Source organism: Pelmatolapia mariae, linkage group LG23, assembly GCF_036321145.2.
Source record: "Pelmatolapia mariae isolate MD_Pm_ZW linkage group LG23, Pm_UMD_F_2, whole genome shotgun sequence".
NCBI classification, from domain to species: Eukaryota; Metazoa; Chordata; class Actinopteri; order Cichliformes; family Cichlidae; genus Pelmatolapia; species Pelmatolapia mariae.
In genome coordinates this window covers 18,497,981-18,570,069 of record NC_086246.1, presented here as the reverse complement: position 1 = coordinate 18,570,069, position 72,089 = coordinate 18,497,981, and the positions used below count along the sequence as shown (strand labels likewise).

The 72,089-nt window shown below is 42.5% G+C and overlaps 2 protein-coding genes and 1 pseudogene across 2 annotated transcripts; 1 reads left to right on the top strand and 2 right to left on the bottom strand.

The window, feature by feature from the left end:
- Positions 1–4,316: 4,316 nt before the first annotated feature.
- Positions 4,317–9,382, bottom strand: LOC134621158 (gap junction gamma-2 protein-like; annotated as a pseudogene).
- Positions 9,383–23,563: 14,181 nt separating this feature from the next.
- Positions 23,564–29,370, top strand: LOC134621157 (gap junction alpha-3 protein-like). Its single transcript, XM_063467594.1, has 10 exons — positions 23,564–23,631; positions 23,713–23,893; positions 25,072–25,153; positions 25,247–25,317; positions 25,443–25,755; positions 26,052–26,230; positions 26,417–26,488; positions 28,394–28,471; positions 28,867–29,052; positions 29,260–29,370. Exons 1-10 carry the CDS (start codon positions 23,564–23,566, stop codon positions 29,368–29,370), a joined length of 1,341 nt encoding a protein of 446 aa, XP_063323664.1.
- A 3,015-nt stretch (positions 29,371–32,385) lies between these two features.
- LOC134621380 (nucleoside hydrolase-like) lies at positions 32,386–35,387 on the bottom strand. The gene is made up of 7 exons (XM_063467851.1): positions 35,208–35,387; positions 34,947–35,126; positions 34,755–34,866; positions 34,529–34,665; positions 33,080–33,157; positions 32,649–32,765; positions 32,386–32,538 (listed from the first exon to the last, which is right to left on the bottom strand). The coding sequence occupies exons 1-7, from the start codon at positions 35,385–35,387 to the stop codon at positions 32,386–32,388; spliced, it is 957 nt and encodes a 318-aa protein (XP_063323921.1).
- Between the last annotated feature and the right edge of the window lie 36,702 nt (positions 35,388–72,089).

The window sequence follows — 72,089 nt, the reverse complement described above, 5'->3', positions numbered from 1 at the left end:
ACCTTCCCAACACTGCCCCTAGAGACAAAGCAGGTACAAACACCAAAACACGAAAAAATCCAAAAAGCACGTACAAACTCCAAGAGAACAGCTCTGACACAGCCTTTTTATACATGTTGTGACGACACATGCATGCTTGCATTTTTATCTTCTACATATAAGTGAAAGTCTCCAAACGACAAAAATATTTGACTTCCAAATCGTCCTAACACACTGTGTGCTCTCTGTCACTTTAACACTGTGCTGCAATAAACTAACGCGTTATTATGGAGATATATACACACAAACTGCAGAGGGGGCTGCTGCTCCTGTTTGTGCTCAGTGGCATGAACAGTTACAGCATATGGGTATTTGCATCTATCTTATATCCTTTAAACATGAAAATATCAGTTTTCCGTCTTGTGTTCCAAAGTAATTGGAATAATGCAGAGACAAAAATAAAACAAGGGAACAAGAGGCCAAATGTCTGACTTATAAACAGAACTGCTGTTTTCTGAATCATCTCACACAGACAAACATTTGGAGGGAAGGTTTGCAAAACGAACATCACAGATGTTTTTCTTTATCGACTGTATTTCAGTAGAAGCTCAGGTTAAACTGACTTCAGTGCTTATAAAATGATTTCAATGTAAAAGAAGGTGCAGTGGATCACTTTGCATAGATCTGGATAAAAGTGCAGAAAAGAATAAATTTTTATTTTTTTATTTTTTAAAAAAAACAACTGAATAGCACAAATGACCAAAGGCTACAGTGGTTATTGAGCAGCTGTTCCTACAATGTGAATCTGGGATAAAGGCACAGATTATTTGTTTGCCTTTGTTTTCTGGTTATTTCTTTCTTATCCAAATGGGAAAAGAGCGCATAAAACTACTGTCTACAAGCAGCTTATCTGTCTGATTGTGCCCCATAGCATAAAATCCATTGGTTGATTGAACAGCGAGCTATCCACCATTCGAAATCAAACCAACCAATGCTGAGATATGTTGCTTGAGACAATCAGAAGGGATTTCCTGACCAGCGTCCCACCATCGCTCGCTTTATGAAGAGAAATGTAAAAATGAAATAATGCCACACTCACTCACAGACCTCCAAGCCTGCTTTTCTTTGTTCCTTCTGCCTTTAAGGGTTTGGCAAAAGTTTTTCTGCACATTAAATTGCTTGACTGTGATTATCATTTAGTTATTTGTATTTATATTGTTCTTAAAATATTCCAGCTTTTTCTTGTGAAAACTGTCATGCTCAAATTTTAACTCTAATATTTTGTGTTCTGTAAATCTTTGATGATAAAATAAACTATTTTACTCTTTTCTCTTGTCTCACCTTTCGTACCTTCACAGCCCACATTCTGGGAATGAACAGAGTTGGCAAAAGTGCAGACGTGTAAGTAGAAGTACAAATAGTACTCCTATAAAATACTGTAATTAAATTTGAAGAACTGATTCAACTTCTTTAGTCAAGTAAAAAAAAATCAGGGATCAAAGTGGATTTAGCAGGTGGGGGTGACCCTAAATTAGTTGTAGTGGCTCAGTGTGGAGAACAGAATGAAAACTCACAATAATTTCTATTGAGAGCTCGAGTAGATTTTCTTAGTGTACACAGGCTGTGATCAGCTGACCTGCTGCTCTTTGTGGATTTACACAACTGGATTGAACCAGATGTCTGCAGATGTTTCATGAGTTGTCCTGGCTGGTTTCCATCCTCTACACTGACAGTACACTGTTTATGTTGTCTTTGTTCTAGATGGTTTAAAGCAGGGGTCAGCAACCTTTCTGATGATGAGTGCCATCTAAAATTTCCTCAGAGGCACATATGACTGCATTAGCTATAAATTTAATAACACTCTATATTAACAGTTACACACTATATAGAACAACTTTATAACATTATATTTGTTTGCAGATGTTGGCAGCTATCAGCGAATAGTTATCAGCTATTTTGAAACAAAAAAAGACACTTTTTATCCATAACAAGAACTCCATAACAGCAAATGAACTGTACAACAGAAAATACAAATGCTATTTATGGTGTCCTCACAACAATGATAAAAAAAATAAACTGGGCCAATATGGAATGTTTGTTAATACAGGGATACACATGTTAATGTGATCTCTGGTCTTGCACTCAGAGACACAGGTCTCCAAGTATCTGCTCACACAGATATGTAGAGCCAAATACTGTCAATAAGGCCTCTGCAATGTTCTAAAGACAGTTAAACTTGTCAGGTAGTCATGTCCAGCAGGTGAAAATGCAAGCTCCATGAACACGCACAGCTGTGGATTCCAGCTGCGGATTCCAGCTGCGGATTCCAGCTGCGTTCGTAGTTCTGCAAACTTTGACCCCCACAAAGTCGAGCTTTTCAGTTCAATCAGCTGCATTTCAATGTTGCATTAACTGGCATTAACTCAGCCAGTTAATGCGAGACAAATCCAGCTGCTCATTAAAGCTTTCTGGTTTGATCAGAAAAGAAAACATTGGTCCATACGCCTGAACGTCCTGAAAATGCATTGTGAATTCTGTCTCGGGTCTATGAATGTATCCATGTATTTCCTTTGGTGCTGATGCTGCGCTGAGCGAACAGCTCCTGAAGCATTTAAAGTGTTGGAATGTGGAAATTTCAACATCGCTTGAAAAAACTGCCAGCTAGCAACGTCCCCCTCACCGGTAGGCTAAGTTATGCTTTTAGCCAATTACAAGTTGAATCTGGTAGTTGAGGTTGTTAGCTAAGATACCGTCATTGAGAAGCGGCACAACTAATGTGTCTATGCGAGCTAATTTGCGATGTCCATTTATTTTTTAATGCACCTTCTCAGATTAATTCACTGCATGTCGTGTCCAGGGCTGGACTGAGACAAAAAAAATCGGCCCGGGCATTTTGACTAGAGACCGGCCCACCAGGTATTATAGGAAAAGCCATAAAGCCTTTGAATGAAAACAAACGCTGTTGTGACAGTGATGCACACTGTCTTGTTGGTACATGTATGATTTCTATACATTTTACATCAGATAAAAGCTTTGGTCATAAGATTCAGATAATTATTTAATAAAAGCGAGACATTTTAAATGAGAATAAGAAAGAAAAGTATTTCCTTGTCCCCCCCTTTCACTGTTAATGCCCTACCTGGCCCCCTGGCAAAACTTTGCTAGACCCGCCCCTGCACAGTTACCAGCTGTCAGCTACTTAGAAAAGGATCCTGGTGTTATTTGTCTCTCAGAAACAGTTCATAACTTCCCTTCAACTCATTCATGTCACGTAAAAGGTAAACCTGTTTCTCCATCACCTGTTCAGCTCTGATGATTCAGTAAGGACATCTCCTGGTTTCATCTTCATGTTTCCCTCTCACCACAATCCAAACCGACATCATGACCAGCAGCTTTTACAGCTGTGGCTCCAGCAAACATCAGCTGATACTAGAAATTAATATTAAATACATTCTAACAACAGCTGATCAAGCTTAAACGTGCTGCTGTTGTTTAGCGCGACATCCGCTGGTTTCCTCTTTCTGGCACAAAGTGGGTGATAAATAAACAAGGTCGGCAGCAGTTATGACTGCAGGTCATAACTTCTTACCTGAAGTTCAGTTCACCTGACACTCGGACTAGCGGCCGCCTCGGGTCTCTCCTCCTCCTGCCTCCCCTTTCCCTCATCCATCTGCTGGCCTCTGTGGAAGCTCTGCCATAGCCACCACCAAACTGAGTTATTTTTACACATCTGCCAGCATCTGGTCAATCCACCACCTTTCATTGTTTATACCGTTACTAAAAAAAAAAAATTATCGGCCCATTAAAACGAAAAATTATCATCGGCCCGTCTAGCTATGGTCGTGCAATCAGTTAGCCCAGGGTTGCCGACCCCTGGTTTAAAGTGTGTATGAAGGTGGAATTCAGTCAGTGGATCTAAGCATCATCAGCTAAAATTCCAATGAATCTCTGCTACACGTGATGTTACACTTGTCATATAATCATTTATTTTACAATAAGCTGAGTTTGGTCCCAATCACTGCAGAATGTGAACTCGGCACAGCTGGAGAAAAAAACCCTTTTAGGAAATTACCGTATGTACAGTAAGATTGGGAATGTGTGACAAAAATGATGTTGAGTACTGACTGCTGCAGCACCACAGTAGATTGATACCTCTCAAATAGCAAATGTTTGGTGGGAGACTTAAAAATATTTATTTTTCAAAATAAAAGAGTTGTTCTAAACATGTTTTAAATTGTTTAAATACTGTTTCACACAAAAGATTAGAAAGAAAAATGAATCAAATCAGTTGTATATTTGTGCTCATCTCATGAATACACACGAGGAAAATCAGTGTGTCACGCTGAGACATTCCACTTCTTTTCAGTATCGCCTTCTTCTTTGTCATTTGACACCATCTCACAGCACGGGATGCTATTAATCCTGTTCTCCTCGCACTTTTTCTTGAGCTTCTCCATCTTCATCACCGTGCAGTAAAAGATGAAGAATAACACATGCAAAAATTCATAACTTAACAAATAGTAACATTTTTGTGTGGATAGATAAATAGATACATTTTCCAGTACTGATCTGCCACCAAAAATAATTAAATAAAGATGGAGAAAATGAATAAGATAATATAATGTAACTGCAAGGCATGTAATGTGAATCAGTCAGGAGATCATTTCTTCAAGTGTGAGTATCTTAGTTTCCCCTCAGCTTGCTGCCTGTATGTTGGAGTTTTTCACGGGGGGTGAGAGGGTTTGTTCCCTGTGCTTTCAGTTCGAGACTCTTGCCTGCGCCTATGTGTTGAATGACAGTTCAGAGTACCCGGCCTTCTTGGAGTTTTTGTGTGGGGTGCTTGAGGGTGCTCCACCTGGGGACCCTATCTTCTTACTGAGGGGACTTCAATGCTTATGTGGGAAAAGACAGTGAGACCTGGAGGGTCGTGATTGGAAGGAACTACTTGCCAGATCTGTACCTGAATGGACTGTCTCTGGACTTCTGTGCAAAACACAATTTGTCCATAACAAACACCATGTTCAAATCCAAGGGTGTCAATAAGTGCATGTGGCACCAGGTCACTCTAGGCCACAGGTCGATGACTGAGTTTGTAATCGTATCATCATATTTGCATATATATATATATATATACATATATATATATATATATCAGGGCTCTAGACTAACTTTTTGCCATGGGCGCACCGGTGCGCCTAACTTTAAAAAGTTAGGCGCACCGGCACAAAAGTTAGGCGCACTCAAATTTTTCAACCGCATCGCTTAACACCGCAGTTTTACATGTGCACTTTCTTTGGGGGGAAGTCCATACAGGCAATATTCATTTCTAAATTATTAACTAACAATCTTGTGCTTAAAGTGCTTTGTCAATATTGTAGAAAATGTTAAACTTAATCATCATCTTGGCCTGACGACCTGTTTGCTGCTGCCTGCTGCTGAAAGGCAGTGGGGGGAGGGGACACTTGGGCAGTGCATTTATTGCAGCATATAATGTGTTTTCTGGATACACTGCTGCTTTTTCAGCATTCAAAGATTGATGGCTCCGTGTCAGAGCTGGCTATGAATTTCAGACGGATCAGGCCTTAACTTAACACAAAAGTTATCAATAGTTCTTTTCTCATTACCCACAGCTACATCCACTTCTGTCGGGCCTAGGCTGCTCACTAGGGCTGGGTATCATCACTGATTTCTATAATCCATTCGATTCCGGTTCTCAAAGTCCCGATTCGATTCAATTTAGCCTCAGACAGTCAGAAATATTATAATTCTGATTATTTATCAGTACTGATACATGTGAGACTTCATCAGAATTGTGAACATCACAGCAGATGCCTTTGTGTGAAAGTAACTGAGAATAAAACACAGAAAAACAAGGAGACTTTCCTGGTCTGGCGTTTTATAGCAGCTAACCTTAAAAATATTCTGCAATATTCTGCAATTTTGCATAATTTTAAGAAGTTTAAATTTCTTCAGTATTGAACAGCAGAAATTAGGCTTTCTTGTCCGAGGTCATTTAAGTGAAAAAAGAAAAAGAAAAGAAAAAGACAGCGGCCGACAGCGCTGTAAACAACGGTAGACTGGTGGGTAATAAGCGAATGAATAATGCAGAAAACAGAGATATGAGACGGGAAACTGTTCTTGAAGTACAGAGAGAGAGAGAGAGAGAGAGAGCTGTGCATGAAGTGTGATTTTTATCGTGGTGGAAGCAAAACAGCAAAAGTCAGAGGGAATTCATGATGACATTGAGCAAATGTGAAGCGCAATTTGCTGCTTCTTTTGCTGCTGGCTCGGCGAATTTTGGTTGGAGAGAGACAAAACCTGCAGCTCAGAATCAGCGCAAAAAAGACGGAAACACAGCGCGGACCCGACGCATCAGAATCGCTAAGCTCCGACAGCGTGTCCGTGTTCGGGCCGTGGGGTGAGAAAGCCGAGAAAGACAAAGCTGATTCTGATGCGTCGGGTCCGCTCTGTGTTTATGTCTTTGTGTGGAATCCGTTAATGAATTGATATCGCTTTATTCAGGCTACTCACCTCTCTCTTCCACCTGCACTTTCAACTGGACCACAGCCAATCAGAGAGGTCCCGCCCCTGACTATCTCTGATTGGTTTAGTCCACGATAGGGGCATATGTGTGTCTGTTGTTGACCACACGGAGAGTTGCAGAGATTTTTTTTTTTTTTACCCGAAAATATTTGGTCGCACCGGTGCGACCAAATATTTTTTTTTAGTCGCACCACTGAAAAATTTGGTCGCATTTGCGACCAACTTGGTCGCACTCTAGAGCCCTGTATATATATATATATATATATATATACATATATATATATATTTATATATATACATTTAGATAGATAGATAGATAGATAGATAAAAAAGTGTATAAAAGTATATAAAAGTGTGCTAAGAAAATATCCCCCGCAACATTAAACCACCACTCGAACTGTGAACTCACCATCTCCACCAGATTCAGCAGGACTGACAAAAGGGCCAGAACTAACATGATGAACATGAACACTGTCTTCTCATTTGGTTGGGAGAGAAAACAGTCAACTGTATGTGGACATGGGGACACAGCCACATTGAACATTGGAGGCAGAAAAAGACCAAACTTCAAACACTGCCCCACTGCAAATCCCAGCTGGAAACACAGAAAAGGAAGCAAAGAGTGAATGAGGCGTTTGTTTTCTGTTCACACACTCAAAGGTTAAGTCCTGTTTTTATAACCATGTCTGATTATTTATGTGGCTTTCTTTGTTGCGTTATGTGGAACGACACCTTCACAGACACACTGCTCCTAGTAGAGGGAAAGAGATCTTCTTATAACTAAATTTGATCTCTCTATCTGTCATGAAACTGCACTTTAACACTTTAACAAAAGGCACCAGTAAATTACAGCATATGGTCCACAGTAAAAAAACAAACAGAAAAAAAACTAATTTATTTTTATATATTTTTTCATTTACAAATATTTCCCTAATTATTGTCTCTTTGGCATTAATTATTGACTGTGTTTTTTTCTCACCTCCAGCAGGACGACAGCTGACAAGAAGCCCAAATATGCCCACAGGGTCTGACGTTTAATCACAGTTCCTGTTTCACTCTGATGGAGAAACAACAGAGACAAGAACCTCACAAATGGAGACAGAGCACACACGAGATACACTGACAGCAAAACAGTCCAACAAAACCATGTTTGTGATGAGATGATTCATTTATCAGACAAATCACGGTGCTTTTACTTTGGATTGAGCTTCATCATGATTCACATTAACTACTGATTCTGTTTAAGAACCTCGTGTTCTCCCGATGCATCCATCAGAATCAGTGTGTGTGAGTGTGTGTACACGCTTAGGCATAGAAAAACAACACTTGCATGAACAGGATGAACTTGAATGAAGCTTGTAGTAAGTTAAGTCAAGTTTGTTATCTACCTGTTTTTGTGTCACCAGGAGGTGCACCAAGTAGGAGACGTAAATCAGACCAGGAGCCAAAACAAAAACCACCTGGAGACAGAGCAAAGATAAATGAATGGCACTTGATTCATGCGTAGTAAAAGCCGCGATACATCCAACCTGCAACAAACATCACATTTCATCTGTTTTCATGCTTAAACAAACGAGCAGGTCAGAATGACAGATTCTTTCATTTGGAAATCAGCCTGTGTAAAAGTATACGTGTGTGTATTCATGTCTCACCTCTACTACAATTACAAACGCCACGCAGGCCCGATATACAGACAAAGTGTGACCTTTGACCTCATCATTCCCCCTCTGCACCTTTAGGACAACAGAACAGTTTCATTCAACTTTTTAATTTGTTAAAAGGTTGCATAAGATTTGAGCCAAGCTATTCCTCACCTGGGTTTCCTGGTTGGTGAGGTGGATCAGGTAGCAGAGGAAAACCAGACCAGGAGCCAAAACGAGAACCAACTGGAGAGAAATACATAGTGATGTCATTATATACACACTATACATACACAACAGAAGGTTTTAGAGGAAAGGAAGAAACTACAAATTATATCACAAAAAGCTTAGCAGAAAGCAAGCAGACCTCAATTTTAATAATTACTTATCAGCTTGTACATATTTACTCATACTTAAATAAAACCCTTATAACATGTGGGGATTCCATCTGGACAGCTCCAGCCACTTCACATGCCTGAAAGGCATATGTTACACTGTGACAGAAAAAAAGTAGAAAGCTGACAATAAACACAGTCTTGTGGCATCATCACGTCTAACCTACAAGAAGACTCCAGCCTCAGTATGACATGCAGGCCTTGGTCAGGGAGATTTTATGTAACCAGTGTCTCCTTTATCGTGCTGTTGTACCAACAGGAATCTTGGATATTGTCTAAAAAGTGTCAACTTTCAACATATGGACATAGCAGGATGTGATTTCTTTAGAGGAAGTTAAGTCTTCCTGTTATGTTAAGAGTCAGCTGACAGGAAAAGTTATGACAGAAAGAGAATGGAGTGGTGGGCTGATCGACAAAGCATGGAACTCCTTTGACAGCTTTCGCTACATCAGAGTTTCACTGTGATAAACTATGAGAAGCGCAGTAAGGTTTGTCCTCACCTGCAGTGTCCATAAACGAGGTAAAGACAGAGGTGTGACTGCATCAAAACAGGTCACCTCACAGCCGGGCTGCTGAGTGCTGCACAGAAATTCCTCTCCATCGTTCAACCAGACTGTCTGCACTGCAGCACCCAGTATCACAAATCTGACGAGCAGCAACACCAGCAGCAGATATTTACCTGGAAGAAACGCAGGTGTGACGTTCCATATTAACCCCTGCATGCTGCTGTAAAAAGTAAAAGAAACATGGGAGAATTTACCAATGAGAGTGGCCTGTGCATTTACACAGCACACTGCTGAGGAATCCCAATTTCTGGCTCGTCATTGTGTGTGTTTTCTTCTGAGAAAGAAAGAAAGAGAGAATATCAGTTAGAGCATCAAGTTGTGGAACAATGTGAAGACAGTGTGTGTGTCGTTGTCCCCTAAATCCCATCAGCAGCTGTCCTCCTCCGGTGTCCCATCCGCTCTGCTGGTGCTACATTTCTGCATACACCCACATGTAGAGAGTGAATTGGAGTTATCCGTGCTAGTACCAAAGCATAGAAAAACTTTTTTTCCAGAAAACGCTGCACCACAAGGTATGAAACCTCACATAGAAGCCTTTCAAATGACTCTTTGCTCTTTATTAAACACATTAAAGAGTCTGGGAGGATTCAAAATTACCTCAGTTAGTTTGATCTTCGATGTTCTCTTGTGTGGATAAAATGTCAAACAAACTTTAGCCACGGATGAAAGAACTGAAGCTGAAGAATGAGCAAAAGATGCTTAAAGTTTAGAAGTTAAAGCATCCATCACAGACACACACACACCAAAGAACAACAACATGAAAATGTTAATGCAAATGAAAAACAGCAACATGCAGCTCACCCAGCTTCTGATTGTTCCTTGCTGAAGTTAAACAGAAAGCTGGGAACAGTTTTGACTCCCTCAGAGGGAGGACAGGAAGGTCCTCCCTCTGAGGGATACCAAGCTTTTCCTGACTTCTCAGGAAAAGCTTGGTATCCACATCACCCCACTCTTAGGGATTATTATTATTCGCTTAGACTATTTTTTATTTCGCAAGTCCATTATAGGGAATATCGCCAATTAGGAAATGGAGATTTAATGCATCATTATATAAAGAACAACATTCCATTCATTATTTCAAAAAGGAGTGGGCAATGTATTTAGATAATAATGACCTGCCAGGAATATCACCACGCGTGCTGTGCAAAGCTGGAAAGGCAGTAATGCAAGGCAAAATAATATCTTGCTGTTCTTATAAGAAAAATAAAGACAAAAACACTAGTGTGTAAGTAAGTAACATTTTATTGGAGCAAGAGGACCTAAATTTTCCATAACCCTAGGCACATATTTTTCAGGAGCACAAACAAGGACTTCAGTTTTCTCCTCATTAAGCTGAAGAAAGTTGGCAGCCATCCAAGCTCTAATGGAGTCTATGCACCTATGCAAAATCTGTAGCTTGGAAACATCTTGAGGCTTAAAGGAGATATACAACTGAATATCATCTGCATAGCAGTGATAAGAAATGTCCTTAAAAGTGCTCAATAACTGCTGAAGAGGGAGTAAATACAACAGGAACAATAAAGGCCCCAAAACGGAACCTTGTGGCACACCATAGGCAAGAAAAGTAGAAGAGGACCTATACTACACAGAAAATGATCGTTCATACAAGTAATATGCAAACCAGTCCAAAGCAGACCCTGTTTTACCAAGTATTACAATTAGAACAAAAAATGAAATCATTAAAATCTGCCTATGCTGCCTCACCTCAAGAACATATAATCAACAACCTGAGACTCCACTCCACCACAGTCAGGTAATATTAGATATCTAGGTATAGATTTTTCCACCACGCTCTCAGACTTGGTATGGTTGAATCATATTCCTTTACTAAAAATGGTAGAGGATGATCTTACATGCTGGAGAACATCTATATCATTCACGGGAAGAGTTCCCACCATTAAAATGATGATTCTGTCAAAAATCAACTGCTTGTTTTCACTGATCCCTAATAATCCCCCTCTTACTTGGTTTGAATCACTAGACTCCAACATTTTGTATTTTCTATAGAAAAATAAACCACGGATCACGGATAAGTCTAAAAACTCTACAAAAACCAAAACACAGTGGTGGTCTAAAACTACCAAATTTTTATCACTACCTCTTATCCAATAGATATAGCTATACTAAATAGATTCAAATGGATCAAATTAAGCTCGCTATACAGCCCATGGCTAGACCTAGGACAAGCACTCTGTAGAAAAATAGAAATCTCTAATCTGGCTTTCATAAACTTTAGTGTTAAGCATCATAACTGCTTTAAAAGCCTTTACGCAAACACCTCTCACCTGACAGTCTGGTGGGAATATTTAAAAACAACTAAATCTTCACCTATTCCATGTCAACTAACACCCATTTGGAACAGTCCAGATATCTGTCAAAAAAAAGAAAATGCTAAATTCTCTGTCAAGGCACATAAAAAGGTTAAAAAAATCTAGAAAATGTTATTTAAGATTAAAAATTCATTTCATTTCAGGAACTTGTATCAAAATATAACACTACGTTTCTTGAATATCAGCAATCGAAATCTATCATACAAGAACTTAATCCAAGTCAATTGAAATACCCACTTGGGAGGGCTGCGGCTGCTGTTTTGGGGCATCTGTGTGGCTGCCTCGATTGGTGGTGGTGGTGGGCTGGGGCCAGCACTGTGTAATGGTCTTGGAATGTGGGGTTTGGGAGGCCTAAGGTGCTGGGTGTCTGGCCTCCTCCGCACAGATCTGGGTGAACACTGGTCTGGGTGAAATTTTAGTGAACACTTAACACTCCACCAGTTAGTTTACACATGATCACACTGTTGTTTGTCACATGGAATGTAAGTGGAGTTGGTCCCAGGGAAAAGACGCTTAAAATTACTCATCTGGTAAACGACTTACCCCTCCCTCTTCCCACTGCTAGACTGGACACACAGTTGTCATCAGGATTTGCCTCCAACTGCCTAGTGTTTTTTCACTGGCATGTGTAATGGTTAGATGGTTAAGATTACACAATGTTACCTCTGGGAACACTGGGTGGGAAGATGTTGTGTTTGTTCAAGCAGCTCTTCTATAAACAAAACACACTAGAGATTTATTAAATAGCAGCTTTGGTGAAAACATTTGGCTGCCAGTGTGGCAGAAAGGCTTCAGATCCAAATTAGAGTTTACTGCCAGCGTTTCAGAGCCTGAACATTTCCCTCATAGCTTTTATGCTCATGTTGATAATTTAGTAGCCATGAACCGCACATTAAATAGGAACACTCCAGTCTTTCAGCACTGCACTTCTATAAATTTGAAAGTAGCACAAAAAAAAAGAAATGCAGTATTGTTTTCTCTTTCCTCTGTGTTGCGTCCACATTTTTGCAGACTCCCTCAGAGGGAGGACCTTCCTGTAAAGACTGTAAATCGTTTCCAGATTTCTGTGGAACTGCAGGAAGGAACAGCTGCATGTTGCCGTTTTCATTCGCAATAACGTTTTCATGTTTTTATTTGTTTGTTTGTTTTGTGTCTGTGATGGATGCTTTAAATTCTTTTAAGCATCTTTTGCTTACGTTTTCTCATCTGTGGCAAAAGTGTGTTTGAAATGCTGCTGTAACGTCTCTGCTTTACTAGTAGGGGGGGCCTGGACTAGCGTTTTCCCGATGGTCGAAGGGTTGGCCTGATATTAATATGTTTAATAAAGACCAAAGAGTCATTTGAAAGGCTTCTAAGTTAGGTTTCGTACTTCGTGGTGCACAGTTTTTGGGGGGAAAAAAATTCTGTGCTTTAGTACTAGCATGGGTAACTCCCAACTCACTCTCTCCATGTCAATGTATGTAGAAATGTAGAGCAGCGAGGAAGAGACATAGGAGGACAGCTGCTGATGGGAATTAGGCAGTGTTGGGAAGGTTACTTTTAAAATGTATTCCACTACAGATTACAGAATAAATGCCCCAAAATGTATTTTGTAACTTATTCCGTTACGTTGCTCAATGAGAGTAACGTATTCCGAATACTTTGGATTACTTAATATATTACCATGCTTTTTTACAACTACATGAATGTACGTACTATTGCTGTGTGATTTATTACTGAAGGTTACTCGCCATACCAATAGTAGTGATGTGTCGGTCGCGAACGAAACGGCTCTTAGATCCGAATCTTTGAAGTGAGCGACGCGAGCCGGCTCCTTATTGGGAGCCGTGGGGGATTTTTTTCTTTCTCTCACCCTCCATCTCGCACTTTTTTTCCACTTCACTCCGCACGCGAGCCTTGTGCTTTGTGCTGGGAAGAGGGGGGAGGGGCAGTAGTTACACTGGCAGTAGCACAGGAACAGAGCCGGAGGGAAAGAGAGAGAAAGAGAGCCAGGGACAACAACGTCACATTAGAAAGGTATAGTAATCATCCACAACTATTTTCAGTTGCGGATGATAAAGTATTCAGAAAGTTTATTTATGCAGACCCATATGACAGAGAATGTGCATCTTCTTTTTGTTTTCATATTTTAATTTATAGTTAATTGTGTTGTGGTTTACAGTGTTTTGTGTTGTTTCACTTTAAATTTGTTTAAAAGGAAAAAGCTGAAAATTTAAATAGTTAAAAGTTGAAATGTAAATAGTTGGTTTTTGTATTATGTGATTTATTTATTACATTTTATGTGGAGTGAATAAATAAAAGTATATTTACGGTGGCCTCTAGAGACAAAGCACGTACAAACTTCAAAACAAGTACAAACTCCAAAACACGTAAAAACTCTGAAGCACGTACAAACTCCAAAACACATACAAAACATAACAGAAGTGCTCCAGGATGCTAGGGGCAGTGTTGAGCTTTTGTTACCTAGTGGCTACACAAGCCAGGAAGTACCAACGACCAGATTTGGTGTGTGGTAGTAACAGGTAAATGAACATTTTTTTAATTATTTGAATATATATGAGTGCCTGTGTATAAATACACAAACAATACACATATGCCTTCATTTGTGTAATTTAAGTGATCTAGGTAGCTCTGTTTTGGAAGTTCAGTTAACGCTAGAAACGTGCTTTGGAGTTTGTACGTGCTTTGGAGTTTGTACGTGCTTTGGAATTTGTACGTGCTTTTTGGAGTTTGTACGTGGTTTGTCTCTAGGGGCCACCATATATATTTATATATAAACATATATAAATAAAACCACAGTTTTTTTTTTACATTAGTAATTCCTTTTGTGCATAATTTTATATTGTTGTTAATAATAAATTAATTAAAGAACAAAACAACCTGAAGAGCCGGTTGGGAGCCGAAAGAGCCGGCTCTTTTTAGTGAGTCGAGCCGAAAGAGCCGGTTCTCTAAAAAGACCTGGAAATCCCATCACTGACCAATAGCAACTAGATTTTTAAATCGTAATATAAAATGAGTAACAGTAGGGTGGACATTAGGTAAGGCTGCACTTTTTGCAGTCATCTCGTATAGAAAACTATTCCGCCCGTATATAAAACAGGTCCGCAGCTCCGAACTGTAGTAAAAGGACCTCTGGCTAATACGGGCTCTAAGCCGAAAACTAGCTTTACTTTGTTGTCTGGGTCAACTTTGCTTGCGAGAGACAGAGAGAGGCGTTGAAAGGCTGCTCCAACTGTATGGAGGACCACAAGAGCCACGCGCATCGAAATAAAAATTTCTGTGCTTTAATAATGAATTGTAGAATAAATTCTGCAATTGTAAATTCATTTTTGAATTCCAATTTAATAAACTGCATTTCAAAATCCTTTTTCCAATTGCACTTTAATAAACTGCATTTTAAAATCCTTTTTTCAGTTGCACTTTAATAAACTGCAGTTCAAAATCCTTTTTCCACTTGCAATTTAATAAACTGCAGTTCAAAATCCTTTTTCCACTTGCAATTTAATAAACTGCAGTTCAAAATCCTTTTTCCACCTGCAATTTAATAAACTGCAGTTCAAAATCCTTTTTCCACCTGCAATTTAATAAACTCCAGTTCAAAATCCTTTTTTCCCCTTGCAATTTAATAAACTGCATTTCAAAATCCTTTTTCCACTTGCAATTTAATAAACTGCAGTTCAAAATCCTTTTTCCACTTGCAATTTAATAAACTGCAGTTCAAAATCCTTTTTCCACTTGCAATTTAATAAACTGCAGTTCAAAATCCATTTCCCTTTCCTGTTCGCTCTGGGATTAGCTGCTGGATTAGCTCCTGAATTAGCGGCTGGATTAGCTCTTCGATTAACAACTTGCTGGAGGCTATTCAAATTCGCCACACCGTGGGATGTAAGGAGCTCTCTGATTGGTTGGTCAGACACAGGCTGTCTGCCCCTGGATTTTTCTAGCTCATAGCTTCTCCCTGCTAAGAAGCGTGTGTGCTTGTACAAAGGCCGTTCAGCATCGGGATTTACACTCGGCTCGACACGGGTATGTGAAGAATGAAGGGACCCTGCAGCGAAACGGAGAGCCAACCTCTGACTGAGTGCCTGTCTACACAGTCTGACCACCTGTTGAAGGTAACGTGCTAACGTGGCTAACGCTAGCATCACCACACGTAGCTCCGTTATTTTAAGGACATCTTAGCTTATGAAAGTTTTACGTCGCAGCTGTACGAGCTAGCTACGTGTTTTGTAAGCTGCTGTGCTCTTCACAAATAAAGCTGGAAGCAGCTCAGACTGTTAGAACCAGCACTGAGCCCTGTTACATTTATACAGTGTTAGAGCAATGGCTGTAACCTACAGCCTTTAAACTAGCGATTAAAATGCTGACAGTAAACTCGTCAGTCCAGATGTTACCACATTACTTTGTGATACTTGGAGTTAAAACAACTGAGACAGGCTGATTAAAATAACAGCTGTCAGTTCTCTCATTCCTTATATCAAGACTGGAGATCACAGTACTGATTTCAGTTCATTTAATATGTGAGTGCACAGATTCATTCTCAACTGGACATAAACGATGATCAAAGGTTGTATATATGATGAAGTCATCAAATCCCAGCCTCTAACACAGTGCGCTGAATCTTAGCTTTGAATGTCCAGTATATTCTAATCAGTGCAATTTAAGCATTCACTGAACCTACAGTAATTGAAATTGATTTAATAAACTGCAGTTCAAAATCCTGATTAAACTGAATCAAAATTGATTCAGTTTAGTACTTTTCTCTGTATGCTCTGTGATTATAAAGGCCTTAAATTCTGTGATATATACTGTAAATGATTTTCACAGAGGTCTTAAAGTAGTTAAATCACTGCTGATAGTCTGGTTGTTTATATTTTCACGTTTGTTTCCAAAACAGTAATAATGTTTTCCAAAATTGAAAAATGAAATGCCATGTCACATGTCACAATAAAAAACAAACAAAGAAGTGAATACTGTATTAAAAGGACTACACTTACTACTTTTTACAGATCTCCTTGGCATTCTTCATAACATGACTAAGGCATCTGTGAAGAATTGGAACCTCGAAGTCTTCCTTGTTTCCTTTCCCCAACGCGATGTTATAATAATGATTTATTGTGTCAGACAGATTTTTTTTTTGCAAAAGCTAAACAGATAGCTTGCATTAGGACCATAGATCCATCACACATAAGCATTAAAGGTGAACGCATGGCTTTGCGCCCAAAGGCCCTTGCAACATCAGTCAGAAATGCTTCCAAAAAATATGTGACTGAGGCAGTGGTATGGTCACATGTTAAATATGTAGCCACTGGTAGGGGAGAGCACATTTTTCGTGGGTTCCTTACTACAAGTTCGTAAACATAGAAAGGAGGCGAACCCTTTCTTTTTTTCATGATACTTCCTGTAGCATCCAAATAAACTATGTCCTCCCGACAGCGGCTCTGGAAAATCTCAATGCTCCTGGAAGACCATAAAAAAACACCTTTTGGATGTAACATCACTTTCTGCAATACATCCTCTGGGTTGTTCTTCTTGTTTTCCACCATTAACTGGAGACTCATAATCTCATTATGATGAAGACGACTTTTCTTTCTGATTTCCAAGGCTATGTTTCTCAACACTTGAGGAGTTGGAACTTCATCTCTACACCCCGATTGCACAACATCATCATCCATTTTGCTCATTTTTTCCAGATACATGGCTCGAGGTAATTGTTTTTCCAATTCATGGCCAATTTTATCTCTCTTATGAGCTCTTACTGGTCTTCTTTTCAGTTCGCAGTGGTTGTGCACACACTCGAGACCTTGAAAATTGACTTTTGCCTTTAGATCGTCTTCATTATCTACAGTGACAGTGACAGTGACTGGACAATCCTCAAAACTGCAGTAACCCAGACACCAGAAGAAAGGGCCCTTTCTTACTGAGTCCAAAGCCTTGACTCTGTGCCTTTTGAAAGCAAAGGAACAATATGGAAATACTGTCCGTATTCCGTCTGAAATCAGATTTGTCCACTGTAGTCCCTTGTATCCTCTTTGGGATCTCTTATTTTTTATATTAGTCCATTCTTTCCTTTTCAAGAAAAAAAAAAGTCTGTTCAAGTGGGACCCTGATTCTTATGAATCCATCATCAGATGAGTTGCTGTTAGGCTAAAAAAGAGTAAAAAGTTATTTTGTGAGAAAACGTTTTGTCCATGTTACATAACTACTATAATATCAGTAAATATACTTGAAATACTCATGTATTTTAAGTATATTTACAGCCAGTGTTTCTAATGTCAGAATATATAGCAAAAATTCATGTTGAGAAGTGTCATGAAATATAAATTTCATTCTATGTTACAACATTTGATAAAATTCTTTATTTAATTGTATATTGTGTTTTTAAAAATACTTTTTATGTAATATAAAGTGGTCATTTAAACAATGATACTAGCAGCAATCTTATCAAATAACTTATTTGAAATCATTTTTAATGACTGACCTGCTCAGGAGACAGCTGTCCATCCACCTGCGAGGAGATGTCCGGTGACAGAGAAGCGGCAGCTGATAGTTCTTCTGGTTGCTATTACATGAGTTGAGGGGTGTAACTTTAGTGTAATTACATGGAAGTGTTAAAGAGAAATTATGATAGTACAGACAGACTGACCTGCTCAGGAGACAGCTGTCCATCCTCCTGCGAGGAGATGTCCGGTGACAGAGAAGCGGCAGCTGATAGTTCTTCCTGTCGTAAATGACATTACCCGTAACAATATTAAGTTTAGGGATAACTTCAACAGTAACCCATTGACTAAAATGTGGTATACCAACATATTTGATATCAAACACATAGAATTTTATTTATGGAACCTGCTCTGTTGGCTTTTGTCCATTATCTGAATCCCCTTTGACTGGTATAGACAAGTTCTGTGGAGAACAGGCATACATTTTTAATAAATTTGATTTTAAGTAAATAATTTAATACAATATATTTTAAAAAATTAAGTGAAAAGAACTAACCTGACGAAATGCATCACAAATTCTGTAGCGGTTATTTTTATTATTCTCAATACCAAGTGTCAGGCAAACTTGACCCCAGGGGCCGTCTTTATGAAGTGCATGGTCCTCCAGTTGCATGCCATGTTTTTTCAGCTGTTCCACAGTTTCAAATATTTCATTGATTGTAATCGTTTTCTTTTTGTTCTAAAACAGAAGATACAACATTTTCAGTTTTATTTTTACTGGAAAATGTATATGAAAGAAAAGAAGAAAAAATTACATACCCCAAATAAGCAGAAGCGGTAGACTCTAAGTGAAAAAAAGAAAACATTACAGTGGTATTTATATCATTGATGAATATTAAATCATAACATTTTATAAAGAATATGTACAATATTGTCAATGAATTGAGAAGAATTTTAAATCTGTGCCACTAATTACAAAACTATCAACTTTGTTTCGATTGAAGTACTATTTGAACATGTTTTTGTGAAATACAATGCCCCTGAACAAAATGTGCAGCACTTGATGTTAAAAAGCCATTGCATGTGCCTGTTATAGAACACGTGTTAATTAATTTCTGCCGTATGCTGCAACTTTGCCTGAGTCCTGTGCGCAAATCTTTTTTTGTTTTTGGTCATAGTGAAGCCTGTTATCAAATAAAAACAAAACAGTAATAATATGGTGAAATAAATGTAATTTTACGTGTTACACATAAGAAAAAAGACATTTTTACAATCAGAAATAACCTAGCTAATATCTTAAGCTAGGCTACAAGACTTGATTACTCAATAACATGTAATTGGAGATGAACTACTTTGTTAGCAACTTTTAAAAGTTAATATTTAAAGTTTATACTTAAAAAAAGGAACTCACCCCTTCTCCTTCTTCGGCATTTTTTCTGCACAAGACTTTTATGTTCAAAATGACATGTTTTGACCTCTAGTTTTTGAAATGTCGACAGAGACAGACACTCAAAGCTCGCCTGTTTAATTGTAACGTCCAGTAGTGGGCGGTATAGGCTCTCCAACGATTTTGTTTTTTTCAAGTGGACCATTATGGCTTTGCAATCTTGCTCCACTTGATTAAAAATTTGAAATATCTTTATTTATTCAGTCATTTTATTGTAAAATTTAAATTTGCAGTTATTATCAAAGGAATACACATAATTGGTTGATAGGAAATATTAAGACTTAGACGAGACGTTCAAAAGAGGGGAAAAAACAGAGGGGATGAGGGACGGTGACACAAGACAGTAAATTCCATTGGATTACCTACTGGAAGAAAAAAAACAGAAAAGAAAACAAGCAAAAATATAACACAGTACACAACAGCAAGTATCACAGCCACAACCTAGATAAGTATAAGTAACAGTAGATAATAAATATTGGTGTCAGCACGGCCCCTGCCGAGAAACCTTATCATTTACATGTATTTAAAATTGAGACGTAGGCACCGGCAACTTAGGAGAGGTTGAATACACAGACCATCCCTTGGACGCCATTCAGCATGCCCAGCACAAGTGATGTTGATGTATAGATTGTGGAATAAAATTGAGGTACAGGTGGTCGGAAGGGGACACAGCAGGAATGTCTCACACCCACCTCAGTGAAACAACTGTACGCCAAAGCCCTGCATGTGTGGCGGTGTGATGGAGTGTGGATGAGGAGGGGAGGGACGTGAAGGCAAAGTACTCTCTCGTGTGGCCAGGTCCCCCGCTGACCCAAGTAGGCACCCCTGGAAGCCACAAATGCCCATCTGGACGAGGGCCTACATTAGCACCACCACCAAGCCCCATGGAGCCTGGGGTGGTGGGCGAACATCGTAACCCACCACAGAGGAAAATACATCCACCCAAACATTCAATAATCTCTCTGACTGCATAAGACAAAAGACACCACGGCTGAGTTTATTCTCCACCTCTGTACTAATTTTAAAGTTAACTATTGTCTTTTTTGTGGGTTTTAAATGTGGTGAATACTTGACAAACAAAGTAAAAAGAAAAAAAAAAGACAATTATAAATTCAAGGGCCTTGGAGATGTCATTCAAACTAACACCAATGCACATCAAAACATACATGTGAGTAACAGAAAGAATAAAAAAAAACATTACAGAATAATTCTAAGGTGGAATTACCCTGTGAAAACAGAAATTATTCTTTTTATAGCATTTTGAAACTGTTCCAGGAGTGAGTGAGATAAGGGCATTTTGAAAATGCTTTTATTTTGGAAGGCAACATCAGAATGAGTTGATATTGATATAGTATCACTGTGGGGTTGTATACTGTTGATCTAAAGTGAAATTATCCTGTGGAAACAGGAATTTTCCATTTTAGAGCATTTTGAAATTGTTAAAAGAGTTGGTCGTATATAGACAATTTGAAAAGGCCTTTATTTTGGAAGGCAACATCAGAATGACTTGAAATTGATATGGTATCACTGTGGGGTTGTATACTGTTGATCTAAAGTGGAATTACCCTGTGGAAACAGGAATTTTCCATTTTAGAGCATTTTGAAATCGTTTAAGGTAGGTCGTATATGGACAATTTGAAAAGGCCTTTATTTTGGAAGGCAACATCAGAATGACTTGAAATTGATATGGTATCACTGTGGGGTTGTATACTGTTGATCTAAAGTGAAATTATCCTGTGGAAACAGGAATTTTCCATTTTAGAGCATTTTGAAATTGTTAAAAGAGTTGGTCGTATATAGACAATTTGAAAAGGCCTTTATTTTGGAAGGCAACATCAGAATGACTTGAAATTGATATGGTATCACTGTGGGGTTGTATACTGTTGATCTAAAGTGGAATTACCCTGTGGAAACAGGAATTTTCCATTTTAGAGCATTTTGAAATCATTAAAAGAGTCGGTCAAATATGGGCAATTTGAAAAGGCTTTTATTTTTGAAAGCAACATCAGAATAACTTGATATTGATATGGTATAACCGTGGGGTTGTATACTGTTGATCTAAAGTGGAATTACCCTGTGGAAACAGGATTTTTCCATTTTAGAGCATTTTGAAATCATTAAAAGAGTCGGTCGTATATGGGCAATTTGAAAAGGCCTTTATTTAAGAAGGCAACATCAGAATAACTTGATATTGATATGGTATCACTGTGGGGTTGTATACTGTTGATCTAAAGTGGAACTACCATGTGGAAACAGCAATTTTCCATTTTAGAGCATTTTGAAATCACTGAAAGTTAGGTCAATTATGGACAATTTGAAAAGGCCTTTATTTTGGAAGGCAACATCAGAATAACTTGATATTGATATGGTATCACTATGGGGTTGTATACTGTTGATCTAAAGTGGAATTACCCTGTGGAAACAAGAACTTTCCATTTTTGAGCATTTTGAATCGTTAGAAGATTAAGTCAAATATCTGCAATTTCAAAGGGCCATTACTTTGAAAGGTAAAATCAGACTAAAGAAAAAAGCCTAAATTATATGTTATTATGTTCTTAACATATCTGTTAATTCACTCGAAGTTGGCTTTTATTTTGAAATCCGGTTTCCACATCCCTTCCCGTAATACTTTATTTTGAAATCCGGTTTCCACATCCCTTCCCGTAATACTTTGAATACACAGGGAACAGAAAATAAACTGGAGGCTGGCTTGACTGCAAGTCTCGAACTGGAGGCTGGCTTGACACAAGTAAATAACGGAGCTACGTGTGGTGATGCTAGCGTTAGCCATGTTAGCACGTTACCTTCAACAGATGGTCAGACTGCGTAAACAGGCACTCAGTCAGAGGTTGCGCGCTCCGTTTCGCTGCAGGGTCCCTTCATTCTTCACATATCCGTGTCGAGCCGAGTGTAAATCCCGAGGCTGAACGGCCTTTGTACAAGCACACACACTTCTTAGCAGGGAGAAGCTATGAGCTAGAAAAGTCCAGGCTGGCAGACAGCCTGTGTCTGACCAACCAATCAGAGAGCTCCTTACATCCCACGGTGTGGCTAATTTGAATAGCCTCCAGCAAGTTGTTAATCGAAGAGCTAATCCAGCAGCTAATCCAGCAGCTAATCCCAGAGCGAACAGGAAAGGGAAATGGATTTTGAACTGCAGTTTATTAAATTGCAGGTGGAAAAGGGATTTTGAACTGCAGTTTATTAAATTGAAGGTGGAAAAGGGATTTTGAACTGCAGTTTATTAAATTGCAGGTGGAAAAGGGATCTTGAACTGCAGTTTATTAAATTGCAGGTGGAAAAAGGATTTTGAACTGCAGTTTATTAAATTGCAAGTGGAAAAAGGATTTTGAACTGCAGTTTATTAAATTGCAGGTGGAAAAAGGATTTTGAAATGCAGTTTATTAAATTGGAATTCAAAAATGAATTTACAATTGCAGAATTTATTCTACAATTCATTATTTAAGCACAGACATTTTTATTCCGATGCGCGTGGCTCTTGTGGTCCTCCATACAACTGAACTTATTGTTTCGGAGGAAAACACGAACACAGTGTACAGTCGAGTCTTAATAGCTTACTTACAACTGGGCTTGTCAGGCACTCTGTTTGGCTGCAGTGGTTATTATTATATTTACATGCTTCCAGCTCCCGTTTCTGCTCGGTGACAGCTCGTACTTTTCCACTCTCCTTTTTCTCCCTCCCTGGCGCTCACAGACAGATAACGGGTATGGCAGTCCATTCTCCCTGCAGCACGGACTACACTGCCCATGAGGCTACATTCTTTAGGGCTATGCGTGTAACACTCTGCCTATTGCCTTCATATTAAATCATTTTAAAAAATATTTCTTCATGTCATTATGAGATTGAGACACAGGCATTTGAGCTTCTTAATGCATGTTTTGTTTGGGTTTCCACCGGCATGGAATTACCAAAAATAGAGAGGGCATAGCCTAACATATGAAACAGGAAAAGACCGCCATGTAATCCCTTTATTTCAACAAAGTAACTGTATTCTGAATACCACCTTTTTAAACGGTAACTGTAACGGAATACAGTGCCTCATATTTTGTATTTTAAATACGTAACGGCGGTACATGTATTCCGTTACTCCCCAACACTGGAATTAGGGGACAACGACACACACTGTCTTCACATTGTTCCACAATTTGATGCTCTAACTGATATTCTCTCTTTCTTCCTTTCTCAGAACAAAATGCACACAATGACAAACCAGAAGTCAGGATTCCTCAGCAGTGTGCTGTGTAAATGGCATGCACAGGCCACTCTCATTGATAAATTCCCCCACGTTTCCTTTAATTTTTACAGCAGCATGCAAGGATTAATATGGAACGTCACACCTGCGTTTCTTCCAGGTAAATATCTGCTGCCGGTGTTGCTGCTCATCAGATTTGTGATGCTGGGTGCCGCAGTGCAGACAGTCTGGTTGAACGATAGAGAGGAATTTCTGTGCAGCACCCAGCAGCCCGGCTGTGAGGTGACCTGTTTTGATGCAGTCACACCTCTGTCTTTACCTCGTTTATGGACGCTACAGGTGAGGACAAACCTTAATGCGCTTCTCATAGTTAATCACAATACATCAGGCTTATATTATTTTTGTGTGTGTATGTGATGTGTTTGTTTGTCTATTTGTTTGTTTTTTATATTTCTGTATGGACATACTCCAAATCAATTTCCCATTAGGGACAATAAAGTTACCATTGACCATTGATTTTTTTATGTAGTCAAAGCTGTCAAAGTTCCATGCTTTGTCGATCAGCCCACTACTCCATTTTCTTTTCATCATAACATTTCCTGTCCGTGACTCTTAACATAACAGGAAGACTTAACCTCCTCTAAAAAAATCCTGACTAATGTTACATAGTTCAGGAAAATGAACATCAAGGGAACCCTAAATTATCCGTCTGGTTGATGAGGGCTGGTGGACTGCACTGGTTTAAAAACAGATCTGTTCCTCTGAAGGGATCGCCTCTGAGGATGGATCTGCGTGATTGATTGGGATTTGGAATCTTCTGCTTTCTTTAGTGAGCTGTCAGTGTAAACACACTGAATCCCTGATATAGTTTTATATCAGAAAAAGGTGCAATTTCTGCAACACATCTCATTTTTATCTATAAAAAAGGTAATGACATGCTGCTTGATTATGGCATTAATGTGTAAAAGTTCCGTTAGCTCATGGTGCATACTGTTCTTTAATTATAAAATAGAAATATTTTATTGTTTATGTTCTTTATTTACTTATTGTACTATTAATTGCAGTGGGGGATGTTTTTATCAACATGAAAAACTGGAAAACTTGAAAATAGTCGAGAATTTGTGCACCCATTCACAAATTTCAGGGCTTTTCTAGTGGGCCAGATTGGAGTCTTTGGTGGATAGATTCTGGCCCTAAGTAATGGACTTATGTTTAACACCTATGCTTTAAATTAAAGTTTACTTTATTCTGTGACCATCTGGTTCAGCCACTGTTTTCTCACGCTTTGCCCTTGATGCTGGACGTCCTCTGTTTTTCCCCCGTGTGTGTGTGTGTGTGTGTGTGTGTGTGTTCCTTTCACCTCTAAATTTGAGCATTTGGATACAATCTTGAATCTACTTATGTACTAAGGGCTAAGCTTTTTGTGATATAATTTGTAGTTTCTTCTTTTCCTCTAAAACCTTCTGTTGTGTATTTATAGTGTGTGTATAATGACATCACTATGTATTTCTCTCCACTTGGTTCTCGTTTTGGCTCCTGGTCTGGTTTTCCTCTGCTACCTGATCCACCTCACCAACCAGGAAACCCAGGTGAGGAATAGCTTGGCTCAAATCGAGTGCAAGTGAATTCTAAAATAGAAAAAAAAAGATAAAAAATTAAAAAGCTGAATGAAACTGTTCTGTTGTCCTAAAGGTGCAGAGGGGGTCAAAGGTCACACTTTGGCGGCATATCGGGCCTGCGTGGTGTTTGTAATTTTAGTAGAGGTGAGGCATGAATACACACACATTTATACTTTTGCACAGGCTGTTCTACAAAAGAAAGAATCTTTCATTCTGATCTGCTCATTTGTTTAAGCATGAAAACAGATGAAATGTGATGTTTGTTGCAGGTTGGATGTATCGTGGCTCAGTGGTGCCTCTATGGTTTCAAGTTATCTACTGATTTCAGCTGTGGGAGGTCTCCATGTCCTATGAGAGTAGACTGTTTCCTTCCCCGTGCATGGGACAAGACAGTATTCCTTCGTATTATGTTCACAGCCTCCAGCATGTCCATCCTTCTGAATGTAGTGGAGGCAGTTTGCATGTTGAGAGCCAAGCTGAGGCGGACAGACGGTGGAGAAACCCTGCAGTCCGGTTCAGAGGTTGAAGAGAGCGTCTTGAGTCGGCTGCTGGCCCTGTGGCACTCACATGCTGGTTTCCTGGGTACTGTAAAGAAAAACTTAGAGACATAGAAATGAAGGAGTAGTTCGGTCAAACAGCTATTAACTTTAAAAAGACCATGATAGTGAGCTCAGGAGAGAGCGGTAGACTAAGCAATAGTTACGAGTCAGTGCAGTTTAGCTTCATCTGCCATGTAAAGGCCAAAAGACAAAGGCAAATGAAGCTTTTTGATGCCAATAAACAAGTAAACATTGTTGAAGAATAAACACATATAACATCATTATTATCATGATTTTATGTTCATTTATGTGCATGTATAGTAATCATTGTTCTTTCAGGTAAAATAGTCCTCCCAGTGTTGCAGCTGGTCCAAATTGTTCTTGTCGGGGCCGCGGTGCAGCCACTTTGGAGCCATGACTTAAAATACTTTGTTTGTGACACTGATCAGCGAGCCTGCAGTAGGGAAGCCTATAATTTCGCCTTCCCCTTCTCTTGGCATCAATACTGGACGCTACAGGTGATCAGACACATGCCGTAGGTTTTGAGTTCATGGATTAAGCCCAGCTAAGAGAGAAATTCAGTCAAGACCTCGGTTGTCAGAATTAGGTTTAATCCATGTCTGAGAAGCTGGTGCTTATTTAAAGAAGGAGCTTTTATCACCCATGAATCAAGTGCCATTCATTTATCTTTGCTCTGTCTCCAGGTGGTTTTTGTTTTGGCTCCTGGTCTGATTTACTTCTCCTACTTGGTGTACCTCCTGGTGACACAAAAACAGGTAGATAACAAACTTGACTTAACTTACTACAAGCTTCATTCACCCATTCATACAAGTGTTTTTATCTATGACTAAGCGTGTACACACACTCACTAGGGCTGCCACAATTAGTCGACTAGTCACGATTACGTCGACTATCAACATCGTCGACGACTAATTTAATAGTCGACGCGTCGTTTGAAGCTTTTTAAGATCCTGAAAGATGCAGGAATAAGTAGTAGGATTTAAGAGTGTAATAACGGACTGAAACAGAAGATGGCAGCAATACATGTACAAGGATGCCAGCTGCCGTTAAACACTAAACCCCTCGTCTGGGGATCTCCTTCTCTCAACAGGTGATCCAGGAGATTTTTTTTCTCTCTTTGTCTTTGTAAGTGCCCTTTCTCACTGTCCCTCTTCCCTTCTGTTTTTCTTTTCCTTCCTCTCTTTCTTTCTCCCTTTCCTATCCCCCAGTCATGTCTGTCCCGTCTGTAACAACTGAAAGTAAAATAAAATAAATAATAACAACAAAGGTCGATCAAATGGACCACTACGGCAAGGCCATGATGATCCATTTGGCAAAATAAATCCATTGGGTATCCTTGTTGGTCTTCAGACAACAAGTCTGACGGCTAAAGAACCAAATGGGACAGGCAAAGAAAAGAAAGAAAAAAAAACACTAAAGAAGAAGAAGAAGCAGTCTCCGGTATCGTAGCTGTGTCCAAATTCAAGGGCCGCATCCTTTGGAAGCCGCATTTGTAGGCCGATTACGTTACAGCGACGCGATGAAGGTTGTCCAAATTCGAAGACTCCTCCAAATGTGACCGACAAATGTGTCCTGTTTTTCCCCAGATTTGAAGGATGGGTCGGGTGTATCCTTTGTTGTCCAACCTATCCCAGAATTCATAGGACTGCCCAGCCAAGTTTCCAACAATGGCAGCAGCTACTTAGTTTTAACATTACTCTTTCTGGGTCACAAAATAAACTTTTAAGATATTTTCAGGCGAGAATGTAGCTGTTTAAACTTCAAATATCTGCTCGATTTATGAAGACATCACATATTTGCAAAAATGCTCTGAAGTTTTCTGCGAGGTCTGTTACCCACCAGCTCGATAGCTAGCCGGGGGTTCAAGGCTCACTAGAGCCGGTGAGAACAGCGAACTCCCGGCACATCATTTTCAGACCCCCGCGGTCTTTAGCTACTCCGGATAAACGTGATATATAATCACTTAGATAGCTTAAAAATGCTGTTGTTTGGCTTTTTTCAGTGTTTAATTTGTCCTTGAATAAATCTGTTTGGCTGAGATTAAAGTTATAGTTTTTACACAGCTGAATAAACGTCAAACGGAAAACTGGTTAAACAGAAGTGTGAGATAGTAAAGAATTTACTCCAGTGTCCTGTTATATTTTAGATAGCAAGGAGCAGACGGCTAAGTTTATTCAACTCCACTGAGACAATCTGCAAATTTCATTAAAAGTTTAATAAACTATCATCTTGTCTTTATTTTTAGTTAGCACATACCTTAAACACTTCCAGCTGTAAGCTAATGATAGTTGTATAAGAGCAAACACATGCTGGTGCAAAAAGCTGTGCATTTTACATCCAGTGGATGCATGATCTGATTAATATTCGCAAAAATAATCGGTGACTAGTTGACTGTCAAAATAATCGTTTGTAGGAGCCCTAACACTCTCACACACTGATTCTGATGGATGCATCAGGGGAAACACGAGGTTCTTAAACAGAATCAGTTGTTAATGTGAATCATGATGAAGCTCAATCCAAAGTAAAAGCACCGTGATTTGTCTGATAAATGAATCATCTCATCACAAACATGGTTTTGTTGGACTGTTTTGCTGTCAGTGTATCTCGTGTGTGCTCTGTCTCCATTTGTGAGGTTCTTGTCTCTGTTGTTTCTCCATCAGAGTGAAACAGGAACTGTGATTAAACGTCAGACCCTGTGGGCATATTTGGGCTTCTTATCAGCTGTCGTCCTGCTGGAGGTGAGAAGAAAACACAGTCAACAATTAATGCCAAAGAGAGAAAAATCAGGGAAATATTTGTAAATGAATATATATGTAAATATATATAAAATATTTTAGATCTTTTTTTCTGTTTGTTTTTTTACTGTGGACCATATGCTGTAATTTACTGGTGCCTTTTGTTAAAGTGTTAAAGTGCAGTTTCATGACAGATAGAGAGATCAAATTTAGTTATAAGAAGATCTCTTTCCCGCTACTAGGAGCAGTGTGTCTGTGAAGGTGTCGTTCCACATAACGCAACAAAGAAAGCCACATAAATAATCAGACATGGTTATAAAAACAGGACTTAATCTTTGAGTGTGTGAACAGAAAACAAATGCCTCGTTCACTCTTTGCTTCCTTTTCTGTGTTTCCAGCTGGGATTTGCAGTGGGGCAGTGTTTGAACTATGGTGTTCTTCTCCCTTCAATGTTCAGGTTGTATACACGCCGATGTGTCGACATAATTAAATGTTATTTCTCCCAACCTACTGAGAAGTCAGTGTTCATGATCATCATGTTAGTTCTGGCCCTTCTGTCAGTCCTGTTGACCCTGGTGGAGATGGTGAGTTCACAGGTCGAGTCTTTAAATGGACCTTTTTTGTCTGTTTGGTTTAGATTACAAAATTTAAAAAAATAAAATTACACAAGAAAACACACATACACACAATGTATTTGGCTTATGTTTATCTATTTATCCATTTTGTTTATCTACTCAAAAATGTTACTGTATGTGTTTAATGAATTATTACATGTTGTACTTTGTCTTCAGTGCATGGTGTTGAAGACCAAGAAGCCCTGGAAAAAGCGCGAGGACAACAGAGAGAACAGCATCCCGTGCACTGAGATGATGTCGAACGACAAAGAAGAAGGCGATGCTTAAAAGAAGATGACTGACTCAGTGTGATTTTCCTCATGACAGTATTTTTCTGAGGTGACCACAAATATATAACTGATATAATGAATGTTTTTTTCCTAAACTTTTGTGTGAAATATTACTTAAACAATTTAACGCACAATACCCTTTTATTTTGAAAAAGAAATATTTTTAAGTTACTTGAAGTTCTGGCTGAAACACAGTCACCTCCAGTTCCATGTATTTTTCTTGAACTCCTTGTTATAAATTAGAGCAGTTTATTATGCATGCAATACCGCATTAGCTGCTTAGATTTTCTTCTTAAACAGAAAAAAACAAAGAGAAACACAAAAATCCGTTAAAAGTCCTGATTAAGCTGCTTGGAAAAGGGTGTTTGGAGAAGCCACAGCATGAAGCGATGTACACAGTTTGCGGTTGCATAGTACAGTACATGAAGGTCCTCATTTTAAAACAGCATGCAGTCTTGTATTGCACATTACTGAAACTTTGTATACTGGACCTTGCTGTTGTCCCATACGGGTTGGTGTCGTCTTATTTCAGCACATGTATACAGCAAATCGCATCTCAAAGACATTATGTACATTTATCTCTTATAAAAATAAATGACAGCAAATATTCATGTATTGTTTTTGTACTGGAATAAATGTTTATCCTTTTACTTCCTCTCTCATTTTCTTTTTCTTTTCTTTCTTTTTTTTTTACATTATACCAAAGAAAATCTTCTCTACACGTTCTGTGTTTTGTCGTCACCTTGAGATTTAGTCAGAGAAAAAAATCAATCAGAGATGAATTTTGTTTGCAGAGGAACATTTGCCGACACATAAAGGCAGAGGGAACAAAGAAAAGCAGGACTGGAGGTCTATCAGTGAGGTCTTTTCCCATTTAAATAACAAAGAAATAACCAGGAAATAAAGGCAAACAAATAATCTGTGCCTTTATCTCAGATTTACATTGTAGGAACAGCTGCTCAATACCCACTGAAGTTTTTGCTTATTTGTGCTATTCAATTGTTTGTTTTTTAATCATTTATTCTTTTCTGCACTTTTATCCACATCTGTACAAAGTGATCCACTGCACATTCTTTTACATTGAAATCATTTTATAAGCACTAAAGTTATTTTAACCTGAGCTTCTACTGAAATGCAGTCGATAAAGAGAAACACAGACTCTGTGATGTTTGTTTGAAGGAAAATTCATTCCCTGCAAACGTTTATCTGAGTGAGAAAACAGCAATTTTGTTTATAAGTCAGACACTTGGCCTCTTCTTTCCTCGTTTTAAGTTGGTCTTGGCATTAATCCGATTCCTTTGGAACACACGATGGAAATCTGATATTCTCATGTTCAAAAGATATAAAATAGATACAAATACCCAGAAATGTAACTGCTCATCCCTCTATGCACTAACTGGGGCAGCAGCGCCCTCTGCAGTTTGTGTTTAGAAGAGCAAAAGCTTACAGCACCTGGTATTCCAAGGCGGTCTCGCATCCAAGTGCAACCCTGAACACGCCCGATCTCGTCTGATCTCGGAAACTAAGCAGAGTTGGGCCTGGTCAGTATTTGGATAGGAGACCGCCTGGGAATACCAGGTGCTGTATTCGACACACAAACTGCAGAGGGCGCTGCTGTTTAGGAAAAACTTCATACCAGGCTTTTAATGTTTTGCTTTTGTAGATTTCAAAAATGAAAAGAACAATCATCTCTGCAGCTTTTTGGAAACTGTTATGGTTCTGTTTGAAGCTGTAATTATTGTCTGATGTTTGACAGGCGTGTTCGGGTCAGTGTGGCTGTAAGGAACAGGCCTCTTGTTGATGCTGTAATGCATTATTTTTATATTTTTAACTTGTAGTCTTCAAACTGCACAAATCTAGTTGTTAAATAAAAGCTGTTGCACACTTTGTTCTCTCTGTCAAAGCAAGACTGTCCCATTACTAGGATTTATTTTTATTGATATGTAAGTTTGTGAAAGGCATTTTTAGTGCTGTAATAATAATGTTACCTCTGTGTCTGTTACACGGTTCAGTTCTGCTGACCAGGATGGCCGAGTGGTGAAGCCATTGAGCTTCAGATTCGAAGGACATGTGTCCATGTGGGTTCAAACCCCACTCTGGGTAAAGAAATAAACCCAGCCTTTTGTGGAAGTAATCACATGTTTGGCTTCTGTAACTAAGTTGATGACAAATAATTTCTAGAAGACATTATGTGCCATTCTAGGCACATGTGCAGTTTTACATCCAATATTGGACCTTTACGTGACGTGTTGCTTAACTACGTTTTTGTGAAATGTCTTTCAGACCAAACTGAAGTATATTAATTTAGTGTTATCCAAAGATTGCATGGAGTTTGGTACAGCTAAGTGCACAAAAAAAACAAACTGTTAGTTTGCAGAATTGTGGTGAAGATTACAGTGATGCACTATGTTGGACTGGTACACAGGAGACTCTGGTATTCATGCTCAATGTTAGGTTACAATCAGGGTAGCAGACATAAATTCTATTTAAATATCTCATGTTTTTATCCTAATTAGACTCACTGAAGTCGACCCTTTATACTATTCTTCAAGCTTTTAGTGTATAGGATAGATCTGGGAATTATATGGCCTCTAGACCACATCCATTCCTCTGACTGTCCCTGACCACCTCAAACACTCCAACAGACTTTAACACACTCGTTTGAACCCACAACAGTCTAGATTTCTCTCACCAAACAAGAAAAAAAAAAAAAAGGACTGAGAAACAAATATTGTACTTAAAATAGAAGCAATGTAGCAAAAGCACTTACCAGCAGCAGATGATAAAGACAGAAAGTTAACACTAAGCAGAATTGTTGGTGTAGCCCCAGTTTCTCATGTGGCCTCCTGAGAAAATGAGTGACACGCCTCTTCTTTACAGCCTACACCATCAGTTTGATGTATACGAGTCTAAACTTCCTGCTTTAATCCTGACAGAAAACACCCCAAAGAAATATGAAAAAAAGCTGTTTTATTTGTTACGCACAGTCACACCTTTAGCTCATCACATTTTTCTATTTAAGGGAATTCATGAAGAGAGTCTTCAGTTTCTCCAAGTCGACATTTTTCATCAGGATAGCCTTGTGTTTCTTCTTCAGCAGCTCCATGTAGTCCACAACCATCATGCCTCGGGTGTAGGTCCCTGCCAGCTCCACCGTTACAGCAACCTGAAGGAGGGATGCAAGGATTTGTTCAGTAACATTTTTTGCAAGCAGTGTTTGAACTTTGAACCAATTAAAGGAGCTTTTTTTTTTTTTTTTTTTTTTTTTTAAAAAACCTTGTCACTCTCGGTTATGAATGCATCTTCAATGGCAGCAGCCATAGCGTAGGTGTCGCAGGAATTGAACCCTTTTCCCTCTATGATCTCCTTTTGATATTCAGGTGACTGAGCTTTCTGCAGAAACAAGGAGAGGTTTACATCTGTTTGCTAGGTCTTTAAACTATAATCTAGTTGATTTTCTTTCTTTTTTTTTTCCCATTCTGGCTTCGTCACCCAAATATTTCTCAAATCACTGAGTTACAAACTGAACTGACTGTTTGTAGATCAACCTTAATCCTGCAACCAGCATATGGCTATTATTATTATTACATTAGCTATAGAAAAGTCTATGAAAGGGTTATGTTGCAACACATCACATCATTTCAGAAGTCTATCTGCTCTGTTATGTTTAACAGTGCACAGCATGTTTTTCCAGCCCAAACAATTACCTTCATTGACAAGCTTGAGATCTTTTTCATAAAGGCGGCCTTCTCTGTGTTTTGGGACAGCCACTGCTCACAGAAAGACTGATGGGGAGGAAAGTAAATAACGCACTGTTATACTGCACCAAATTGTCTGAAAATATATAAAACAATGCCTTTTATTTCTTGGCTAACAATAAAGTCAAAGTGAACAGAAGATAAAACGTGGAATATTAAGTTTAACATTGCACAAACTTCATGTAGCAGTTAGGAATACAGGCGCCCAAATAATAGGTCCATAAAATGTCCTTGTGGTACTAAAATATCTGAAATCCAAACAAAGTGTTACACAGAAATACCCAAAGGCCCATTTATTCAAATCCACCAACAGGGTTAAACTAGTCGAATCCAATAGCTTTCTGGAGTTTTCTCTTTTGTTGATAATCAAACTAGTGGCTGAAACTTGAACTCAGTTTTACTTATACAGTGCCAAATCACAACAACAGCCACCATAAGGCAGTAAGAAAACCCCAACAATCATATGTCCCCAAGCAAGCTCATTGGCAACAGTGGGAAGGAAAAACTCCCTTTTAACAGGAAGAAACCTCCAGCAGAACCAGGCGCAGGGAGGGGTGGCTATCTGCCATGACCAGTTGGGGGTTTGGGGAGGAAGATGGAACAAACCAAAAAACATGGTGTGGAAGAGAGCCAGAGATTAATAATAAGTAATGATTCAATGCAGAGAGGTTGAAGTAGGGCTGTGCGATATGACCAAAATCTCATATCACGATATAAGACATCTATCGTCCGATAACGATATAAATCACAAAAATTTAACATTTTCTGTAAGTTCTGTGAATCTTGGGCAGCTTGACTTGCGTGAAGTGTTTCCAGCTGGGCGTCGTGTGCCTGGAGTCGAGTGTTTAAACCGATGCATGAAACTATACATTTTTAGACATAGGTTGTAAGTTTTCTTTGTGAGTATTTATTACACAGCGTGCTGCGGGGAAAAGCCTGTTCTAACGTTTGAGTCTAAGGTTTATGTTTTAGCACCTGACTGCTCTTTTTTGCTTCTCATCCGTAAATACTCTGCATACTCTTTCACATGATTCAGTTTATTTTGAAAAGTCTCAACAGGATCTTGAGCTTTATTGTGAAAGGTTTATGTGGAAAATAATCAAGCGGACACGCGATTGTTTTACCGTTGTTGCTAACGACAACGCATAAAAACAGGCGCTTGTCCATCCGTAGTGTGGTTATATTAAATATAAGAGACAGAGAGAACTGTAAGAAATTATATAGCCACTACAGTGACCATCAAAACGGTGAAAAAATATTGGCATAAACAGTTTATTTTGCGACACCACGAAACAAACGATAGCGTAAAATGAAACGATAGACGTTTTTATATTGTCATCCGATACATCGTTATATCGAACAGCCCTAGGTTGAAGTGAACTTTGTTTTCAGCCTCACCCAGGGCAGGCTGTTGGAGCAGCTGAACTCCCAGGGTGCAATGTAGGTGGGGCAGTTGTAGCGATCCAACACGATGTAGGCAGCCTCAGGGTCAGCCACGAAGTTGAACTCTCCACACACTGTGGTGTTCCCCCTGGCTGCGCACACATTTACAAGTACAGTGAGGCAGTGTTCGCGTCTAAGCAAGTAGACCGAGTAAATGTTTTGAGTCACGTGTACGACATACAGTCAGTGTTTCCTCCCATGATGTAGAGTGCCTTCAGCTTCTTTGGGAAAGATGGGTCCAGTTGCACGGCGACAGCCAGGTTGGTAAGGGGAGCAGTGGCAACCAGGCTTACCTACATACAGAGCATAAATAAATAAATAAATCTGCCAATCTCCAAGTTCTTCATGTCATGAAAATAAAAGTTTATCTCACCTCTCCAGGATTTTGATTGACAATCTTGATCATAGCATTCACAGCTTTCTTCTTCTGCACCAGCTCCAAGCCTGGAGCATCTGGGTCGGGAACTTCACCCAGTCCATCCTTCCCATGATAATCCCCAGCTTGGCGTTTTTTGGCCAGGAGAGGCTCTGAGCAGCCTCGATACACCGGGATCTGCATCACAGCCGAGCATTCAGATTAACCTTTAAATTATGTATATTTAGTTAAGAGAAAAGCAAGCTGCCACAAACTTACGTCCAGCCTGTTGCAGACTTTCAGGACACGCAGTGTGTTTTTGAGGGCATTCTCCAGAGGGGTGTTGCCAAAGCAACAGGTGATCCCCAAAATCTCAACATTGGGGGCCGCAAGGGCCACCATGATGGCCTGAGCATCGTCCACTCCAGTGTCCACATCAACAATCAGCTTCTTCCTCATCCTGTAGTTAACTGAACAACAGATCAGCTCTCTTTAACGTTTTAACCTTTTGCCATATAAAACTTGGCAAATGATGGAGTAAAGACTGGATTTAGGTGGCCAGAGTTTAACTCCAAAAAACCTTCTTTAGCTTAGCTAAAGAAGGTTTAAGTTATAATCACCCTCCCATCACAGCCACCTCACCTGCAACCACTTCCTCATCAGCTCACCTGTTTCCACTCCCACATCAGATTAAACCATTCTTCAGACTAATCTGAATCCAGTTTGGTCTTATGACTTTAAGCAATGGTGTTTTGGCTGCCACTCTGTTTATGACCATCTGTTCTCGAATTTCCCATAAAGGGCTCATGCTTGCCTTGTCTCTGTCAGTGTTTTTTTCAGTCCCTGTATTCTTAAAACTACATGAAGCTTCAGTTTTGTTTGAGTTTCTCAAAGTCATAAAATACACAGCAAACATTTCTCCGGGTCTAGGATCTTTGCATTGTCCATCCATCCATCCATCCACCCATTCACTTCCGCTTTTTCTTTGCATTGTATTTTATTAAAAAATATGATGTCCTAGTAAACAGCATACACACACATATTTACAGGAACAATAACTATATAACTAATCAGACTGTTGTGGAAGTTTTCCATTAAATAAAGCCTGCAGACAAGTGGCGAGCGGTAGCTAACATTCTTTAATCAAAACAAAGAACAGAAAACCAAGCTTGGTGGAGAGCATGCATGATGCAGAAGGTCAGCAGAGTCTCTCTGAGCCTAGCAGGGCTCTCAGTTAAATACCTTCTCCAGGAACAAAAGGCAGTACACAGCTGTTTCACACCTTAAGGTTCACACTGACTTGTTACCTCCCAGAGTCGTGGAAGAGACAAAAGACTCTTCCTTTGGAGTTGTCTGCTTCCCCCCAACTTCTTTACCAGACCCCCACCATCTGTCTAACTGCATGAGTGTGACACATGCTAAAATCCAGTGGCACTAAGGCATTATACAATAAAATAATGTGATTAATACATAAATTAAAAGAAATTCTTATACACAGACTAATCAAACTAATTCCTGGTATAGAAGACTCAGTCCTCACCTGGTGAGAGGATCTTGACAAACGTCTACTGCTGACTGAATCATGAGAGAAATGGTACCAGAGAGCAGCCTTCTGAAAAGAGTTTGTTATGTAAGAGGAGCACTCTCCAGATGAGCTGTTTATAGCTTCTTTTTTTAAACTCCCACTGGTTGCAGAAGTGTCGTCTTTCAGAGAGCAGCAGAGAGTTAAATTACCAATAGTTGGCGCTTTCAGATGAGTTTTAATAGAAATTCCACACCTTTGTTAAATGCACTTTGGTGCTTGGCTGCCTCTAAAGCTTTTTGTGTAATCAATACCTGGATTTTATGAAAAGCACTGCATTTATAGGCTTGGAGAGGGCTGCTATATACTGACTGTTAGCAAAAAGAAAAATCTTTTTTCGTTTCACTCGTATATTTGTATGAAACATGCCAAAAACCACTTTTCAGCATATTTAACTTTTTCCACCATTACCAAAGGACTGCTGTGGACTGCTGATATAGGCTAAATTCTTAAGCTGGTCCATTGGAAATGATTACTGAATGAGAAATTATATTAATAAGTGTGCTTCTTTGGTACAGTGACCCCGGCACTTACAAATATTACAGGTGCCTTTATGTTACTTTAGCAAGGCTAAATCTGTTTTGGGCATGTGGCAGCCTTGCTGAAGAATATGGTGTGAGTTTATAGCATAAGTGTAAAGAAATTGTCTGTTGTCCCAGCCTCTGACTACAGCTGCTGTCCGTGGTGATGATCAACTGATGGATGGATGGATGGATAACTTGTTTTGTGATCTCCAGTGGATTTTCTTTGTGGACAGGCTGTGATCAGCAGACCTTTGTAATCAACAAAATATAAGAGCTATATGGCTTATTTCAAACCTCTGAACCTCTAAATGCATAAATGCAAACCTCTAAATGCATAGCGCCCACCCAGCTGACAGCTGGGTGGGCGCTATGATGTTACTGATAGTGAACTTTATTTTATTCATAATTTTATTCGCAAGGTCAGTTAGTAGAGTAATAAATAATTATCTGAATCTTACAACCAAAGTTTTTATCTGACGTAAAATGAATAGAAATCATAAATATACCAACAAGACAGTATACATCACTGTCACAACAGCGTTTGTTTTCATTCAAAGGCTTTATGGCTTTTCCTATAATACCTGGTGGGCCGGTCTCTAGTCAAAATGCCCGGGCCAATTTTTTGTCCCAGTCCAGCCCTGATGTGAAGCTACAGACAACCATAGTCAATGGTCTTCCAGGGGCCAGAGCAGGCAATATTGAGGGAAATTTAAAACTGCTGGCTAAGGGTAAACGTAAATTCAGTAAAATTATAATCCACGTCGGCAGTAATGACACCCGGTTACGCCAATCGGAGGTCACTAAAATCAATACTGAATGTGTGTAACTTTGCCAAAACAATGTCGGACTCTGTAGTTTTCTCTGGTCCCCTCCCCAATCAGACCAGGAGTGACATGTTTAGCCGCATGTTCTCCTTAAATTGCTGGCTGTCTGAGTGGTGTCCAAAAAACGATGTGGGCTTCATAGATAATTGGCAAACCTTCTGGAGGAAACCTGGTCTTGTTAGGAGAGACGGCATCATCCCACTTTGGATGGAGCAGCTCTCATTTCTAGAAATATGGGCAAATTTATTAAACCTCCCAAAATATGACTATCCAGCCCAGGACCACGCCTCTCTGCAGCTTCTCTCCTCCTGTGACCCCCCCAAACCCCCATCTCCTGAGACTGTGTCAGCTCCCAAACAGACAAAAAACAAACTAAAAACCAGCAAAAAATGACTTAAACATAAAAAAAAAATCACAAAGAAAGAACAATACAGAATCCACATCTGAACCAAAGAGTAAAACAGTGAAATGTGGATTATTAAACATTAGGTCTCTCTCTTCCAAGTCTCTGTTAGTACATGACTTAATAATTGATCAACAAATTGGCTTACTCTGCCTTACAGAAACCTGAGCAGGATGATTATGTTAGATTAAATCAATCAACACCCCCGAGTTATTCTAATCATCAGAAACCTCGGAGCACAGGCCGACGGGGCAGTGTGGCCGCAATTTTTCACACCAGCCTATTAATCAACGAAAGACCAAGACAGACTTTTAATTCATTTGAAAGCCTGATGCTTATCCTTGTCCACCCCAGCTGTAAAACTCAGAAACCAGTCTTACTTGTTACCATCTATCGTCCACGTGGCCTTACACAGAGTTTCCGTCTTTCTCCTCAGACTTTTTTATCTGATTTAGTGCTCAGCTCAGATAAAATAATTATTGTGGGTGATTTTAACATCCATGTAGATGCTAAAAATGACAGGGAAAAACACCCTGGAATGGCGAATCCATCTTTGGAAGGCCTCCGCTGGGATGTCAACACAGGCCAGCTCCATTGCCCTTAGGAGGTTCTCTCTTGTGTATGGTTGTCTGTCATAAACCTTCCATCTCCACGATGAGAAGAACTCCTCTATAGGGTTCAGGAAAGGGGAGTAGGGTGGCAGACAGACGTTTAAAAAGTGGTCACTGTTGGTGGTGAACCACTCTCTGATTTGGTTTGTTCTGTGGAAGCGGACATTGTCCCAAATGATCACATAAATGTGATGTGCAGGCCCAGGATGGTGTTGTTGGCGGTCCAGGAGGATGTCTTTTAGCTCCTCTAGGAAGGTGAGGAGACGTTGGGTGTTGTAAGACCCAAGGACAGTTTGTAACTGTCTAAATTAACGGCTAATGACATCTTACTTAAAGACCAGATAGAGTCTCTATTGCTTAATACATAGTTGTGTTGTGAATATTCATCCTTAATCTTTATAAATGCATATGCTTCAGAATAATTATAGTAACTACAAAATGGTACATTTCAGGCTAGAATGGCAAAGGGGAACCTGTCAGTAGAGGAACGAAAGAGAAGGAACTGGGAGTATCAAAAAAGAAGGAGAGAAAAAATTAACAGCCAGCCTGAGTTGAAGAAAGAGTTTCTCATAAAGGAAAAGGAAAGATGGAGAAATAGAGTGAAAGAGGGAAAAATAAAGAACATCAGTGATCTGAAAGAAAGAGAAAAAAGGCAGAAGAGAAGGTTTTGAAAACAAGCACAGAGAGACAAAAGGAGAAAAAGTACAGCAGGGTCTAAACACACAACCACAGAGTACTTTAGACATTCATTCTGAGGAATCAGGGAAGGGTAGCTACTAGGTAGCTACTTGCTGGTGAACTATCAAGATGTAGAACTTGACATGTGCAAAAATAGAATTGTTATGATGTGTCTTGTGATATTACATACGTGTTGAAGTTTAATGTTCATTTTAAAAGAAATAATATCTTGTTTTCTACTAGTGTGTCACCACCGTCAGATTTGTGTCACCACCGTCAACACCTTGTCAACTCCATAATATGGATTTGTTCTTTATTTTTCTCTTTTGAAGAACCATATGTTTTGCTCCCTCATGATATTCCAATAAAAATACTTAATTTTCTAAAAAAAATTTGTCATTTGCATGGTACTAAAAATGCTTGTTTCTTATGGAGATTAAATACAAGCTTCTGAAAATACGTATGACTGTAACTTTAATAATAAAAAGCCAAAAAATCTTACTTTTAAACGTGGTATAATTAGTTTGAAAACATATGTGCATAAACAATAGAATAGAGAGGCTGCTAACAGTCAAAATAGCTGAAAAAACTGAATTTAAAATATATATTTTTACATTTCTTTGTGTCTGATGGTGTTGACTAAAACCTTGCACTTCTCCAGTAAAAACATAAATTATTAAAAAATGTTACACCTAGGAGATTGTACCAAAACATGGTGAGACAGTCAAAACTTTGTGTAACAATTATATGTAAATATGTTTTTGAAAAATCAAAAAATATTTTTTAGAAAATTAAAACCTGTTTTGTCCCTAATCTCAGGAATCACTGAACTACAAACATGTTTAATGAATCATATTTCATAACTTAACAATATAAATTGTTAATTTTAAAACAACAAAGTTATTTGCAGCCATTTACCTTTTACCCCTTTTATTTATAACCATTTCAAACTATTTACATAGCATATTTTCGGTGAGGGAGGAATGTGATATCCGTGGGGAGATGAATGAAGCACAGCTGGCAGTGGAGAAGCCAGATGAAAACGGAGTCGGAGAAGCTCGTCAGCTGTATATTGGTAAAGTCCAGCACCAGGTCGATAGATCAGTGACATAAAAATCCAAACCCACATGAACAATACCCAAATCCTGCCAGGCCACATCAAAGACAAAGACACTGGTAAGCCAAACAACCAGCTGTACGAATCGGTGGAAGGCCGCAGCCAAAGCGAACAGTGTCAATAGAAGACATAAAGGATTAAAGTTGTTAAGATATATATGTATGTATATATATATATATATATATATATAGATATATATGTATATATATATAAATATATATATATATATATATATATATATATATATACATATATGAGGCTGTACGCTAAGCGGAAGGAAGGAGGCCGGGGACTGGTGAGTGTCAGCACCACAGTCCAGGATGAGACAAGAAACATCCACGAATACATCACGAAGATGGCCCCAACTGACAGCGTGCTCAGTGAATACCTCAGGCAGCAGAAACCCAAGAAAGAGGAGGAAGGCGAGGAACCATCATGGAAGGACAGGCCCCTGCACGGTATGTACCACCGGCAGATAGAGGAGGTGGCTGATATCCAGAAATCCTACCAGTGGCTGGACAAAGCTGGACTGAAAGACAGCACGGAGGCACTAATCATGGCAGCACAGGAACAAGCACTGAGCACAAGATCCATAGAGGCTGGGGTCTATCACACCAGGCAAGACCCCAGGTGCAGGCTGTGTAAAGATGCCCCTGAGACAATCCAGCACATAACAGCAGGGTGCAAGATGCTAGCAGGCAGGGCATACATGGAGCGCCATAACCAAGTGGCCGGCATAGTATACAGAAACATCTGTGCCGAGTATGGCCTGGAAGTCCCGAGGTCAAAATGGGAGACGCCCCCAAGGGTGGTGGAGAATGACCGGGCTAAGATCCTGTGGGACCTCCAGATACAGACGGACAAAATGGTGGTGGCTAACCAACCGGACATAGTGGTGGTGGACAAACAGAAGAAGACAGTCGTAGTGATTGATGTAGTGATTCCGAATGACAGCAACATCAGAAAGAAGGAACACGAGAAGCTGGAGAAATACCAAGGGCTCAGAGAAGAGCTTGAAAGGATGTGGAGGGTGAAGGTAACGGTGGTCCCCGTGGTAATCGGAGCACTAGGTGCGTTGACTCCCAAGCTAGGCGAGTGGCTCCAGCAGATCCCGGGAACAACATCGGAGATCTCTGTCCAGAAGAGCGCAGTCCTGGGAACAGCTAAGATACTGCGCAGGACCCTCAAGCTCCCAGGCCTCTGGTAGAGGACCCGAGCTTGAAGGCTAAACCGCCCGCAGGGGCGAGATGGGTGTTTTTTTATATATATATCTGAGATAAAAGGATATCGGTGAGCCGCAGCAGTAAGTCGCGCCAGCGTTCACTCAACTAGAACCGGAACAAGTCAACTCTGCTACAAATGAGGTAAACACTGACAAGTTCTGTGGTGATCAAATGAACTTGAAGTATGAATTTATGTAGGAATGAGTCCTTTTCATCAAGACATGTGAACCTGTTTTGGCACAACTCTGCCCCTGGCGGAACAGGGTGTATCATGCTAATGAAAGATGCCATAATATGTTTGTATACGCTCTTCAACAATGAAGTTAAAAGTTGAATGAAACAATGATATATGTAATGTCTGCACCTCATGTGTTGTGTTCCTATCTTTATGATATAAACAATGTGTACGTTTTTTTTCCTATCTAAATGAAATGTAGTTGTTTTTCAAGTACCATAGCAAAACCATCAACATCTTCGTCCTTTTTGTTTTTAACCTCAGTTATTGTTAAATGCACCTGGGGGAAATCTGACAGCAAGAAGTTTAGATATTGCTGCTCTTGAATAAGATTACTGTAAACAAAGAAGAATGTACCAAAGCTTTGAGGATAGTGGCCATGGTTAAACACTGGCAACAACAACTTGTTAGTTGGTATGTTGAAGTTTGGGTTTCTCTGGTTCTCTAATCAGATGATCTTTTTATCTGTCTAAGCGAGTGACTGCCAAGAACCGAGACCTCAGATGCTCAAAGCGCACGTTCTACTAAGATAAGAAGAAAAAAAATATAACTGCTATGGCTCAGGAACAAGTCAAGATTCAGCTGCATAAGGAGATGCTGATGTGCAGATTCCCAAACTTCATGATGAGCCTGGATGGAATTATAATGTTGAAAGTTGAGCTGTAGTCAATAAACAGCATCCACACATGTGTTGTTATGGTCCTGGTGGGAGAGGGCTAGGGTTGCCAACTGTCCCGTTTTAGCCAGGACATCCCATATGATGACATGAATTGGTTTGTCTCTTAGTCTACCTTAAATCTCCCATATATTGACTGTTATGTGCAATATCATATACATTGCATATTTACATTGTACCCAGCTGGTTGCGCATTGTGCTTCTGGCATGCCAGAGTGTCCCTTATTTGATAGTTAAAAAGTTCATGGCATCATCTGTGTATCTATTTGGCCTATAGGCAAACTGAAAAGGAGAACGATCTGGGATGTTATCTGGTCGGGGATCTGGTTAGGACACCATTTGCAAATCTGAATCTCCCATTTACCAAAACTCTAAACACATTCTCAAACACAAAACACATTTAGCAGTGTGGTGCACTTGTACCCAGAACGGTGCACACAGGCTACAGAAGTGAAACACAACTAACACACCGTTTTCATCATTAACACACTACCACTCAAAATTGAAAACACATGTTGCAACCTCTTCTTCTGCATTTTGATGGATTGAATACAGCTTCATCCACGAAGATGTATTCATGAGGCCTAATCATTGAGTCAAGCTCAAAGATTCTCTGTACACAACAAACTAATTTTAGTTCTGTAAATGAAATAGTATGATGTAGGGCTGGGTGATATGGCTTAAAATCCATATTGCGGTATAATTTGAAGCATGTGCAGTAATGATATATACTTTTCTTCTTTATAACGTATTTTACACACTATAAGGCACACTTAAAATCCTTTAATTTTCTCAAATATCGACAGTGTGCCTTATGTATGAATTCTGGTTGTGCTTACTGACCTCGAACCGATTTTATGTAGTACACAGCGCGCAGTAAATCTGTCAAAAATGTTTTCGTACGACTTTGGTAAGCTATGAAGGCGCACCGCTTGATGGATTGCTGGAGCATTACGGCTACCTTTGTCAGGAGCCTTGCGGAGTAATCTGGGTCCAAAACTCCATCTCCTTCAGGTCCCAAAGTCAAACGAACACTGCGGCATCACTGAGAGTTAAAAACTGTCTAAATTCTTTCATCTTTAATAAAATGATCAGCATTGCTGCTTTATCAGGTGTAACAATTAAGTTTAACATCCAGGCATCCATGAAAACAGAATTTATTAAATTCAATGGAGTTAGAAGTTGGCATGAAGCTAGCTCACTAGTTTCCACCTAAACATGATATGCCATGTTCTGACTGAGAGATTGATAAAAAAAATTAAAACGTACAGCTTTGCTATCACTTCCAACATAAATGAAGACAGAAAAGTAAACAGCAGTGACTTCTGTAGGGTTACTGAAATCGGACTAGCTGGTATATAATGATGTCCTACGTGATCACTAGCAAAACAGCTACGTTAGCATAACATTAGCACAGTAAAGCTGAAGGATGAACGCTAACTTTTTTCCACTCGAGAAAAGTTAACATGAGGGTTTCTGGTGGTTAGGGACAAATGCAATAGTATGGCAGGATGCTATAAACGGACCAAACTTCAGTCAGGAGAACAACTGAGATAATCCATCCACAATACGAGGTTAGTCATTAATATACTGCAACAACATGGGAATAGAGCAGCTGCGAGAGAATTCAGCATTAATGAATGGTACGGAAGTGAAGGAAGCGCAGTAATTTGCAGATGATGTTGTTTGCAGCCGCTGCAATGCTTTCGACCAAAACAGGCACAGCTCGATGACACCATCAACATGCGTTATCGTGGTAGAGTGGTATAGCCAAAATCTCTACCGTTGGCCAAATTTATATCGTTTCTACCGTATACCGTTTATACCGCCCACCCCTAGTATGATGTATACATATGCTATGTATACAAGTATACTTATAACTAAATGGTATTTTGTTTAGAATTGAAAGACGGCCACATGAGGGTGGAAGAACACGCATGTGCTCACGACACCAGGACACACTTATTGTGGATATGGTCCGTCCGAATAATGAAATTTGACTGCATGAAGTACAGCAGTGGATTATAGAAGACAACATACATTTTGAATCTAGCAAAAAGGAGAAGAAAAGGTTGCAATGTCATAGGTCAATGTGCCATTATTGAACTGCCTGGTCAGTGGAAACGTAACTATCTGTGCTGCCATCAGCAGCTATGGGGTTCTCCACAGTCATGTTGTTGTTGAGCCATACAACACCGAACTTCTAGCAACATTCCTGGATGGTCTACGGGATGCTTTGCTTGAGTAGAGAGATCGCGAGTAGGCAGAGCATCCCATATCATTTGGGACAATGTGAGCTTTCACCATGGTCCAAGAATATGCAATTGGTTTCACAATGTGCAGCATTTTATCAATGTGTTTCTTCCTCCATACTCTCCCTTTTTGTACCCTATCAAGGAGTTTTTCTCAGCATGGAGATGGAAAGTATACGACCGACACCCTTACACACAGGAAAATCTACTTCAAGCAATGAATGGAGCATGTGGTGAGATACGACTGGAATCTTGCTAGGGCTTGATTAGGCATGCTAAAGGATTCCTTTCTCGTTGCATTGCAAGGGAGACCATAGCACATGACAACTATGGATGAAGTCCTGTGGCCTGACCCAGCACAGAGGCTTGATGCTGAGGCAGATTAAATTATCTGAATATGCTGTAAAAATATATAATTTTTTATGTATATGTAACTTATTTATTGCAGTTCTTTTTTGTTAAAATGTGAGTACAAGAATAAATGAATGAATACATAAATATTATTTTCCCACTATCCCACAGTGTTCTGTATTTATTTCTGTAGTGTGTAATAGTTGCTAAGTTGTGTTTGCACATTGGCTGGTTTTGTGTGGCTTTTGACAGTAGTGGTTGATTTTGAGTAAAGTTAAAGTAGTTTGGGGTCAAATGTTTGGTTTTGCAAGACAAGTTGAAGGTTTTGTGTGTGTAGCTTGAATTTTACCGTTTGTGTTTAGTGTTTTGAGACAAAGAGATGAGATTTTAGGAAATGTGTTTTAGCAATTCAGAAAAACTGTAAAGCTCGTTTTAGATATTAAAAGGTTGGATGATTGAATTCCACTGAACAGACTGTTCACTATTTAATACCAACCCCATGCAAACTTGTAAAAACCATCCACTTATCCAGGCCAGTTTCACGGAACCTTTTATCTTGTGTCAGAGGAGGATGGCTGTCGTTTTCTGATCCCTTAGATAATCTCTCCAGCGTGTCCTGGGTCTGCCCCGGGGCCTCTTCCTAGTGAGACATGCACAGAACACTTCACCCAGGAGACACCCAGGCATCCTAGTCAGATGTGCAAACTAGGGCTGCTCAATTAATCAAATTTTAATCTAAATTACGATCTGGGCTTTCAACGATCATTAAAAATGACTGAGCCGATTATTAGCACCTCCCTCGTGCTTTACTCTCGCGCTGCTCCGTGTGGTAAATCGAGCGTACCTCTCTGCGTTACGAACACGCGTCACAACAATTAAGAGTACCCGAGGGAAGCTCGGAAAGCTAAGCAGAAGTTATTTGGAGAGCAGAGGATAACGGCTGCTGAAGAAAGAATGCCGTTGGTTGAAAAGAGAGGTAAAACGACTTCAGTGGTGTGGAAACATTATGGGTTCGCGGAGTCAGATGTGGATCAAGTAGACATAGTGTGTAAACTTTGCTACGGTGTCGTAGCTGCACGACAGAGCAACACATAGAAATTTATTCAATCATCTGCAGACCGCTCACAAAGTGACATACGACTAAACAATGGGGGATATTTGGTTATTTGCATAAATATTATGCAGTATTTTGAAGTTCACTAAACATTAATGTTTACATTTCATCATTTATTTTTTATATTGCAAACATTTGCACTGTTATCAGTATTTGCACACTATTTTATATTATTTTTTGACAATCTTTAAAGCCATTATTCAAGACATTGTTATTGTTAAATAAATATCGTCAAATAATCGAGATCTCAATTTCAGTGAAAATAATCGTGATTATCATTTTTGCCACAATCGAGCAGCCCTAGTGCAAACCAATTTCAATCCTTTCAATATGGAGGAGCAGTGGAAGAACTGCCTGGATAAAGTTTACGCCAACGTGCGCAGGGCCTACAAGGCAGCTGTGCGCCCGAACATCGGCTCATCTGACCATGCCATTGTGATGCTGCTGCCCACATTTACATCACTGCTGAAACGCACAAGACCTGCCAGAAAAACCATCAGAGTCTGGCCAAGTGGGGCTGTCTTAGCACTTCAGGACTGTTTTAAGTGCAGACTGGAACATGTTTAAAGAGGCAGCCACCCAAAATGGCTTCGTGGACCTGGATGAGTTCACTGAATCTGTGACCTGCTACATCAGTAAGTGCACAGAGGATGTAACAGTCTCCAGAAACATCACCACAAGAGCACATGAGAAGCCCTGGTTCACTGCAGCGGTACGTGCATGTCTGAGAAAGAGAGATGCTGCTTTCCGGCGTTTGGCTCTCAGCGAAGGCGGTCGCACTTTTCTCCTCTCCTCCTTCCCCTATCTTCCCTGCTTAGCCGCTTATGTCCTTGTCTTGTCTCGTGCTTTTTTTTTTCTTACTACCCTGGAACACTCTCTCACAGCCGGTGTCTAAAACCTAAAGAGAACTATGGATTTGATCAACTGGTCTCTGAATGCTATTGACACCCTCTTCTCAACGAGAAGTTTGGGCTCGGGAGAGCCTGAGTGCCCTGGAGGGACTTTCCCTGCTGGATACACGATGGACGGGTGGCAGACATGGAGGATCGTGTGCCTGGCGGGACTGTCGATCGAGGACGCTGAAGATATCTACCTATTCGGAACCATGATAGCAGGGTTCTTGCTGATCGGAGCTGGCTTGGCCCTGGCTTATCGGAGAATCAAGACAGCGGGACTGGCTGCTCAAACCCCCACCAAGCTGCCTGCTGAGATTGGATTGACTGGACGAGGCGCGGCTTCTCAGAAAGGGCTCACAGACGGGGACATGGTCAAGAGCTTGGAGGCTATTGCGGCTGCAGTGAATACTCAGAATAACATCTCTGAGCGGATACTGGGACACATCAGGGAAGAATCAGCTCTAATCAACAACTATGGGCGAAAGCTGGAAAACATCACGGATCAGTTGGCTGCGGTCGCGAGGTCTCAGAACCGGCTCTGTGAGCAAAAGATTGACAAGACCACGGAATTGAAGGTTAACAACATCATGGAGAAACTGACGGCTATCCAACGGGAGATGGAGAGATCAGTGTCGGAGTGCTAAAACAATACAGCTCGAAATTCTCATGAGCTGTTGGAAAGAAATCACCATCTTAATACGGCTACCCCTCCGGCGCCAGCTGCGGGCTCAAGGCTGGAGCCGATCAAAACAATCCGAGATAACGCCTGTGTTGACATTGTTCCTCCCCATTCTAAGGCCACCTGGGTTGGCTGGCAGACTGTTTACTTAGCCTGGCAGGGCGAAGGACACTGTCTCCGCTGAACTATGGACACGCACACACATACACTTACACTGAAAACCACACACTTATCCCCCTCCCTTTCCAAACGCCTTCGATGCTTGTTTCCTGTGAGGGAACACGGCGGGTCTACGTGCCGCGCTGGATAAGATAGCGCTGTGCGAGGCGGCTGCTGGGTTTGCTTCACATTGCTCCTTACCCATCACCCTACCGTGTGGCTTGTTATGTCTTCCCAATGTTGTGTCACATTTATGTGCTTTTTTGTGCAGAGGAGTTTTTTTTGTTTCCTGTTCTCGTGCTGTCCTACCATGGAAGCATAGCATGAGAAGGGGTCTCTTTTTTTCCTCTTGTACTTTCCCATTGTAATGTACATTTCAATGTTTTTCTCTCCAATGCTACCAATCTCCGACTGTATCCCCATGTGATGTCTGTGTGTCTATGTAAGGTCGGGGGGGGTCCCATTTCACTGCAGGACCCCCCTGCATGTGACGAATAAAGCCTTGATTGATTGATTGATAAAACAGCTCTCAGAATAGCCAGAGCCAACCTTTCTCGCGCCATCCGTCAAGCAAAGCATGCATATGCACAAAAGATCCAGAGCTACTTCCACAACACAAAAGACCCTTGCAGTTTATGGCAGGGCATTCAGGCTGTCACACAGTACAAGCACCAAACAGCTGTGATGGAGATACCACACTTCCTGAGGAGATGAACAAGTTCTACGCACAGTTTGATGCATTGAACAACACACAAGCGATGAAAGCCATGCCCCCCACCACCGACCAAATCATCTCTGCGCCTGCAGCCGATGTGAGGAGAACTTTCACCAAGGTCAACCCACGGAAAAGCTGCTGGGCCAGGCAACATTCCAGGTCGTGTGCTGAGAGACTGCGCTGATCAGCTGGCCGGTGTCTTCACTAGGGATGGGTATTGATAAGATTTTCACGATTCCGATTCCATTTTCGATTCTGTTTAACGATTCGATTCTCTTATCGATTCTTTTTTAAAAAGGAGAACACTAAGGTCGATTAGCTTAGAACTTTGTTTTATATCTTCTCTTTGAACAAGATAGAAATTTAGGAGTAACATGGCCTTACAAACCCAACAGTGAGATCTTAAGAGATCCACAGCCTATGGCTCTTCAATGGGGTGTCACAGGGTCCCCGGGGAAAAAAATTGTAAATGTAAAATAATAAAATAAATATTCTTCTGTAGCAATAACAAAGTATAACATAAATTATTCTGTAGCAATTACACAAGAATATCCAGTAATGTCAGTATCCTGCCTGAATGAGTACAGTCCCATCGCCCCGACCCCCATCATCATGAAGTGCTTTAAGAGACTTCTCATAGCACAGTGGTTACCAAACTTTTTTTGTAGCACCCCCCCCCCCAACCACCCACCCCCGTGGACCTTTCGTCCACACATAAACACCGAATCACCGAAAACAGAGATTTTGTTAAATTCCTGTCTGGTTGGAGATTTTTTTTTTTTCTTTTTTTGTAAACCTGTCCCGTTTGGTTCTTTTGCCATCAGAATTACTGTCTAAAGGCGAAGAAAGATGCCCAACGGATTTACTTTACCAAATGGACCATCCCAGCCTTGCCGTAATGGTCCATTTGATTTACCTTTTATTGTTTATTTTCTTTTATTTATTTTTTTTTACTGCTAGATACGGGACAGGAGAAAAGAAAAGGGAGAAAGAAAGAGGGGGGAAAAAACAAAACAAACAAACAAAAAAAAAAACAGCGGAGAAGAGGGACGGGGATAAAGGACAAAAAACAAAAACCAACAAAATAAGCAGACAAAAAATACATATATCGATCACCTGGATCACCTGTTGAGAAAGAAAAAAGAAAACAAGCAGAAGAAAACGAGAGTAATAGAATAAACAACATCACAATGATATATGGGAATATAACACTACATACTTAATATTAAACATTATTGTGCAGCACGTAAGATCGACAGCGCACAGTGTGCTTTGAGGTAGGAGCCAAAAAGGGTGTAGTTTGTGTGTGTGATCACCTGTGTGTACACCTGTGAGCATGAGCGCGCTTGTATTTAAAAGGTTCCTTAATGTAATGATCTGCTAGAGGGTGTGGGGGGCCACAGTCCCATCCTCCAGGGCATGAAGCAGGTATGGAGGAGATCAAAACTCCAGACATCCAGAGGCCCCCAGAACACAAGAGACCAAGGAAGACCAACAAAGGGGCAGCCGCGCCACTGTCCCAGAAAGAGCTGAGGAGAATCCCAGATGAGGGATCACTCAGCAGCCGCGGAGCAGAAGCCAGGGGGGGTTGCAGTGACGTGCCCGTGAGCTCCGCCGGCAGCCAGCTGTGCCTGAGTGACCGAGCCCCAGGCCGAGAGGCCGAGGGCACCCCACCCCCGAAGTGGCCCGAGCGAGCCCCAGGTTCCAGGCCCCGATAAGCAGCCACCAAGGAGTGAGCCGGTGTGTACCCGGACGCCCACCCCCGGACACAAAGAACCACCAACGCATCGATGTCTGAGGGCGTCTGCCACCGGCAGGGGAAGTGGTGGGGGGAGATAGGCCTCCAAACCTTGGAGGGCCTGAGATGTCCCCAGAGAGGTGGCGTCTGATACCCAACCTGACATATAGACACAGACATACAGGCACACTCAAATACAAACATCCATTCCCACCCTCATGCTCTCATAGGCAATTACTCCACACTCAACCAACATGGAGACAGACATAAAGAGACGCTGTACACACAATCACACTCCCCAAGCGTACTCTAAGAACCGGGTCTAGGTACCCTTGCCCCTGGAGGGGGAAACTGCACCCAGACCCAGGTTGTGTTACCCTTTTCCCTGCAGTGGGGAGAAGCAGACTGCCCCGACTCCGCAGCAGCAGGGAGGCCCCACACCCCAGACCCCAGTCGGACGGCCAACTCCTCCTCCTAGCCCCCCCGCTCCAGCAGGCCGCAGAGACCGGGGGTGTGAGAAGACTCCAAACCTCCCTCTACCCGCTCATATGTAGTGTTGATGTATATGTGTTCTAAGGTGCAATTAAAACCCAGGAGGGCATGGAGCTACCTGCCAGAGAGCAGCAGGTAAGCGCATAGCCCCTCCTGATAGCCCTCAATGTCTACGTGTATTTAAAATTGAGAGGTGGGCAACGACGCCAGGGGTGAGGTGTACACCCTGATGGTAATTTGGAGTCCGTGTTGTGAGCCCACCCCCAATCTGGTTGGAGATTTTTGAAAACTCCGTTTTTGCGTTTATGTGGACGAGGAATACGGAGCTTGTCACGCAATGTCAAAGGTATGTGGCTTTTTTCACATCATGCTTAGGGATGGGTACCGGTATCCAGTGCCATTATGGCACCGGTTCTGACATAAACGGTAGTAACCAGACCGAAAAGCAGCGCACATTTCGGTGCTTTATTTCGGTGCTTTTTTTTTTTTTTTTTTTTTTTTAATGAGATGTCATACACTTTGGATTCTAGCTGATCGTTTTACCTTTCCAAGGATAATAGGCGGGCCCAGGTACGTACGTTCTTTTAGAGCAGAGCTACAGATTAAAAATGCCCAAGGTGAAGCGGTCAAAAGTCTTGCTGTACTTCACAGCAAAAGCCCCACGCCCCCGGTACCGGGAGCAAAAAGGAGATCACGTTTAATCGGTTATAACACAGGGTGAGAAATATAAGTCCAGACATGTGTGGTATCCACAGAAACCTCTAAAACTAAGCTAAAATGTCATATAAACCATTTCTACAACCACCAAACTCAACGAAAACAAGCCATGATTAAACGAGCAGTTATATAAATGCTCACAAGTCCGCTAAACAAACAAGGCGAAACCATAAATTCTCCAGACTTCATGTAACCGGCTAAAGACAGGCTGGTTATCTTCCAGAGCTATCACCAATTCCAAACACCAAGTTTCACCACACTCTGACCAAAATTCACTGAATGAGCCGCAAAAGAAGACCACAAAAACACACAGTTGCGCAAATACGCTAAGACAGAAATTGGCTTACCGTCCAGATTTCCTCCATTATTTTCGCCGGTAGCCACGTGATTATCAGCAGTTACCATGCCTACCTAGCCGCATCAGAGCCGTTCTCTTCTTCTTCTTCTTCTTTGTGTCTAACGGTGGTTGGCAACCAACGTAAAGGAGCATTACCCACTGTTCCGGAGTATGGGTCAGACAGTGAGCTTACAATCTGTATCCAAAAAAAAAAACAAAACCCTACACTCTTTCATAAACACCTATATCCTTCAGAAACCCCACCAGTTCCCTCACCTGTGCCCTACTACCCTCCAACACACTCTTCAGATTAAATTCCCCAATTCCCCGCTCCTTCAATCTATTGTGCAGAACTTTCCTCTCCACATTATAACCCTTGCACCACAGTATTACATGCTCTACCATCTCCTCCTCCTCCTGGCACACCCCACAAAGCCTCGTCTCATGTTCTCCTATCATCTGTAGTGTTTTATTTAATGCAGAATGTCCCACTCTAAGCCTGGTAATGACCACCTCTTCTCTCCGATTACCCCTATACAACCTACACCCTGCCACCTCCTTCTTAAGATGATACAATTGCCTGAATCCCACACATACAATTGCCTGAATCCCACCGCTTCTGCCACTCCTGAACAACCTGCTTCCAAACAATACCTTTTGCTTCAGATCCGCTGCTTTTAATTTCCATTTCAGTCCTATTTTTAGTCAACGCTCCTTTTGCCAACTATCCACCTTTTCATTTCCACTGATTCCTACATGAGCTGGCACCCAAAGAAAGTGAATATTGCCACCACAACACCTTATTCTGCTTATAGTCTCCAGAATAGTATACAGCATACCCTGCCTTGTCTTCGAACAAAATGATTGTAGACTTGAAAGAACAGCTGCCGAGTCAGAACATACTACCACCTGCCTGATTTTTGAACACTCTACCCATTTCAATGCTACCAAAATTGCTACCATTTCAACTGTGTACACTGCCAGTCCATCCGAAGTGCGTCTGTTTATTTCAATATTTTTTGACGGAACTGCTATTCCAAACCCTGTAATTCCAGTATCTGGACTTTTAGCACCATCCGTGAACACATGAATACACTCAGGGTATTCATTTGAGCTGTGAAAATGAAATGCTGAAACAAGATCGACTCTTCCTTTCAATTTTCTCTTCAGATCCAGCAAGTACCAGTCCACAGGAGGGGTCTCCAATAACCATGGAGGAACCACAGGGAACACTACTGCAGGACATATTTTAAGGTCATACACATGACACTCCTTAGCCCACTGATTCCCCACCTTTCCAAAATGATCCTTCTGACTTCTTCCGTACTCCCAGCATTCCAAAAGTACCTCCTTTGTGGGATGTGCGTCACCATGACCACCAAGATGAACCCAGTAATTCACCAATACTTGCTTCCTCCTAAGATCTAGGGGCATTTCTCCCATCTCTACCTGTAGGGCACTGACTGGAGACGTTTTAAAAGCTCCACAGCACACTCCAAGGGCTTCCGATTGCAGAACATCCAAACGTCTCAACACAGAAGGAGCTGCTGAACCATATGCCACACACCCATAATCAAAGACAGATCTAATTAATGCCTGGTAAAGTCTTTTCAAAGCAGAAGAGCTCGCTCCCCAACCCCTCCCAGCTACACACCTCATAACATTAACAACTTTTTTGCATTTGGTTTCAATCCAGTCAATATGCTCCCTCCATGTCAGTCTTGAATCAAACACAACACCTAAGTACTTAAAAGAGTTCACTTTCCCAATTACCTTGTCATACAGTTTCAATGTCAAAGTCTCACTCACTGTTCTTTTGGTAAAGAACATTTTTGTTTTTTCCACCAAAAACCTGAATCCCCAGTCAAATCCCCACTCAACCACCGTATTTACAGCCTCCTGAACCTTGCCCACTAGGTGCTCAATATTTCTTCCTTTTTTCCATAACACACCATCATCAGCGAACAAAGACCTCCCAATTCCCTCAGGAACATCAGAAAAAACATAATTGATCATTATAACAAAAAGCAGGGGACTAAGCGCACTGCCCTGTGGCGTTCCATTCTCAACCGAGCACCGACTAGAAATTGTAGACCCAATTCGCACTTGGATCTTCCTACCAGATAAAAAGCCTTGGATCCAATTGAATGTCCTGCCACCAATACCCAACTTATGCAACTTGATTAAAAGCCCATCCCTCCACAACATATCATATGCCTTTTCTATGTCAAAAAACACTGCCAAAACAGACTCTTTACTGGCCTGCGCTTTCCTAACAACATTCTCAAGTCTAATAATAGCATCAGTTGTGTTCCGAGCTGTCCTGAAACCACTTTGGTAATTGGCTAAAGCCCCTTTTCTTTCCAGCTCAAAGGACAGTCTTGCCATTATCATACGTTCCTTTAACTTGCACACATTTGATGTAAGAGCGATTGGTCTGTAGCTATCTGGGGTCCGTTCTTCGTACCTCGCTAAGTAAGTTAGCTGGATTTGATTGTTGACGATTTCGCGTGATCTTGGATCATTCGGTTCTCCGAAGCTCATCCGGGACTTGCTGTCATAGCAACAGATCCGTAAGCGTAAACGCGTAATCCTGTAAACAGGATTAGATCGCGGCCACTCAGGTATGTCCGCTTCATTTATACGAAAGCAACAGCGATATTTCTCCACTGTTTTTCCATGAATAAATATTATCAATGTAACTAAAGATTCTTTGATTCTTTTATTGATGTCATACAGATACATACAGGTCATTTCCTGAAAAAAGGGAAATGTACTATTAATCATTCTATTTCATGTATTTGATTATTTCAGATGTAATTCATATTTTAGAGTAGTAATAGTAAATTACTTCGTGTAATCAAGATGAGAGACCACGGCTATAAAAGCGAAGGTGGATTTGGGAAGTCTGTCGCAGCCATGTCCTGTACGTTTGTATGCGAGCAACCCATTGCGGAAGGTGCAAGATTGATAAGGAGAGTTTTCAGAATTCAGCGTATATTGCGGGATAGACAGGATCCCTTAGCTCAGCGCGACAGTGTGCTCATAGAGAGATATCGATTTTCCCGTGAGGGTATTATTTACAAACAAAGAGATTATTCCAGGAAAACCACCTTCATGTTTTTCTGTGTTTTATCTTCAGCTACTTTGACACAAAGGCATCTGCTGTGACGCTTACACCTTTGATAAAGTCTTGCGTGTGTCAGCTTCCTTTTTATAGATACAAAAATATGTAAATGTACTGATCTGAATTATAATATTTCTGACTGTCAAAATTTCCCAGATTCAAATCGAATTTATTTGAATCGAATCGAATCGAATCGTGGATCGAATCGATTCGGGACCTTGTGAATCGGAAACGAATCGATTCTAGAAATCAGTGACGATACCCAGCCCTATTTAAAACTTCCCCAATTGTTTTAAGTTCAAAGCCTTGTTGAGGTGCTCTTCATTCACACATTGCAAAAGAAGATTTCCATCTGAGAGTACCTTAGCAGAAACTATATCTCCCACTTTACTGTTAAGTTCAGCTGTCAACACGAACGGACTCAGTTTTTTAATATGGACTTGTGTTCTTTCATTGAATCTCAGAACAACAAACATTCTTGTTCTCTCTCTAGCTTCTAAAGAATCATCCCTACCACTACTGCTCCCACCTCTTTTACGCTTTTCCCTCCTCTGCTCACCTTGCACTTGCTCCAGAGGCATTTCCTCCTCTTCCTCAAAATCAACATAGTCTTCCCAGCTGCCCACAGCTGACCCACTCACGGAACAGTCGTGCTCAACCGCTGCCACGGGTGGACTGCCAACCAGGTTTGAATTTTTGGCATTGCTCCAACCAATTTTGCCAGCAGACGCCGCTGCCATCCGTCCTCTCTCCTCCATCCAGGGCTCCACCTCGTCGGAAGTCTCAAGGTTTTCCTTTTTATTGACGTTATTTCCATTTACCCCACACTCCAACCTCTACGACGCGGTTTGTCAAACGAAAAAGGAGTGGACAAGCCGGAAGCTTCGGAACATGCACCTAGATCCCTGTTTCCGCTTGAATTTCCGTTTGCCCAGAGCCGTTTTCCGTCAACAACCTCCATTTTAGACCCACCTATAGACACGTGACTGGACAGACGTCACATGCAGTAAATTTGGGCCCACGTGGGTTTTGGCCTTGGAACGTCTGATTGGTTGAAGTTACTGTGATTCTATTGGCTCAAACAATTAAAAATAGGTGTCAATCATGCAAATTGACCAAAAGAAACCAAAGTTACAGCCCCTCAGAGTTTAAAGGGCCAGAGGCCAATTAAGCGCTCCATGCGCACGGCAGAAAAGTCCCATTACCATGTAAATGTGTGGTTAATTCTTCAAAAATGTATTTAAAAAAAAAAAAAAAAAAGCATTTTTGGGCATGCGAATAAAATTAATTAATCTCTGCTCTTAAATACCTAAAAAAATTCAACTGGCATGGTGTCCAATTGTGTGCCAAAATTGGACATTTTTGTACAACGTCTGGATATTCATGTATTGACAGCGCTGTAATTTTTCATTGTTTCACTTTAGAAACATAAATCTTTGCACAGATGATGTTTATATGTTGGTTACTAAATTTCTGTAATGAAATGTGAACTGAGGCATATTTTTAAAAGGGTTATATGCTAAAATTAAAAAAAAAAAAATAGGCGACGATAAAATCTAATTACTTTTTCTGTGTTCCAGTCTCAGTAACTTTGACACAGTAATATCTGCTTCAATATTTACACCTCTGGTGAAATTTCACAAGTGTTAGCTTTATTTTGATACCAAGATTGTAAACACAGAGTTTGTAATTGCAGAGAAATAATCAATTAAATTTGGGCGTTGCATTTTCAAGCAGGAAGCTCAGAAACCCCTTTGGGGCTTAAGAGGTTAAGGTGATACTGTGCAAAGGAGGTAACACCTCAAATCTGATGAAACACCTGGCGACCCATAGCGCTTTTTTAAAAGCCGAGAAATGCACCGTATTTGATAGCTTGCTGCAAGACCTCACAGCCAGCAAATCTACTGCGGGTGTGGTAAATCTCCATTAGCGAGTTAGTGCGGATCGCCCCGTGCGTGGGGCTGGACGGTTCTTATCATTTTGCAGAAAAAAGAGACTGCTAAAAATAAAAACATAAGAGGTTTTTGGACAAAGTTTGTGTTCTCCATTCTTTAACCCTCATGCTCCCCTTCGGGGCAGCCCCAGACCCCGGGGGTCTCAGAGTACCCCACCCTCAGTAGAGACCGGTGAATGAAAATGTTAACCCTCATGCTTCCCTTCGGGGCAGCCCCAGACCCCGGGGGTCCCAGAGTACCCCAACCTCAGTAGAGACCGGTGAATGAAAATGTTAAAAAAAACCAGAATGATCATTTGGGGTCGAAGAGTGCCCCAGAGCGATTCTAATGGGTTCGTCAGGGGATCGGGAAAGAAAACGTAGCACTTGGGGACCACGCACAGAAGCTGCTGTGGCACCATGGGGGTCATTGATACCCCAGTACATGAAAATGAAGCATAATCACAATAATAATAATAATAATGATAATAATAATAATAATAATAATAATAATAATAATAATAATAATAATAATAATAATAATAATAATGAGAAGAAGAAGAAGAAGAAGAATACAACACACAGATGCTTCTGAGTTTTATTTTATTTTATTTGAAATTACACTCACGATACAACTGAGGCAATCTGGAAGGCAAAATAAAAGTCAACAACGGGGTTGAATCAGCCTTTCAAGACAAACGAATCTCAGTAGATATGTCAAGAACAGGTTTACATGAAAAAAAAAGAAGGTTTACATTAAAAAAATATCAACAAACTGTCTGTGTTTCAGGCACTCGGTGCTGTACAGCGCCTCTGGTGGCTGTGAATACATGATATAAATCTCACCGTAGGATGCGTGCATTGAAAGAATCAGCCTTTTGTTACAAACGAATCTCAGTAATCTCCTTTGTAACACTCTGTGACCAGCCGCAGCTGGCCGATTTTCATCACATCCTCTCCCACCAGTTTGTCGCCCTCTGCCTCTTTTCTGAGACAGCTGTCGGTGAGAGACTCGGGCGAAACGTCCTCTTTGAAAGCGTACGCATCCCCCAGGATGGTGTTTCCGGACGCATTCTTTCTCGAGCCTGTTTTACCGACCAGAAGGAGTCTCAGTTCTTCACGGGTCGCAGAGCCTGCGGGGTTGGGGAAACGATGGTTACATTTGAATCATTCTAGAAAAAAACAAAACAAAACATGAAACACTACGTTACACTAGGCTATTCTTTTGTTATCTTTGTATCGATGTTGACAGCAAGCAGTTTGTCTACATAAAGCGAGTACCACAAGCAGCACACAACCCTGGGATTGCACTTTACCTTTGTATCGATGATGACAGCGAGCAGTTTGCCCACGTAATGCGAGTAGCACAAGCAGCACACGTCCCTGAATCCGGCCTTTGGTCGCCAACATTTTCAGTAAGCTAAGAAAAGGAGAAAGGAAAAAGAGGTGAAATTAAGGCACATTCAGGGAAAGTCTTTCAGATCAGATTACCAAGTTAAACCACACTGAAAATACGCGTTGAATAAACCATGACCCCAAACTGGTCGGTTGTCCCACGTGTTTCCCCGTAGCTACTCCGGGCGCGCACACAATGAGCCCTGGTTTCGCGACGCAGGCGTAGCAACAACCTCCTTCTCCTCCTCACTGCCTCGTGTGTGTGTGTGTGTGTGTGTGTGTGTGTCTGTGTGTGTGTGTGTGTGTGTGTGTAGGAGGTACTGGGTTCCTCAAAAATGGTGGTGTTCGCGTAACCCGCCCTCCGCAGACCTAAGCGTACGCTACCGAGGCACTTGAGAACGATGTAGAGGGAGCAAGGATGAGGAGGAGGCAAGGAGTGTCTGAAGTCCAAACGGAGGGCGGTGTTCGCGTAGTAGGCAGGCCACAGAGCTGCTCTTTCACTAGCGAGGCACTTGAGAACAATGAGAGGGAGCAAGGAGGAGGAGGAGACACGGAGAGCCCGAGGTCCAACTGGAGGGCGGTGTTCACGTAATAGGCAGGCAAAACAGCTTCGCTTTCACTAGCGAGGCACTTGAGAACGATGTAGAGGGAGCAAGGAGGACGAGGAGCAACGGAGAGCCCGAGGTCCAACTGGAGGGCAGTGTTCGCGTAATAGGAAGGCCAAACAGCTTCTCTTTCACTAGCGAGGCGCATGAGAACGAAGGAGAAGGAGCAAGGAGGACGAGGAGCAACGGAGATCCCGAGGTCCTCACCGAAGGGGGTGTTCGCGAAACCGGCCCTCCGCAGACATAAGCGTACGCTAGCGAGGAGCATAAACGGAGGGCGGTGTTCGCGTAATGGGCAGGCCAAACAGCTGCACTTTTACTAGCGAGGCACTTGAGAATGATGGAAAGAAAGCAAGGAGGACACGGAGGCACGGAGAGCCCAAGGTCCAAATGGAGGGCGGTGTTTGCGTAATAGGCAGGCCAAACAGCTGCTCTTTCACTAGCGAGGCGCAGGGGAACGATGTAGAGGGAGCGAGGAGGACGAGGAGGCATGGAGAGCCCGAGGTCCAACTGGAGGGCAGTGTTCGCGTAATAGGCAGGCCAAAGAGCTTCTCTTTCACTAGCGAGGCGCATGAGAACAAAGGAGAGGGAGCAGGGAGGACGAGGAGCAAAGGAGATCCAGAGGTCCTCACCGATGGCGGTGTTCAAGAAACCGGCCCTCCGCAGACATAAGCGTACGCTAGCGAGGAGCATAAACGGAGGGCGGTGTTCGCGTAATGGGCAGGCCAAACAGCTTCTCTTTTACTAGCGAGGCGCTTGAGAACGATGTAGAGGGAGCGAGGAGGACGAGGAGCAACGGAGAGCCCGAGATCCAACTGGAGGGCGGTGTTCGCGTAATAGGAAGGTCAAACAGCTTCTCTTTTACTAGCGAGGCGCTTGAGAACGATGTAGAGGGAGCGAGGAGGACGAGGAGCAACGGAGAGCCCGAGATCCAACTGGAGGGCGGTGTTCGCGTAATAGGAAGGCCAAACAGCTTCTCTTTCACTAGCGAAGTGCATGAGAACGAAGAAGAAGGAGCAAGGAGGACGAGGAACAACGGAGAGCCCGAGGTCCAACTAGAGGGCGGTGTTCGCGAAACCGGCCATCCGCAGACCTAAGCGTACGCTCGTGAGGAGCATAAACGGAGGGCGGTGTTCGCGTAATGGGCAGGCCAAACAGCTGCGCTTTCACTAGCGAGGCGCTTGAGAAGGATGTAGAGGGAGCAAGGAGGACGAGGAGCAACGGAGAGCCCGAGGTCCAACTGGAGGGCGGTGTTCGCGTAATAGGCCCTCCGCAGACCTCAGCCTACTCTCGCGAGGAGCATAAACCGAGGGCGGTGTTCGTGTACTAGGCAGGCCAAACAGCTTCTCTTTCACTAGCGAGGCGCATGAGAACGAAGGAGAAGGAGAAAGGAGGACGCGGAGCAACGGAGATCCCGAGGTCCTCACCGAAGGGGGTGTTCGCGAAACCGGCCCTCCGCAGACATAAGCGTATGCTAGCGAGGAGCATAAACAGAGGGCGGTGTTCGCGTAATGGGCAGGCCAAACAGCTGCGCTTTCACTAGCGAGGCACTTGAGAGTAATGTAGAAGGGGCAAGGAAGACGGGGAGCAACGGAGATCCCAAGGTCTTCACCGAAGAGGGTGTTCGCGAAACCCACCCTCTGCAAACGGAGGGTGGGTTTCCTCGGCACGGAGAGCCCGAGGTCCAACTGGAGGGCGGTGTTCGCGTAATAGGCAGGCCAAACAGCTGCTCTTTCACTAGCGAGGCACTTGAGAGTAATGTAGAAGGGGCAAGGAAGACGGGGAGCAACGGAGATCCCAAGGTCTTCACCGAAGAGGGTGTTCGCGAAACCCACCCTCTGCAAACCTAAGCGTACTCTAGCGAGGAGCGGGACAAGGATGTAGAGGGAGCAAGGAGGACGAGGAGGCACGGAGAGCCCGAGGTCCAAACGGAGGGCGGTGTTCGCGTAATAGGCAGACCAAACAGCTGCTCTTTCACTAGCGAGGCGCAGGAGAACGATGGAGAAGGAGCAAGGCAGACGAGGAGCAACGGAGAGCCCGAGGTCCTCACTCAGGCCCATTTACGCGTAACCCAAGGCCCATCCGGCAAAGCGCTCACCTGCGAGGAGCAGCGAGGCACTTGAGAGTAATGTAGAAGGGGCAAGGAAGACGGGGAGCAACAGAGATCCCAAGGTCTTCACCGAAGAGGGTGTTCGCGAAACCCACCCTCTGCAAACGGAGGGTGGGTTTCCTCGGCACGGAGAGCCCGAGGTCCAACTGGAGGGCGGTGTTCGCGTAATAGGCAGGCCAAACAGCTGCTCTTTCACTAGCGAGGCACTTGAGAGTAATGTAGAAGGGGCAAGGAAGACGGGGAGCAACGGAGATCCCAAGGTCTTCACCGAAGAGGGTGTTCGCGAAACCCACCCTCTGCAAACCTAAGCGTACTCTAGCGAGGAGCGGGACAAGGATGTAGAGGGAGCAAGGAGGACGAGGAGGTACGGAGAGCCCGAGGTCCAAACGGAGGGCGGTGTTCGCGTAATAGGCAGACCAAACAGCTGCTCTTTCACTAGCGAGGCGCAGGAGAACGATGGAGAAGGAGCAAGGCAGACGAGGAGCAACGGAGAGCCCGAGGTCCTCACTCAGGCCCATTTACGCGCAACCCAAGGCCCATCCGGCAAAGCGCTCACCTGCGAGGAGCAGGAGAACGGAGCAGAAGGAGGTCGCAGGACTAGGAGGCAAAGAGAGTCCGAGGTCCTCACTTAGGCCGGTTTACGCGAACACGTCCACGACAATGATGATGATGATGATGATGATGATGATCTAAAGTTGAGAGTTGTTTTTCTCCGGCGGTTCGGGGTCCTTCCAGACCCCAGTGTTTGTCATCGTAACTTACGAATGTGCATTGGGGTTGCGAAATACCCCATCGCCATTACTAAGGGGTCACAGTGTACCCACGGAGTAGAGAGCACTACCGGTCCTTACTTAGGCCGGTTTACGCGTAACCCGGGGCCCATCCGGCAAGGTGCTCGCCTTCGAGGAGCAGGAGAACGGAGCAGAAGGAGGAAGGAGGACCAGCAGGCAGGGAGAGTCCGAGGTCCTCACTTAGACCGGTTTACGCGTAACCCGGGGCCCGTCCGGCTAAGCCCTACCCTGCGAGGAGAGGGAGAACCGAGGAGCAGGAGGTAGGAGGACTGGGATGCAGGAGGCGTCCGAGGTCCTCGCTTAGGCTGGTTTACGCGAACACTGCCCTCTGCAAAGCTAAGCGTACTCTAACGAGGAGCGTGACAAGGATGTAGAGGGAGCAAGGAGGACGAGGATGCACGGAGAGCCCGAGGTCCAACTGGAGGGCGGTGTTCGCGTAATAGGCAGGCCAAACAGCTGCTCTTTCACTAGCGAGGCGCAGGAGAATGATGGAGAAGGAGCAAGGAAGACGAGGAGCAACGGAGAGCCCGAGGTCCTCACTTAGGCCCATTTACGCGTAACCCGAGGCCCATCCGGCAAAGCGCTCACCTGCGAGGAGCAGGAGAACGGAGCAGAAGGAGGTCGCAGGATGGAGAGGCAGGGAGAGTCCGAGGTCCTCACTTAGGCCGGTTTACGCGAACACTGCCGAGAAGGAGACATTGATGATGATGATGATGATGATGATGATCTGAAGTTGAGAGTTGTTTGCTCCGGCGGTTCGGGGTCCCTCCGGACCCCAGTGTTTGCCATCGTAACTTTCGAATGGCGGTTCGGGGTCCCTCCAGACCCCAGTGTTTGCCATCGTAACTTACGAATGTGTATTGGGGTTGCGAAATACCCCATCGTGGGTACGCTTTGACCCCATAGTAATCGTGGAGTAGAGAACATCCCTGCTCCTGTCGAAGGCCGTTTTACGCGTAACCCGAGGCCCATCCGGCTAAACGCTCCCCTGTGAGGAGCAGGAGAACGGAGCAGAAGGAGGAAGGAGGACTTGGAGGCAGGGAGAGTCCGAGGTCCTCACTTAGGGCCATTTACGCGAACACTGCCGAGAAGGAGACGACGACGATGATGATGATGATGATGATGATGATGATGATGATGATCTAAAGTTGAGAGTTGTTTCCTCCGGCGGTTCGGGGTCCCTCCGGACCCCAGTGTTTGCCATCGTAACTCACGAATGGCGGTTCGGGGTCTCTCCAGACCCCAGTGTTTGCCATCGTAACTCACGAATGTGTATTGGGGTTGCGAAATACCCCATCGTGGGTACACTTTGACCCCATAGTAATCGTGGAGTTGAAAACATCCCTGCTCCTCTCGAAGGCCGGTTTACGTGTAACCCGAGGCCCATCCGGCTAAACGCTCCCCTGTGAGGAGCAGGAGAACGGAGCAGAAGGAGGAAGGAGGACTTGGAGGCAGGGAGAGTCCGAGGTCCTCACTTAGGCCCGTTTACGCGAACACTGCCGAGAAGGAGACGACGATGATGATGATGATGATGATGATGATGATGATGATGATGATGATGTGAAGTTGAGAGTTGTTTCCTCCGGCGGTTCGGGGTCTCTCCGGACCCCAGTGTTTGCCATCGTAACTCACGAATGTGTATTGGGGTGGCGAAATACCCCATCGTGGGTACGCTTTGACCCCATAGTAATCGTGGAGTAGAGAACATCCCTGCTCCTCTCGAAGGCCGGTTTACGCGTAACCCGAGGCCAATCCGGCTAAACGCTCCCCTGTGAGGAGCAGGAGAATGGAACAGAAGGAGGAAGGAGGACTTGGAGGCAGGGAGAATCCGAGGTCCTCACTTAGGCCGGTTTACGCATAACCCGGGGCCCATCCGACAAGGTGCTTGCCTTCGAGGAGCAGCAGAACGGAGCAGAAGGAGGTAGGAGGACTAGCAGGCAGGGAGAGTCCGAGGTCCCCACTTAGGCTGGTTTACGCGAACACTGCCGAGAAGGAGACGATGATGATGATGATGATGATGAAGATGATGATATGAAGTTGAGAGTTGTTGCCGTGGCGCTTGGGGGTCCTTCCAGACCCCAGTGTTTCCCATCGTAACTTACGAACGTGCATTGGGGTTGCGAAATACCCCATCGCCATTACTAAGTGGTCACAGAGTACCCACGGAGTAGAGAGCTACCCCAGTCCTCACTTAGGCCGGTTTATGCATAAACCGGGGCCCATCCGGCAAGGTGCTCGCCTTCGAGGAGCAGGAGAATGGAGCAGAAGGAGGAAGGAGGACCAGCAGGCATGGAAGGTCCGAGGTCCTCACTTAGGCCGGTTTACGCGTAACCCGGGGCCCGTAAGGCTAAGCCCTACCCTGCGAGGAGCAGGAGAACCGAGGAGCAGGAGGTAGGAGGACTGGGATGCAGGAGGCGTCCGAGGTCCTCACTTAGGCCGGTTTACGCGTAACCCGGGGCCCGTAAGGCTAAGCCCTACCCTGCGAGGAGCAGGAGAACCAAGAGGAAGGAGGTAGGAGGACTAGCAGGCAGGGAGAGTCCGAGGTCCTCACTGAGGCCGGTTTACGTGAACACTCTCGAGAAGGAGACGATGATGATGATGATGAAGATGATGATGTGAAGTTGAGAGTTGTTGCCTTGGCGCTTGGGGGTCCCTCCAGACCCCAAGGTTTGCCATCGTAACTTACCCGATCGATGGAGGGTTACAGCCGATTAGGTGCCTTTGTCCGACGCTGTGACGAGACCCGCTATAGCAGGGGGTCCACCTGACCCCCATCCGCCCCCACCCCGAGCCGGGGCCCTGTTTCGCGACGAGACCTGGGTCTGCGCTGCCGGGGTCTGTGTGACCCCCCCCTCCCATTTTTTTTTTTTTTTTGGTCCAGGGCGCACAAGGGTTAAGGGATCGAGCGCCTGAAACACGGACAGTTTGTTGATATTGTAAAAAAAAATTCAGCCACAGGGGGGCGTTTTAAAAACGCACTCCCCTGTTGCGCATGTCCCTAATGGTATGCCCCCCCGTGCATCATCATTTCCCTCCGTGGATACCACGCCCATTTAAATTTTTCTCCTAGTTTCGTGCAGGCCAATATTTTGTACAGTTCAATATCGACACCGCGCTCGGTCTTCCGACCGCCGTATGATTCTCCTGACCGACCTATGATTATATCGGGTGCGCTTGATTGCAATAAAAATAAACTGTTGTGGCATACTTGTAACTACCTTGCTTGAATAAAAGTGTTCACATTTCATGTTCGTGTGCGGTGTTGTGCATCACATTGGACACTTGGAAACACTCACCTTTTAGATGAATTTCAGCTATATAATCTGTGGCTGCATGTGTAAGGAAACACATTGACGCTCATTTGTCATGTATACACAAGGTGTTTATTTGAAATAAGTTGCACTTCACAATTAGCACACCTACGATAAGCCGCATCACATTTGAGTAATTCATCCACTCTTATTACTTGAAATTTGGTGCACATTCAATATGTACATGTAGTCGTTAGTTACAGTTGTACAGAGCTATCCAGAATGGGCCTTCTTCTGAAGTAGCTCCACACGATGTCACATAGACCAGGATCACTGGGGTGATGAGACCTGTTGGATGCATACTGGCTGGTCGATGTGATCAACAGAGGCTTCGCTTTGACTGAGTATGCTAAATACAACATATTAGCGACGTGGATTCTTTGCACCGTGGCCTAGTCGTGTAACCCGACGTCTTATAGCACGACGCCTCAAGGTGACCCGTTGTCGCCACTTTAAGCTCATTCGGACATTCTCGACCTATATTGGGAATAATGGTAACCCGTAGCTTGTTGGTTAGCGAACTAGCCTGCATGTATTGGTGATGTACCTTGACTTGTGAACTTTACCTAAATAAAGAAATGTAATACTTTGCCAGCACTGTGTCGTTCAATATCATACAGACAAAAGTGTAACATTTCACTTCTATCTTCACGTGTCTTCACAAACACTAATACAATGGGTGCGGGAGAATCAAGAGTCCGTGTCACAGCTGTGTTCTTACTCGTAGGGCTCACGATCGTTAATGCTACCCTTAGCTTTAGGGGTCCAGTAACGTATCCGATGGATTCCGGATCCTACAGGTGCTCCGTCTTCATGGCGGTTGCGTTTGACTGGATCTTGGTTCACTTCGGACTGTTGTTCCACGTTTTTCCCGTAGTTATAATAAGCTGCCAGCAAAGTGTAACCCTCCCCGAATCCGACAGGGTCCTTTCCAGATGAGCTGGTGTTTCTAACAGGCAGAGGCCGGGGTGTCGCTTCGGCGAAGAGTGTGGGACTGTCATTATTCGGCTTCAAGTTTCTGTGAACGACAGGTGGATTGTCTGACGCCGACCTCGGGAACACTGTCTTTATTGCACGTCCTGGGATTTAGATCCCTGTCAACAGGTGGTGCTCTGAAATCCGTAGGTTGTACAGCCCCGCTTCTGTGAACAACAGGCGGATTGTCCGACGCCAGCCTCGGGAACACTGTGTTTGTATTACGCATTCTAGGTTTTAGATTCCTGTGAACGACAGGTGGCCCTCTGAGGTCTGTACGCCGGTCTATTACCTCGCAATGCGGATCTGATCTCAGTTTTAAGCCTTTGAGGTTATCACAGAACTTGATCTGATCGGCGCTTTGAGTCTGGTGACATTGCAGTTCTCTGATCATGTCGTAGTCTTCTTTGCCATCTGAAAGCTTGCTCACATCCTTCATACAATAACGTACGAGCGATTGCATGTCTGGGAACGTAAGCTGGTGAGGCGACTGCGCGGTAGACAATAGGATGTATCGTGTGTACGTGTCGTCTGCACCGATTGCGTATTTCAATGTGGTTCCCTTGCCTCTGATCAACAACAAGAAGTCGAATGCAAATCCTTGTGAACCAACTGTACTTGACACGTAAGGAAGTTATCGCTTCGTTGCGATCTTGATCGACTAACCACCAGGCAGAGCATCTCCACTCGATCTCTTAGTTCAACCGAGGTTTTTTCAACCGCAAGTATGCCCTGCTGCGCAGATCTCCAGCTTCTTAAGAAAAGCAAGTGCCTCACGCCAAAAAACTAGCTCATGTACACGAGTGTCACTTTGGGAAATGTAAAGTGTTGTTCACTTGGATGTCTTTTGTGTACAGCGGTACGGTTTGCTTTTACATTATGATCAAAGTATTGTTTTCTTTTGTGTACAGCTGTATGCTTTGCTTTTTTTTTTAAAAAAATACGCTCTTCTCAACTGCACACAATTGTATCTGTATGTTGTTAGACGCTGCAATAAACAGATGCCTTTGCAGACACAGAGACTGTGTGGTTAATGATTGTGCCCATCACATACCCTTTGCGTTTAGTTTATGCTCTTCTTAACTGTGTACAATTTTATCTGTATGTTCTTAAACACTGCAATAAACCGATGCCTTTGCAGACACAGAGACTGTGTGGTTAATGATTGTGCCCATCACATTTGAATATGTATGTTGTTACACAGTACAATAAATGAATGTTATACAGAATGTAACTGACATTCACCATTTTAGAATAGTTTTTATTATACACAAATATAACACTTGTAGTAGAAATACTTGTGGTTCTTTATTATACAAAAATATGTTGGATGCAGTAGCCAAACTCATAATGGCAATACTTGTAATGGCAATACATCTACTATACTTGTAGTAGGTTTTTTATGTATCATACACACAGATAAGCTGTTAGTTTGTCAATCCATTTACAGAAACTTCTCACGGTATGTTTGGTGTTACATTCTGAACAAGCTTTGTTCACACACGCGCAGGTCGTGTGACCGCATAGCATCATGTACACTCTGCGCTGGTTACAGTCAACGCAGGTAACATCTGACACGCAGCTGGTGTGCACCGGTCGATAAAATGCGCATTCTACCTTACACATAAAACACATTCGTTTCCCAGTTACCCTCACGTTCTCCTTGATGCATGCCTCAAAGGAAACATGTCCGCAGCTTAACATGTACATCTGTCTAAGTTCACAACAACACACACAAGTCAGCACATGTCCCATGTGACCCCACAGTGGCTAGCGCGGAGGAAGTTGAAGTTGAAGGCTCTGGCTGAGGCTCCGGTTGAGGTTTATTGAAAGACGCAGTTATTGCTGTGGCTAAAGACTCTTCTTCAGAGTCTGCAACAGGCTCGGGCATCGCTTCAATTTCTTCTTCCGCTTGGGTTTGCTCTTGCCTACAGCTTGCCCTCTCTGTTAAGGTTAAACTATCAGTATACTTTGCTCGAAGAGACCTCCACTGAGTTGGTGCATCGAGCTCAAAATTTAAAATGTGTACACCAAATGTACTTTCTCGGTCGGGACTCTCGGTCGGGAAAACTCTCTCAATCGGGAAAACTCCCTCGGTCGGGAAAGTTTTGGTGTAAAGAAAGGTTTGCCGTTTTGATGGATTCTGTGTAATGTACGTGAAATGGCATGGATTTTGTGTGATGCAAAAGAAATAAATGTCATGGGAAAGCAATACTTTGGATTTCGTTTTTTATTATTCTCAACACAATCATCTACATTTTACATCTTTTACAATGTTAAAAACGATACACATACACAAGTTGACCATGATTTCCTACAAATGCTTGTGTGGCGTTTGTAGGCCTGTGTGGCGTTTCATCATTGTGCAAGATGAACCACGGCACAACATTTCACATACCCATGATAAAATGAAACAATGAAAATGACAGCTGGTCTGAAAATACCAGCCTGAGTCTATGAAACACACTGCCTGTTTGAAAACTTTCTCATTTGGACTCTCGGTCGGGAAAAGTCTCTCGGTCGGGACTCTCGGTCGGGAAAACTTTCCCGGTCGGAACTCTCGGTCGGGAAAACTTTCTCGGTCGGGAAAACTTTCCCATTCTCATGGATTCTGTGTAATGTACGTGAAATGGCATGGATTTTGTGTGATGCAAAAGAAATAAATGTCAAGTCAAAGTTATACTTTGGATTTCGTTTTTTTTATTATTCTCAACACATTCATCTACATTTTACATCTTTTACAATGTTAAAAACGATACAGATACAAAAGTTGACCATGATTTCCTACAAATGCCTGTGTGGCGTTCAGGACTATTATCTGGCTTAGCAATCATCATTGTGTAAGATGAACCACGGCACTTCACATACCCATGATAAAATGAAACAATGAAAATGACAGCTGATCTGAAAATACCAGCCTGAGTTTGTGAAACACACTGCCTGTTTGAAAACTTCCTCATTTTGACTCTCGGTCGGGAAAACTCTCTCGGTCGGGAAAACTTTCTCGGTCGGGACTCTCGGTCGGGAAAACTCTCTCGGTCGGGACTCTCGGTCGGGAAAACTTTCTCGGTCGGGACTCTCGGTCGGGAAAACTCTCTCGGTTGGGAAAACTTTCTCGGTCGGGACTCTCGGTCGGGAAAACTTTCCCGGTCGGGACTCTCAGTCGGGAAAACTTTCTCGGTCGGGACTCTCGGTCAGGAAAACTTTCTCGGTCGGGAAAACTTTCTCGGTCGGGACTCTCGGTCGGGAAAACTTTCCCGGTCGGCACTCTCGGTCGGGAAAACTCTCTCGGTCGGGACTCTCGGTCGGGAAAACTTTCCCGGTCGGGACTCTCGGTCGGGAAAACTTTCTCGGTCGGGAAAACTTTCCCATTCTCATGGATTCTGTGTAATGTACGTGAAATGGCATGGATTTTGTGTGATGCAAAAGAAATAAATGTCAAGTCAAAGTTATACTTTGGATTTCGTTTTTTTTATTATTCTCAACACATTCATCTACATTTTACATCTTTTACAATGTTAAAAACGATACAGATACATAAGTTGACCATGATTTCCTACAAATGCCTGTGTGGCGTTCAGGACTCATATCTGGCTTAGCAATCATCATTGTGTAAGATGAACCAAGGCACAACATTTCACATACCCATGATAAAATGAAACAATGAAAATGACAGCTGATCTGAAAATACCAGCCTGAGTTTGTGAAACACACTGCCTGTTTGAAAACTTCCTCATTTGGACTCTTGGTCGGGAAAACTCTCTCGGTCGGGAAAACTCTCTCGGTCGGGACTCTCGGTCGGGAAAACTTTCTCGGTCGGGACTCTCGGTCGGGACTCTCGGTCGGGACTCTCGGTCGGGAAAACTTTCTCGGTCGGGAAAACTCTCTCGGTCGGGACTCTCGGTCGGGAAAACTTTCTCGGTCGGGACTCTCGGTCGGGAAAACTCTCTCGGTCGGGAAAACTATCTCGTTCGGGAAAACTTTCTCGGTCGGGACTCTCGGTCGGGAAAACTTTCTCGGTTGGGAAAACTGTCTCGGTCGGGACTCTCGGTCGGGACTCTCGGTCGGGAAAACTTTCCCGGTCGGGACTCTCGGTCGGGAAAGTTTTGGTGTAAAGAAAGTTTGGCCGTTTTGATGGATTCTGTGTAATGTACGTGAAATGGCATGGATTTTGTGTGATGTAAAAGAAATAAATGTTATGGCAAAGTTATACTTTGGATTTCGTTTTTTTTTATGATTATCAACACATTCATCTACATTTTACAGCTTTTACAATGTTAAAAAAGATACACATACAAAAGTTGACCATGATTTCCTACAAATGCCTGTGTGGCGTTCAGGACTCATATCTGGCTTAGCAATCATCATTGTGTAAGATGAACCACGGCACAACATTTCACATACCCATGATAAAATGAAACAATGAAAATGGCAGCTGATCTGAAAATACCAACCTGAGTTTGTGAAACACACTGCCTGTTTGAAAACTTCCTCATTTGGACTCTCGGTCGGGAAAACTCTCTCGGTCGGGACTCTCGGTCGGGAAAACTTTCCCGGTCGGGACTCTCGGTCGGGAAAACTTTCTCGGTCGGGAAAACTTTCCCATTCTCATGGATTCTGTGTAATGTACGTGAAATGGCATGGATTTTGTGTGATGCAAAAGAAATAAATGTCAAGTCAAAGTTATACTTTGGATTTCGTTTTTTTTATTATTCTCAACACATTCATCTACATTTTACATCTTTTACAATGTTAAAAACGATACAGATACAAAAGTTGACCATGATTTCCTACAAATGCCTGTGTGGCGTTCAGGACTATTATCTGGCTTAGCAATCATCATTGTGTAAGATGAACCACGGCACTTCACATACCCATGATAAAATGAAACAATGAAATTGACAGCTGATCTGAAAATACCAGCCTGAGTTTGTGAAACACACTGCCTGTTTGAAAACTTCCTCATTTTGACTCTCGGTCGGGAAAACTCTCTCGGTCGGGAAAACTTTCTCGGTCGGGACTCTCGGTCGGGAAAACTCTCTCGGTCGGGACTCTCGGTCGGGAAAACTTTCTCGGTCGGGACTCTCGGTCGGGAAAACTCTCTCGGTCGGGAAAACTTTCTTGGTCGGGACTCTCGGTCAGGAAAACTTTCTCGGTCGGGAAAAGTCTCTCGGTCGGGACTCTCGGTCGGGAAAACTTTCTCGGTCGGCACTCTCGGTCGGGAAAACTTTCTCGGTCGGGACTCTCGGTCGGGAAAACTCTCTCGGTCGGGACTCTCGGTCGGGAAAACTTTCTCGGTCGGGACTCTCGGTCAGGAAAACTTTCTCGGTCGGGAAAACTCTCTCGGTCGGGAAAAGTCTCTCGGTCGGGACTCTCGGTCGGGAAAACTCTCTCGGTCGGGACTCTCGGTCGGGAAAACTTTCTCGGTCGGGACTCTCGGTCGGGACTCTCGGTCGGGACTCTCGGTCGGGAAAACTTTCTCGGTCGGGACTCTCGGTCGGGAAAACTCTCTCGGTCGGGACTCTCGGTCGGGAAAACCCTCGTGCTCCCCTTCGGGGCAGCTCTGGACCCCGGGGGTCCCAGAGTACCCC

What these genes read in the sequence shown, in the direction of transcription:
- LOC134621157 (XM_063467594.1), top strand. Translation starts at nt 23,564, where the DNA reads ATGACAAACCAGAAGTCAGGATTCCTCAGCAGTGTGCTGTGTAAATGG. An exon ending in CATGCACAGGCCACTCTCAT is followed by an intron (nt 23,632 to 23,712) that starts TGATAAATTCCC and finishes TGCGTTTCTTCC; the next exon opens with AGGTAAATATCTGCTGCCGG. An exon ending in TGTTGACCCTGGTGGAGATG is followed by an intron (nt 29,053 to 29,259) that starts GTGAGTTCACAG and finishes CTTTGTCTTCAG; the next exon opens with TGCATGGTGTTGAAGACCAA.
- LOC134621380 (XM_063467851.1), bottom strand. Translation starts at nt 35,387, where the DNA reads ATGAGGAAGAAGCTGATTGTTGATGTGGACACTGGAGTGGACGATGCT. An exon ending in AAGTCTGCAACAGGCTGGAC is followed by an intron (nt 35,127 to 35,207) that starts GTAAGTTTGTGG and finishes GCTGTGATGCAG; the next exon opens with ATCCCGGTGTATCGAGGCTG. An exon ending in CATGGGAGGAAACACTGACT is followed by an intron (nt 34,666 to 34,754) that starts GTATGTCGTACA and finishes ATGTGTGCGCAG; the next exon opens with CCAGGGGGAACACCACAGTG.